At 47.9% G+C, this 63,642-nt stretch overlaps 9 protein-coding genes across 9 annotated transcripts; 4 read left to right on the forward strand and 5 right to left on the reverse strand.

Moving 5' to 3' along the window:
• Positions 1 to 22,409: 22,409 nt before the first annotated feature.
• LOC128729300 (phosphatidylinositide phosphatase SAC2) lies at positions 22,410 to 27,915 on the reverse strand. Its single transcript, XM_053822968.1, has 8 exons — positions 27,813 to 27,915; positions 26,626 to 27,730; positions 26,183 to 26,510; positions 26,033 to 26,103; positions 25,211 to 25,438; positions 24,730 to 24,972; positions 22,877 to 24,158; positions 22,410 to 22,801 (listed from the first exon to the last, which is right to left on the reverse strand). The coding sequence occupies exons 1-8, from the start codon at positions 27,913 to 27,915 to the stop codon at positions 22,694 to 22,696; spliced, it is 3,468 nt and encodes a 1,155-aa protein (XP_053678943.1). The 3' UTR covers positions 22,410 to 22,693.
• A 1,184-nt stretch (positions 27,916 to 29,099) lies between these two features.
• On the forward strand, positions 29,100 to 29,815 carry LOC128728708 (uncharacterized). Its single transcript, XM_053822343.1, has 3 exons — positions 29,100 to 29,184; positions 29,293 to 29,486; positions 29,559 to 29,815. The coding sequence occupies exons 2-3, from the start codon at positions 29,324 to 29,326 to the stop codon at positions 29,624 to 29,626; spliced, it is 231 nt and encodes a 76-aa protein (XP_053678318.1). The 5' UTR covers positions 29,100 to 29,184; positions 29,293 to 29,323; the 3' UTR covers positions 29,627 to 29,815.
• Positions 29,816 to 31,518: 1,703 nt separating this feature from the next.
• On the reverse strand, positions 31,519 to 37,544 carry LOC128728949 (bromodomain adjacent to zinc finger domain protein 1A). The gene is made up of 5 exons (XM_053822600.1): positions 37,432 to 37,544; positions 36,331 to 36,648; positions 32,809 to 36,256; positions 31,754 to 32,730; positions 31,519 to 31,672 (listed from the first exon to the last, which is right to left on the reverse strand). Exons 1-5 carry the CDS (start codon positions 37,542 to 37,544, stop codon positions 31,519 to 31,521), a joined length of 5,010 nt encoding a protein of 1,669 aa, XP_053678575.1.
• Positions 37,545 to 39,991: 2,447 nt separating this feature from the next.
• Positions 39,992 to 41,359, forward strand: LOC128728950 (E3 ubiquitin-protein ligase MARCHF5). Its single transcript, XM_053822601.1, has 2 exons — positions 39,992 to 40,650; positions 40,719 to 41,359. The coding sequence occupies exons 1-2, from the start codon at positions 39,992 to 39,994 to the stop codon at positions 41,152 to 41,154; spliced, it is 1,095 nt and encodes a 364-aa protein (XP_053678576.1). The 3' UTR covers positions 41,155 to 41,359.
• Positions 41,360 to 41,791: 432 nt separating this feature from the next.
• LOC128728951 (neuferricin homolog) lies at positions 41,792 to 42,855 on the reverse strand. Its single transcript, XM_053822602.1, has 4 exons — positions 42,822 to 42,855; positions 42,773 to 42,778; positions 42,408 to 42,620; positions 41,792 to 42,323 (listed from the first exon to the last, which is right to left on the reverse strand). The coding sequence occupies exons 1-4, from the start codon at positions 42,853 to 42,855 to the stop codon at positions 41,824 to 41,826; spliced, it is 753 nt and encodes a 250-aa protein (XP_053678577.1). The 3' UTR covers positions 41,792 to 41,823.
• Positions 42,856 to 43,496: 641 nt separating this feature from the next.
• On the forward strand, positions 43,497 to 45,175 carry LOC128728724 (Golgi to ER traffic protein 4 homolog). Its single transcript, XM_053822365.1, has 2 exons — positions 43,497 to 44,060; positions 44,157 to 45,175. Exons 1-2 carry the CDS (start codon positions 43,692 to 43,694, stop codon positions 44,766 to 44,768), a joined length of 981 nt encoding a protein of 326 aa, XP_053678340.1. The 5' UTR covers positions 43,497 to 43,691; the 3' UTR covers positions 44,769 to 45,175.
• Positions 45,176 to 45,404: 229 nt separating this feature from the next.
• On the reverse strand, positions 45,405 to 48,030 carry LOC128728550 (neutral and basic amino acid transport protein rBAT). Its single transcript, XM_053822177.1, has 5 exons — positions 47,824 to 48,030; positions 47,338 to 47,690; positions 46,193 to 47,152; positions 45,777 to 45,929; positions 45,405 to 45,708 (listed from the first exon to the last, which is right to left on the reverse strand). The coding sequence occupies exons 1-5, from the start codon at positions 48,013 to 48,015 to the stop codon at positions 45,633 to 45,635; spliced, it is 1,734 nt and encodes a 577-aa protein (XP_053678152.1). The 5' UTR covers positions 48,016 to 48,030; the 3' UTR covers positions 45,405 to 45,632.
• A 1,368-nt stretch (positions 48,031 to 49,398) lies between these two features.
• Positions 49,399 to 50,228, forward strand: LOC128729067 (uncharacterized). Its single transcript, XM_053822718.1, has 3 exons — positions 49,399 to 49,507; positions 49,581 to 49,879; positions 49,974 to 50,228. Exons 1-3 carry the CDS (start codon positions 49,450 to 49,452, stop codon positions 50,058 to 50,060), a joined length of 444 nt encoding a protein of 147 aa, XP_053678693.1. The 5' UTR covers positions 49,399 to 49,449; the 3' UTR covers positions 50,061 to 50,228.
• Positions 50,229 to 52,121: 1,893 nt separating this feature from the next.
• LOC128729230 (uncharacterized) lies at positions 52,122 to 54,985 on the reverse strand. The gene is made up of 7 exons (XM_053822886.1): positions 54,690 to 54,985; positions 53,923 to 54,016; positions 53,738 to 53,841; positions 53,273 to 53,371; positions 52,959 to 53,193; positions 52,776 to 52,896; positions 52,122 to 52,701 (listed from the first exon to the last, which is right to left on the reverse strand). The coding sequence occupies exons 1-7, from the start codon at positions 54,825 to 54,827 to the stop codon at positions 52,290 to 52,292; spliced, it is 1,203 nt and encodes a 400-aa protein (XP_053678861.1). The 5' UTR covers positions 54,828 to 54,985; the 3' UTR covers positions 52,122 to 52,289.
• Between the last annotated feature and the right edge of the window lie 8,657 nt (positions 54,986 to 63,642).

Consider the following 63,642-nt stretch of genomic DNA (forward strand, 5'->3'; position numbering starts at 1 on the left):
CGTTAAGGAGAAAGAAGAAACCAAACCATCTCGCTAATCTTAGGCTTTCCCAACTTGGCATGGCGCCATTTTGATCGATACGTCATTCGCGCTTAGTGCGCAGTCTTCAGCTTAGGTTCGTAAACGATCTAGTAAAATACAGTTCCGCTTGCATTCTGGACCCATATACACACACAAACACAAACACTCATCCACGCAGCACCCACACCAGCGAGCGAGCGAAAATGTGAGCCTGGAGCCATAGTGGGAGCGGTGGCGCAACACCTTCACAATCGCTGTACAGGCTAGGTTTAGGCGTCGGGAGTTCGATACTTAAGGGCGAGCCGTTTGTTTTTAACAAAATATATATATAAAAATTTAAAATAAGTACAATGTACATTTCATCTGTAAAAAACACGCACAAACACACACAGCAAAACAGCATGTCTATCGTGTCCTTAGCGAATAGCACAAAGCCGCAGAGAAGCCGAGCAGGAGAGGCGTCAAGAACGTCGGAAGAGATAACAGAAAAATAACGAATTATAAAAACTAATAATACTTACGCAAAACTCGTGTTCTGCTCGTGTGTCTTGGGGCTTGAGAAAGAAATCGGGATTGGGTTTTTGATCGCAAGTAATTAATCCGATTTCTTCGGGGTAAGTATGCCTTTCGGACGCTTATTACCTCGTGAAGGGAAACCAAACATGGTGGCAAGTCAACGCCACCACGAACCACGTGTTGGCTCGATTTCAAATTATGGACGACATTAAAATTGCAAAGCGCGCCCAAAAACGGGCTCAGATGTTGCGATTATCGGTTGTAATGGCTCCTAAACGAGGCACATTACAAGCAACCGGACTGGACCCTCCACCGTACCGAGAACGCTCAATTCCCAGGACGAGGGAATTGCCCAACACCTATCCTGGGGACCTGCAATCGGTTCGACAACGGTGCTAAAGACGGCGCCCTTCTCAGCGCCCTTCTCAGCGCCCTACTCAGCGCGCTCTATTATTTACAAATGATCGTTCCATCTGTCGAGTTGCGAGTTGTTCCAACCCGCGCATCGCTCCGAAGGGACAAACGGCGGACAAAACCGCGCACAAAAGAAAACACACCCGAAAACATAACCTAGCGCCCGGTTTCGGTGTCCCTTCGCGCGCACCGAGTGAGCCCTAACGCCGCGAAACGGTGACACAACCCGGCTCAGAAGCCCACCGGGACCGGCCAGGGCGCTTCCATTCGAGCTGAAAAATGTACAATTAAACGAAATTAGGGTAAAAAATGAACCGAAAGTTATTTATCGCCTTTAAAACTCCCGGGCCGCGCAACCGGACCCAAGGGGGCTCAGTGCGCGCCCCTCGGGAGGATCATTAATTTTGACTGTCGCCTTTAATTGTCACCGAATCTGGCCGCCTGGGTGGTGCTGGTGCTTTATTTACACTGCTTTTTTCCGTGTTTTGTGTTTTGATTTTTCCTTCACTCGCACCCTGGGCTGGGATAACGGGGGAAAGATTAGCAGAAGCCCAGAGGCGTTAGGGTTATCTTAAGTGGCGCGCTTACTGCAGGTAAACACAGGAACCAGCGGCGTTGGGAGTGTTTTTTGACAGCTGTCAAGCAGTTTTAACGCAGCGTAGCTCCTGCACTGAGTTTCCGGAGGTTACTCCGGAAATTCACCAATTAGATCCGAATTCCAAAAAGAAAACTCTAACATTGGGAAGTGTTAGGTCATCGCTCACATCATTTGCTTATATTCTCAGATTCTTCAACCTCAGCATTCATGTTTCTTACAAGTCCAGCTTCAAAATATTGAAGTAATGTTTCAGCAACAAAAATCTGCGGATTTTGGAATTCTGAACACCGATTTCCGAATTCAATTTCTTGCAAGCCCTGTTCAACAGAATTACTGCAATATTTCAGCAACTAGAAACTACGACGAGTCATGCACTAGATTAATCGCACCGTATTCGGTTACGCGATCCAGCCCAATGTATTTCTGCAGCAACCGCCACAGTTTGTCGCCTATTATTATTAATCGCTTCCCTGTTCAAGAAGCGGGACAATAAAAGCGAACGGACGAGCTCATTACTGTTCACGTATCATTTTCTAATGAGGCTGCGCCGTTGGAAGGGCCGAAACCTGTTTTGACGGCTACCCATGAGGGTTTGGAAGGGTGCGGGACGGTGCGGTGATAACAAACGACCCTACATCCACCCTTCGACCCACCCTTCGCCCATTCGAGACGGGAATCGTTCGTTTGTCCGTGCCGCAAAGTTCCCCCATGCCATAGTTATGCCATTATCGAGTTAATAGGGTAGGCACTTGCGCGATTTAATGCCCGACCCCGGGCCGGATTCCTCCCGGGAGCTTCCGAGCGGTTCGTGCCGCTTCGCTGCCTTCGTCACATCGATATGGTTATGATTTTCCATCCCCTAACCGTATCCTGCCAGCAAGGACGTGCGTAGTGGCTTCCGCTTTTTTTTATCACGTTCAGAGTCGACACAAACACACCGACCCGGGTGACACCGCTTCTGACGTCTTCCAGTGTACCTACCTTTCGAGCGCATCCTCTCATCCTCGTAAGGATGCGTGCGATGTATTCGGATGTGCGTTAATTAACGCTACCGACGAGGTGTTTCCTTTTTGTGTTTTTTTTTTAATTTGGACACTTTCATTCTTAATTTTCCAAACTCAATTTACTCTCGCTTGGCTCGTGCCGCGACGACAGCTAGGCCTTCCGGTGGCGAATCCCAACGTTAACGAGCTTTGACGGGAGGTGTTAATTACTTCTCCACCTTTCTTCTCTTACCCTTAGCTCTTCTAGCACGCAACGGCCGTGGAAGGACGCGTTAAGGGCGCGTGCGGCCACCCAAACCCCAATCAATCGCCCGCAGGACGAGTGACCGGCGGATTATTTATAGCACGGACACGAGGCGAATACACTCTCCAGTCTGAGGATTGCTCATTAAGAAAACCACAGAGTTGTAGCCATGCTACACCACAGCTTCGGTGGTCTGGAAACACATTCCTTTGCATTCTTTATAAGCACTTTCATTCTGAGAGCGCGAGACATCCTGACGTTGATTAAGAGAACGCTGGCAGGAGCTCCACAGCTTCCCGCTCAGTTTTCGCTCTTCGCAAGTGCAAACTAACTGATCTCAGAATTAGTGGCTGAGACATTTTTTTCGTTATTTGGAAGCTTTAGACACGACGGCGCTATAACGCGCTTTGTTGGCAAAGAACTCGGAACTTCGTTTTGGAGATCACAATCTAAAAACCCATCGCTATTTTTTGTTAAGATATCAGACACAATCACACCTTGCATCTCTTTTTGGAAGTCAACCCGCACCTCTCTGTGGTGGCAATGACATTAAGCACGCGATTTGTTTTCTTGAACGAGACTTCGAGAATGTCCCACGGCACACGACCACCTTGTTGCGAGAAGGTGCACCCACAAACGACATAAATAACCCCTAACTAGCCATTTCCGAGCCTGACACAGCTAATGAATCTCCACCTCACCCACACCGATCGGTTGGTTAAATATTTATCCCGCCCGTCTGTATGCCTGCCATTTCCGGAAATTTCCACTGGAAGCTACTTGGGGTTGGGAAAAAAAACCACACAGCGGGGGCAGCTCGAAGGAGCCGATTTTTCAGCCACCAGAAAGTCCTCCTCTTGCCGTACGGTGGCATTCCCCAGACTCCAAAGACCTGGCCCCATGCTGAATGTTGATTAATTCGGTAATTTAGCTGGCTTAATGACTCTAATTATACTCTTAAAAGTTTTTCACCAACCCCCAAAACCGTTGCTCGACGTCGTGTTCAGTTCCTCGGCTGGGTGCGGCGAAAACTTGGCCCATAGTTTTTAGATTCGAAAGAAAAACCACCCGATTGTGCACCGCAACCTCGGAGGGTATAAATTTATCTGTGTATAGACGCACCTTCCCAGGTTCCCCAGACCGGTGTGTCGTGCTGCCTGTTTTGGTCTTATGAATTAAGACGGTAAGGAGCTGAACGGTGCATCTCCCCGTACCGTCCAAAGAAAACTACACCCGCAAGTAGGGGGAGATGGTAGATTTATTTCCCATTTCCCACACCGCAAAACTTCGAACGACTGCCTTTGGAGGATGGGCAGAGCGCAACACCGGCAGGCATCACAGCGAGATCACACCTTTTATCTTCCTGCGATTAGATAAAGCCTCCCCAGCCGGCGCGAACATGGCACCGTCGCTGACTCCCCAAAGTTTTCCGGCCACTCGTTGCTGTTTGACGGGGCTAGCAAGGACCAGAGGGGTGTGCGAGGAGAGACAGAAAATGGCGACCCGCATCGGCGATAATATACATCAACTGGGGCCCTAAATATCCACCCTTTCGCCCACTAAGGGCGGCTTGTTTTCGTTCGTAAAGGGTTTTACAGGGTTGTCAGCAAACTTGACAATGGCCGGTGGTTTGTGGAGTCGTAGCAAGCAATGGGTGGAGTTCGGCCTCGACTCGATACATACCAACCCATGAAGGGTGGTGGGCCGTTTTACAATGGTTAGCTAACGATGTTAGCACGCTTGTCGCTGGTACCGTTTCGTATGGAAATATCGGGGCAACGATTTTTTTTGTTTTTGAATGCCCCTAAAGACCTGTCAGGCAATCCTAGCACAGGTGTACATCGATGAACTTACGGTACAACTTTATTTGCGAATACCGTTCGATTAAGTGCTATCCCTGAGAGGATTGTGAAATAAATGCTGCTGCTTTGAATTGCTTGCAACGGATTAGTGTACCTCTAGCAGACATATGAAATTCCGCACTTTGGGTTTCATCAGTACTCTTAGATAGACGACAAGAATCCACTCCTACGCTTAGTTCTTATTTACGACGAGTGCATTCGAAAACATCTTAGACCATGTCATTCTACTGGTTCTTGTTCTTCTAAAGGAAGTATTTCATAGCGATAAATAGTGTTCTGGAGCTTCAAAATGTTTTAGATGAAGTTTCGTGAATGTTTCAACGCTACTGATGCCGATCTCAACATACTGTATGCTAGCACTATAAGACCCTCGATTATATATTTCCAAATTATCGGTAGATTATCCAAGACACCATCGATTGCAGCTCGCGGCAACTAGATTCCAACAGGCAACGACCTCCCAAACATCCAAGACACGTGTAATCTCTCCCGACGCAACCCGAGGCAGTCTCGTCAACAAAATCCTATCTACCGGTACCTCCCAGCCGATAGATTTGTCTAATCTCGTTCCGGGTAGCGTCGTTCCTGGAACCGTCATTTTCCGCTCTGAAACGATCTCGGGGCAACGCAGGATCCCCGGAGCGAATCCTGCGTTGCCCAGGCATCGGCACCTTCTCCTCGAAACAGCACACACCCAATTAGCGGCGGTAAGCGATCCGGCTTGAAATGACAATCCTTCTCTCCGCCAGGGGGCGCCCGGGGGGTATCGGTTACATTTATAATTCAAAAATATAATTAGCGGTTAGCTGAACCCGATGGCCGCCAGACCAAGCACGGTGTCTCTTATTCTCTCTCTCTCGCTCTCGCTTTCGATTTTGTGTCAGTAATTCGAGACAAAGCCGATCTACGCCTTCTGAAGGCGGCAACTTCACCACTCAAGCCGGCATCTTTGGAGTAAGCTCGGTGTTGAGAAGAAAAAAATAAGAATGAAAAAGCAGACGTTTGACGGCATTTCTCCCATTTTTGGCGCTTTTCATTTTCGCCCATGAATGGTGGACTAATTTTGGCAGTCTTCGACTTTGTAGAACCTCAAACCCTAGAGCGAACAGTGGAGTGCCTTGTGGAGTGGCAGAACGTCTGTGGAGCAGCTCGTAAAGTTTTTGGGGTGGGTTTTAGCCAAGTTGATCCGAGCGAAATTGGGCATAATTTGATCCCGTCTTGGAGTTGTGCAGCTCCCATCCCCTTCCTAGTGTGCTGGTGGCTGTGTGCGTAACAAAACCCGCGCGCGCGCACACGAGCAGCGTACGAATACACACGAGCTGGAAGCCATGGTACACACTCAACACCGACAGGACCAGCAGCGTGTCCTGGCGCTTGCCCGAGTGGAAAATTCGCTCCTCCCGCTTTCCACCGGTAGGGCGGGCGCACTGAGGCGTGGGCAACCCGTGGAGGGAGAAGGAGAGCGGGAGGTGGAGGAAGGGGTGGTTTCGGAAAGTGATAGGATGCTAAATAAGTGAGCGAAGAAATGGGAAGACACTCGGCAAGGATAACGACGCTGCTCGCCGGCACGATGAAAATGTTAATCGAAGGATTAATAATTCAGCAATCATTTTATTACAGATTGCTGCTGAACGGCGGTTGCGAGTGAGCAGAACATTGGGAAGTTGCGGGTGAAGGCATGGTGGAGGTGTTTCGTCCCTCTCGGGAGTCCTCGCTTTAGTCGCGTTGAGCTCGGAAAGGAGACCCTAGCGATTATTCCCTCGCGCGAACGGGACGCTGTGTGGTTGGTTCTGTGGGTTTTTTTTTTTTGCTTCTGTCGTTGCGAGTCCTGCCAGAAGGTCCTTTGGCTTTTCGCTTCCCTTCGCGGTCGCGCACGACAAGGTCCTGCCGGTATTTATCGCGGGTGTGAGACGGAACCTTCATCGTTTTTTTTTTGTTCACCTTCATCTCTCTTTTTCTGCTCTTCACCCGCGCGATGAACGATCAGCGAATGTGCTTTCATTTTGACGGTGCGGTTTTTTTTTCTTCCCCGTTTGTTCTCGCTCCCTCTGTGTTTACACAGGCGGATAGACGAATTTGCTTCAAATTAATGCCACTTTACGCTGTGTGAGGACGAGCAGCGAGACCCTGCCGGATCAAGATGGCGTGGCTCGGGGAACTGGAGAGAAGAGGCCGTCCTGTTTACCTTCGCGTGTTTGCGCCGGTTTCCCGGGTTCAAGTGGCCGGGATTGGATCGGACCACGGAACCAACGATGGGAGGAGATTCTGGTGGGCGAGTGCAGGGAGGAAGCTATTTAGGAAATTAACTGCGATTTGCGTGCGTGTGTGCTTGTGTGTTGGGGGAGATTTTTTGGGCTCCTCCTTTGCGGCTGTTTGTCTTGGACATTGCGCTCAAAATTAAAAAACGATCCTTTATTACTTGTGCCAACAGCTTCAGCCGGGGTTTGCGGAAGTTGTTGGCACTGTCGCTGGCGAATGTAAACATTGCGTCGAGTGCCCTCGAAACGCCATCACAAGTTGGGGTTGGATATCAGGAACGTGCTCTTCGAGAGATTCTGAGACAAGCGTTCCTTTGAAGAGAAGTCAGTCGCTCTGTTCTATAGAATATTCTCAGAACAGTAAGGCACTGGTGAGTATCGCGGATGTGATGGATTCATTGGAAGATATAATTCCAAAAGCATTGTACTAGCTTCAAGGGTCTGTGGATGTTCTGGTAATATCCGATTCTCAGACATCCTATGAATGAAGTTTTAGGCTTTGATGTTCCAGAAAAAGTGCACTATTGAATAATTTACTAGGATTCTAAAGATGCAAATTGAAGTTTTGTGAAAGCTACAAATTTTGGGAATACTACAGAATTCACTTCAGAAGACCTTTTGAATGTTCTTCTTTCATCTGAGTTTTAGGTCATTAATACACTCAAGTTAAGACCTACATATACTAGCGACTAGTGTTATCAGAAGTCATCGTCTTTTCCAGACCCAAAAACCCACGCAGGTCCGACCTGACATTACCCAAGAATGCGCCGCGATTTAGACCCGTTCAACAGCGGTCTCTACACCGAATAAGGTGAGCCTCAGGACCACAGCAGACGAACGACTCCAACCCCTCGATTAGACGTTACAAAGCGGTGGCAATCTCGCACGCGCAAACCTTCCAACATCTGAGGCCCGGGAACGCACCAAACTCCCGCATGACGGAGCGCAATTTAACGGACAATAAATACGCCAGTGGAAACGGTCGTAAAATAACGATATACATCAAAAGTATGTGCTACCAGAGCACGGGCGCCTGCCAGTTACCGACAGCACGCCCGATTTACATCCGCTCCACCATCCATCTTCCACGCAGGAGGCAGAACACCGACCTACCAGGAGACGACGACCGGTAAGAAGGGGTCAAATCGCGAACGATACCCGGCGGGGATTTTTTGCTCTCGTTTTTTTTTTTTCTTGCTTTTGGGATTTATTTACGACTCCTTTTCTCGGTTCTTTTTTTTTTTCTAACAGCCCTTTTGTAAACGGGACCCAGCTTCTTGCAACGGCATATTGACACCGCCATTAAACGACCTCGATGAAGACGCCCCAGCCGGTGTGTGATGGTACCCGCCACATGTGTGCGCCTCCTGAGGGACCTCTCCAAACCATGCGTGGCCGCAACATAGCCATCGCATATGTTGCCATCGTTTCGGCAGCACGATTATGCTTCTTGCGTTTCGCGATTCGCGTCGTTTCATTCGCTTTCGCTTCGGCACACCCACATAGCCTAGTCTGTGTCTGTACCTCAGCCTCAGCACATCCTTCCAACACCTCCAACCGCTCGGTGCGGTTAGCAGTTAAACGAGAAACAGCTTAATTAACTGATGAATAATGCAGAGTGATATAATTTTGCCACGCAGCTGCCCCTTAGAACCTGGGACCAGCGAAGATCAAAGGCGAACGCGGTCGATCTGCTCGCGTAGGGTTGCAAACCCTTCAGCAAACCCTTAATGCCGATCAGGCGTCTGATGGAGCGTTCCGGTCGGAGCTGGTGGTGGACTTTTTTTGTTTTCCTTCACATTTCACTTCACGCTCGCGCGGGTTCAGGCATAATTTTGATGTTTTGCGTTTTCTGAAAGCAAAACCACGCTGCAAGAAGACCTCAGCTTCTGTGAGCGTGTTGAAAGAAGCGACTCTCTCGCCGGCTTTCTCCGAACGACTTCCACTCCTGCAGAGCGCTCTGGTGAGCAGGTCAGACGCTCAGAACCCTCGAATATCCGGTCTCCGTTGCGCAAAGGGTGTCAGGCGAAGGCGTTGCTATAATTAAATGAAAATAACCAGCCACAAATCGAACCCCAAATTGAGAGATCAAGCGGCAGGATTAGTGGCAAGCGCCATTGCAAATCACGCCCGGGACAGGTGCACCCGACAATTCTATTCCCAATTCCACAGACATCAGGTTTGAGAGTTTTCAATTTTTGGCTGGGACCCGCGCCTCCTCACGCTGGCCGTTGATTAAATGGAGTTCGAAAGTGTTTCTATTATTTTTCCCGCTGCTTCAGCGCCCCACGAGGGGCCCGCTTTTTCCGGCAGCTACTCCCAATCCGTGTCGTCTGTTTTTTCATTTAACACTACTCCTCGGGATCGAAATCTCGCATTAATAAAACGCAAACACCGGACCAAATTATAGAAATACATACGCGATGATGCAATAAGCGCAGCTCGCCCGGAAAAGTGGCAGAATAAATTCCTTCTTTCCACCAAGCGAAGGGCCAAATGCCGAAAGCCCCGTAGAACGCTGTTGGCAACAGGTTACCAGCACCCTTCGGGAGGCTGCCAAGGGCGCTAAGCCGGCCATATTTATTATCCGAGGCTTACCCCGGCAGCAAGGGTATCTGTTTTCTCCATTTTCCGTGGCGCGTGCGTGCGAAATTTCTCACATTACACCGATCAAAAAGAAATTGATTTACCGCGCTTCCTGCCGGAAGCTGGCAATCGACGTACGGTGGGGGTTGAAACCATCGGCATCGATCGGTACGAATCCGGAACCTGCAACCGGAAACCAAAACCCGCCGGCGCCAGGAAACGGATCGTTTTGCTTTAATTAGGTGCGAGAGTTTCACCGGCGAATATGGCACCAGCTGGATGTCGTTTCTTGAACTGCTGCTTGTTCGTTTGCTGCTACTTTTGTTGCGATTCGTTGCGTTATTTTTACTCTACCCAACGAGATGGATTGCTTAGTTGTGTTGAGAAGCTTCTTCGCTTTTCGACTCTTGTCAGGAAAACTTTCCAATGCCTTTTTCGCATCTACCGCTCTTACGTTTATCGATTCAAACATCGCCATGAAGCCGAATCTCAGGATGTTTTCCTCTTCCAGGAAAGCAGCTGCAACTCGAAAGGCTCTTGGTACGTCGATAAAAGTACACCTAAACCCATCACTCGCTAGAACGAACGCCCTTTTGCCCAGCTCCAAACCCTCCCAGCTGAATAGCCTCTGAATAGCGTTTTAATAAAGACAGATGAGCAATTTAAACAAGCACCGGCGATTATTTACACTTAATGCGTAGGCCAAAAAACCGCAAACCACACACACACACACACGTACACGTACCCCCGCCCGGGGGTGCCATGAAACGCTCGTTTAAGGCCACAGCCAGCATCCGGCAGCCGCCGCAAATGCCACACGTTGCTAAACAAAAATCCAATCACTTTAACTAACGCTCCCAGCGCTCCTGCAGGACGCCGGGCTCTGGGTTCTTCACCTTCCAGAGGGCCGCCCTGTTTGTCCGGCTTGCGGCCATGCGGCACCAGGGGGTGCCTTGGGTTTTTTCCACCCCAAAACCGCCCCCTTTCCGCGCTACGGTGGCTGTGATTGTTGTAATTTAATGAATATGATATAGATGTGTAAACACACGCGCTCAAATAATCAGCCCGGGCCATCTCTACCCGGGCACGCGTAAGCGGGGGAAGGAGAGTGGGAAAACTACGCAACCAAAACGAGAAAGAGAGAGAGAGGGAGGGAAAAAATGGGAAGCAAAACAAAACAAAACTTCCCCGCAAGGGTGGAAAAGCGCACGGTCGAGAACGCGCCGCTCCTGGAATCAAGAAGCCGACAGGGGCAGAAGCAGCCGAAGGGCTACGGGAGGGTGCGGTAGCGCAGGATCAAAGCGGAAACGGAGGAGAAGGTGCGGTATCGGTTCTAGTGGCCCCGCGTGAGGTGGATTTTCCCTCGGCGTTTTTCCGAAACGCGCTTCGGCAGCTGCCTGGCCGGCCGCCGGTGTTATCATTGAAAATTGTAATTTAATTATAAACTGTTGACTGCGGCGTGTGGATTAGGGTGGGGCAGGTGCCCCCTTCCGACTGGTGCCTGTTTTTCCAACCTCCCTCTCCTCCACCCCCCCCCCCCCCCCTTCCAATCTATCAACACTGACGACTGAAAATATGCAATATAAACACATTTCGCTCGAGCGGACCTAAGAAGACGCGCTGGAATTACGAACTGAGTGGTGATGGACCTGTTTGCAGGTGTTGCACACCTTAAGAAGCGTCCTTAAAGGATGCTAATTAGATTGAATTACCTCGAAAGGTGGTTGTGTCCAACATTCTAAACAGTAAATTACGTAAATTCGCATTCCAAACACACTCTGTTGTGGTTTTTCTAGTCCTCAGTCATCTCTGGACGTACGCTACATCTACAGCAGGTGATGCATGTGTACAAACCCTCACGTATGTCCTCACAGCGTAACGTCACAAAGCACTGGGCGTTTGGGCACTTTTTAGCGATCAATTAAATAACGCTTCCACTCTCAATTTGGTCGACAAAATCGTCCACTCACCAGCAGCTATACTATGTTCCCGTTCTGACCCGACACATCGCGGTGTCTTGCATGAAAACGGCACAAAATGAACCATGAAACTAGGCACGTGTCTGCGGTAGGTCCCACATTAACCCTTGGCGATGAAGCGTCCGCAATTTTACAGTTTGCCGCAATTGTCGGCCTAATAGACTCGGATAAAAGCTGACACCAGCGGAAATCGTGGCCTCCGTTGAATTTTCCTTTCTGGATGTTGTTTCCTTTTTTTCTCTGCTAGGAGTTGGGCCGCTGTTGGGTTCTTTCCCATTTTCGTTCACCAGAAGCACCAGGGACGACGCGGCTGCCCGGTTTTCGGTGGGAAAGCGTTGCGGATTTGAGTCAAATTTTCCGGTAGCCGGCTGGCGCTCATTCCAGCGTAACGAGCCACACGTGGCCTCGATTGCGTGTCCTGGCTCGTGGCAGCCCTTCGCTCGGCCACCCACCCACCGAGCCCTTTACGCGGCGCAATGCGGGGTTCACGAATATCCATCAAATTAGTTCGCACATGGCCCGGGGATCGGACACGCTGTTGAATGTAAATTTATCAAAATAAAACCGTTTAAAGGGTGGAGGGAGATTGACGAGCCAATCAGTAATAATAATGCAATTATTATTAGCTCGCCGGCAACACGGCAAGGACGAACGTGTGCGTGTTGTGTCCTGCGATCGGTTCGAGTGACGGCAGAAGAGATAATCTTTGAATCACGGCCGACAACAATCGGTTTGATTGACGTTGTTTCCTTTCACTGACATATCTACGATTTGCAGCTATTTATTTCCGTAACCGACTCTTTAATCGTACAGATGTAAAAAGAGGGAGAGAGAGAGAGAGAAGGGGAGATAAAGAAAAATATTTTCTTTTGTCTAAAGTCCATTTTTCTTGACGAGAGATGAACTCCAACACATTATGGGCAGCTCTGTAGTTTGAAAGACTCCTTTATGTAAGTAGTTTTCGAAATATTATTCCAGCAATAATTTCAATTTTACCATCGTAGAGTTTATATTTTAGAGTATATTTTATTAGAACATTAAATTACAATAAATATAAAAAATAATAATATTTACAGACTTCATAGTATCCTTCCTAACAAAAGCCTGGATACAAAATAATGATAGCTATTGGGATTGTTTCTAAACAATCGTGAGTCTATTACACAAATTAAAACGAACCTTACTTGGAAGTTTAATGACATAACAAGCAATGTTTATGACACAAAATTATGATATATTCTCATGAAAGATACCTAACAAAAAAAACCTTTATTGTGTTATAAATTTATGACGTTATAACATCTAACAATATAGTTTTAGAAAGCAAATTGTAATAAAGTAAGTGAACTAATTGGAAATTTGCAGAAATCATTAACATAGATGGTAAATATACAAATCATTATTCTTCTGTATTTTATCTAAATGAAATTGGTCTGTAAATTATCATGCATCTATTTGTATTTAATGTTTTCAATTTTCAGAAGTAGAAACTCCATGCAAGCAAATCACATCCGAATTAAGCTGAACAAATATATGTAACTCGTCTCCCACACCAAACCATCAGAAACGTCCAAATCGCCTTTCGCCAGGATGACGACAAAAGGAAACTCTATCACTGTGAATCTCCGTTTTCCATCTACCCACTCACTCGGCAACCCTTTTTTTTCGCAACCACGCAAGAGACCGCCTTAAGCGATCGCTTCCCTTTTACGAGCCGATTTCCACCGGCCCACTTAATGATATCTACTTGACGTAATCTATTTTATCAAATTATTTATTCATTTGTTATCGTTTTTTAGACCTCTCTCTCTCTATTTCCCTCTCGCTTTTCCGCCCTTAATTCCCTGCTCTTTCTCTCTCGCGCGCGCTTTACGAAAGCCGCATTCGGTGGAAAACCGGTCACATCCTGAAAGCCCACGATGACAGTTTGTGCGACATTCGTGCCCTTGTGTGAGTGTTTTTCTGCTTAATTCCTTGGCCCTTCCGGCACCTTTCCGGAGCTTCTCCTCTCAGCAAAAAAAAAATACCACGGTGACGTCGCCGACGTAAGCACACCCGGAAGCCGGAATCCTCTCAAGCCACATGACTTTAGTCTCATGTGCCTCCCGAGTGACGACGTCTGGCAGGATGCGCTACATTTCGTGCTCGCTGATCCCTTCCGGCGGTTCGCCGTGACACCTCGAAGGCACCCACGGGAAGGGTGCACGGGGCGGGAATTAAAATTCTAAAATAAAAAATAATTCATACATAAGTAAGTAATGCATGGGAACGGTATCATGTGCAATGGGCTTTAAAATGGAAATCGAATAAACATACATTCTCACATTAGCGCAGGGGCGCTCGGTTTCTTGCGTTTTTCCCGGCCCGGCTTTTCCCGCTCGTGGGGAGAGATAAAGAGCAGCAACCAACAAAAAAAAAAGAGCATGACCCCGAAGTGAAATGTAAAAACAAAAAAAAACCAAACGCCCGACGGAACCGAAGCGCATTGTGTGCGAGCGAGACGGCTGTGCGCTCACAACAGGCCCCTATGGGGAAGGAAAATAGGCAGATTTGCGACGACTGAAGACGGTGTTCGCTCATTTCTTGAATCGACATCAGCGGAAAAACCGACGACACACATACGCGCGCACGCACGAAAAAAAAGGGAACCAACTGAATCGGGACTGGGAAGCGGCAGAGTGGACTCGAAATAACACCTCCGATTACACCAGAAGGAAAGGGCCGCGATCTCGGGCAGTTTTGTTATTGTTCATAACAAAGAGCAAATGGAAACGGATCAGCCCAGCCACTCGGTCGCTAATCGATTGGGACGTCTGGCACTTTCCTTAAGTGCGTTTCGGTCGGGAAATCGAGGCACCTTTCTGGAACCGCAGCGAGGAGTACGAGGATGCGCAGTTTCCTGGTCGTATCCTTGCCAGACTATGGTGGTGGTGGGTGGATGATGTTGGAGTCTTGGACGTGGTGATCCTGCGTCCGTCGGCAAGGCAATGGATGACGGTCGTTACTTTGTTTGGATTGTGTTTTTTTTATGATCCGAAAGTGACCAATTGAAGCCCTCAAACTAGCACGTACTGACGACGATAAACGTTAGAAGTTAGCAAGGATGAGAGTTCCTTTGAAGTTCCCTGCAAATCAATTGCTTCTGGTAACCTGCTAACTAGTCTACTTCTGACAGAAGATAGCATGATGTCAGAAGTAAGTACCTACATTTATTCCAAGAATACAAGTGCACCACATAATTGAAGAATCAGCATCCGTCATCATAGTAACAGGATGCTTCATTAGTTGCTGTATTTTTCCGTACTCCATTGTTATGAGAACATCAAGAGAACTCAGAGCTTTGAACTTAGAAAGTAATCATGTTCAATTAGTTCGTGTACTCCTCGAAAAACTCTTTTGTGGTAGATTGTCTAGTTATTGGTGTGAACCTCTAAGGTAGAATCTATTGTCAATTAGATCTTCAGAACAACGAAGAAGTTTTACTAACATTTTCCAACTCTAAACCTAGCCATATAACCCATTTTTGATGCCGTAACGTTATCTCCTACATCGCTTTGGAAATTATTCACAAAACCATCTGCCACAACGGGTTAGAAAATAACCCAGCTAACGAAGAAAGCTGACCAGTGGCGAGCAAAAACTTTCTCGTTGTAAACACCGAATTGGACCGGTTCACTAACAACGTTATTGATGGGCCAGATCGTACAGTTGTGCTGTTAATCTGTTTTTAGTCTGCGCTACCAGAAGGTCCCGTATATATATTTTTTTATGAATATAGGAACCAAGTGGAGCCGGTTCTTAGCGCAGTCAGGTCCCACACTCGTCAGGACCCGAGCATAGCATGCAAATGACCATTGTGTGCCATTCCGGCACATCCGTCCGATGTAATAAACATGCATATAAATTTGCTCCTTGATTTTTCTCACCTTGCGCTCGGCCTGTTTCGACACCTGCAAGATTAGAACGGCTCCGGTAGTGCTTTTTTTTGCGAAGTTTGCATTCTCGTTCACCTGGACATCAGGCACAAATCAAGTGTTATGGCTCGCGAGCGGGAAAACTACGCCGAGTGTACGTCATAAATAGAAATGATCACCGGTTCCATCTTCGCCGGGCATTCGAGGCTGAGCTGTTGCACATTTTTCATGCGTTATGTGCACCTACCCACAGGCCGCCACTCTATTTCTGGTGGGAGTAATTCCAAAAACTTACTTCATCCAGTTTCGTTTCGGTTCGCCAACGAGGAAGTGACAACAAAAAATCGCCCAACTTACGCAGGGAAGCGATATTTGTGTATCGAAGCGAGATAACACCGAGAGACGTGTTTGATCAGGACATGATTCCCTAAGGAGCGTCCTCAAAGACGTCCAGTAGGGGTTTTGCAAAAGGCAGCATTAGGGGCATATTTTCTGGAACGACGATATCAGTGGGATGAATATTTGAGTATTTTTCTCGCTGCTTAAGAATTAGGTTTGGTTCTCGAACGCGTGTGATTTCGTACGACTCCACCACTTATGCAAGGTACGAACAGGTGCGTTTGGTGGACACAGTTTAAACACCCCGTTGATGCACGAACGAGTTAAATCCTGTTTGCGCAATCCGGTTCCAAGGACCAAAGCCAACGGTAAAAGCGAAGGCGTTTATTTGCGAACCCGAAGAGATTTGTTGACTCTGCTAGGATTCGATTTTATTTACCACCTCTTTTTTTTTTTTGCCTCGCCTTTTTTTGCTCTTCTATCCATCCCATCTATCGGGCACCGTTTGATGGGGCGCATTACTCGGGCAGATGGGTCTTTGATGGCCCTCGACTAACCACCGCTGGCATACTACCCCCACTATGGTTGCAAAAAAAAAAGGAAAAAAGGGGAACATCCCGGCCACAGGAGGTACCGTAAAATGGTAATCAATCACCCGAAAGATTGATTCGATTCGATTATTTGAAAATAATTTATTTTCCACCATCGGCGGACCGCGACCGCACTGTTGCGGATGGTGCGTTCTCGGAGTGCCTGCCCGGTCTCGGTTTCTCCTTATTATAACAACATCTTCCAGGGTGCTCGCATTGTCCTCCGGGTCGCTGTTTGATTTCGTGCACGTTCAATCAACCACACGTACCGGGATTGGCATATTATGTTTGCTCACATACGCACAGCCACTTCTCGGTGGCTTCGTGGAGTGGAGTATCATCTTTTCTCCATTTCCACCTCGGCAGCACCATGTGTGACCATGTCGGCCTTCTTCGGTCAAGGATTCAAACTCACGGCATACTAATGACACCGCAATCACGCTAGAGTTAGTTCGCCAACATCTTCACATCCGGGAATGTCCTTTTGGAATGTCCGCAAATTTTACATCTCGTTGGAATAACGCCCGTTGATGATATAAGACGATTCTATTCTAGCGCTCGACAGTAAAACGTCAGGAACAAGCGCATCTTAGACCTTCGCAGTGCTCACGATAACTTGTGAGGACGTCCACTGAATCTCTCAAACTCTCTGGATGCCTCAGAATCACTCGTTTTAAGGGAACTTGGGCAAAATCCACCAGATAAGCCTCGGCAACTGGCAGAACCTTCCACAAAACGGTCACCCAGAGCCGTGTCGCCCATTCGCCCATATGTACGGACCATTATTTCAGATTCGTTCCACGCGGAAACACCTCGTGCCGCTTTCGCAACAACCAGAGCGTAATTCTTTCCGCCCCGGGCAGTCGCACCTATTCGCGACGCCTTCGAGAGTGTGCCGAATCACACCAATAAAGAGATCAGCCAGCCATTAGGAGGTGCAAATAAGCACCAACCCAGACTGGTGTGGTGGTGGGGGGGGGGTATAACGCAAGGGCAACTACCCATCAGTGGACGTCGTGTGAACGCCTCAGCTCACGCTTGCGTGGCGAATCGCGACCTGCAGCCGAACGAAAGCCCTTGCAAAGCTGGTAGGGTTACCGCCACCAAAAAAGGGCTCCGAGCGTGGCTGATCAATTATCACCGGGTTCCGGACCATCCGTGCCGGTTGATGGCTCTATTTGTGCGTATGGTGGGTGTCCTTATTTCCACCATGCCGAAGGGGGAGGCGACAGTAATTAAACATTATCGCTGTTCATCCCTTTTTCCGCCGCCTCGACGGGTGGAGTTATAACTGGGGGTTGGGGGGGGGGGGGAGAGGTGTGGTTCGGGTGAGTTGGGGGAGAAGGGGGACGCCTCAAATCCCCGTATGATTGAATCCATCGGGTCCCATTGAGGCGCACCTGTCCGATGATAATAACTGCCCACTACAGCGCCCCCTAGCGGCGTACGGGCGAAATATGTGCGGTTGAATGGAAATTAACCGATAATTGGCTTCCCCTGTGCTTCCCATGCTTCCCCCGTGCTCGCGATGGCTTTGATGAGCCTACAGCCCTTCTCCTCAAACCCACCCACCCCTTCCCACACCCCCACAAGGGTTGAAGAAGGGCGAAGAAATCTTTACGCCTCATTCTGATAGCCCCCACCATAGCGGAGAGAGTGGAACCTGTCGGATTAAACGGACGAGTGCATCGGGCGGTGCGTTGTAATTGCTGTCCGTGTCGGTTTTTTACCCCCTTTCCACCCCTTCCACGCACCCACCCACCCCCAGGGAACCTCCCAGAGAAGGGGATTGGATGCTCCAGCCGGGCGAGTGATTGGTAATTAACGGATAAATATTTGAGGAACCGATTATCAATACATCATTTGCGTGGAAAATTAGCGAACTCCGCGGTGGCGCTCCGGGCCCTACCTTCACCCCCATCCCCCCCTTCCCTCTTCGTACATCCCCGCCACGGGGCTGGTCACTAATTATAGGTCCGAGGATGCGGTGCGGTGTGTAAAGTGCATTCAACTTTAAATAAAAGATGAGCGTCAGGCGGGATTATGCTTAGCCGTTGTTACAAGCGCACTCGTATGTGTGTTTGTGTGTGATTCTGGTGAAATTTTTATACTTTCATTTTCCGCACCTAAGTCATCATTGGGATAATGCAGGCGTTCAAGCACTACCTCATTATACACCTGCTTTTTTCAGAACTTTACAGTTCATCAGGTTAAGAGAAGGACTTCTCATTTCCCAAATGACACAAATTGAAGCATCTTTCATCGACAGACTGGTAAAATAAGGGGATGTACAGGCTCTTCACATATCCGAAAGATCACATCAAGCCGAACACCATCAAGACCCAAACTCACCTACAGCACCCATTTGCTGTTGCCGTATGCCAGATCTCGGAACAAAGAAGCCTGCGGGACCTTTTGCGGTCAAATCGGTGCGCGAAATTCCAAGGATGCAAAGTGCCTAGGAGGTGACCAACGTTCGAAGTGAGTTAAACACTGAAACATCCTCAGCCAGAAGAGAGCCGCCTCGACAATCCGAACATCGACTCGGTCAAACTTTTCACCCATTGCAGAGAGGGAGAAGGATGGGGGAGGAAGAGGGAGGGCAATCCATTCCCACATCCATTTAAATGCCATATTACCCGTGCCTGCACCCCTCCGGCACCACGGTGGAAGGGCGGTGTGGTTGAGGGATGAAAAAGGAATAAAAATAAAATAGACGCACACACACACACACACACAAACCTCCAACCCAGAAAAGGACGATTCAGGATGCGGAAAATCAAGGGGTGACCAGGGGTGTAAAGGGCCGGCGGGCGGGGAGGCACTAGTAGCGGAATAAAAAAGTTAAGTCGTCCGGAAAATTAATCTCACACCATTTCTCTAGGGTTTTTTTCCCCCTCCCCTCTTTCCCACCATTGCGAAATCCCGCCCGCTTACCGAGTCCTTCCGTAGGGCTTCACCCTACCTCCCTCCCACACACACACACACACACGGGGACACCCTCGAGGACCTTCCGTGACCGCTCGCTATCTCGTAATGAAATCACAATCAAATTGCTGTAGATTGTCATCCTTCACACATTCGCACTCACACGTCCCGGTCCCTTTCGTCCCCATTGTGGCGGTGGGTGGGTGGAAAATTGCGGCCATCGCGAAGGGCACCGAAGGAGCGGGCACACTCGCGCGAAAGAGACGAGCGAAAAGCGACCGCGGCGGGTGCTTCTTACAAATCCAATTTGTTATTATACTTTCGCCATCGTGGTGTCGCTGAAACGCTCCGGAAAATCGTCCCTCGGCGGCAGGCGGCCCTTTTTCCCGCTGGTGGTTGGAAATGGCACACACCGAAAAAGAAAGAAGCAGAAAAAAAGAAAAAAAAACGCAATTCAAAGGACATTTCCCAACACCTAAACGGCCTGTGTGTGGGTGTGGATGTGTGTGTGTGGCGAGTGCGGCAGCATGTCCTTATTATGGGCTCGGTGTGAGGCATCGCTCGAGTGACCCCTGAGGAGGTTATTTTTTGTCGTTTTTTACTTGCTTCACTTTTACTTCGCTTTGTTTATGGTTTAAGACGGCTACAGTCGATCGGGTTTTGCTCGGCGCTCGGTTTTGGGATGTTAATTTCAGGATTTCTTTTGCTATTTATTCCGCTTGGCGCAAAACTTTTGCCTTCCACTTTTGCTTCCGGGCGCGCGAGATTTACTCCTCGCAGGAAGCAGGACATCCTTGGGGGTTGTGATTTTTTTTGTTTTGTGTTCGATTCCACGCGCTAATGTCCTTTCGTCCTTAGAACCATCGAACGTTGCACGTTGAGTGGAACGAAATCCCTCCGTCAGCTTTTGTTCGGCCAGATTCACCTGACAGAACGGTAGATCACCTGACAGCGGATGATGGACGCAGTGTAGATATAACGGCTCTGCCCGAGTGAATAACTAGCCAATGGAACGTCCCACCCCAAGCTGAGTGAAGTACAAACTTCTTCAAACATTTATCGCAAACAAAACGGCTACATCCGGCAGGTTGTTTTGGCTCACACAATTTCGGGGTTGTCGAGTCCTTTCTGGGAAGTCCGTGTTTTTTTTTTCTCCCCATCCCATAGTTCCTCCAACCGATGGGACACAATTTACATCGCCCTGTAAGGAACCGCCCAGCCTTCTAAAGGAATTCTAGGCACGCTCCGGGCTCGAGTCGATAAAGAGGAAAGAGATTTTATCTACCATTAGGGCAATAACGATCGTCCCTCTCGATTAGGGACCGAAGGTCTCGCGTTTAGGGTGCCCAAATTGAACGCTTTCGAGTGCCATGGGTTTGCCATCGACTACAGGGAGATGATTTACGCAAGGAAGAACACAAAATAGATGGCAAGATGGGGGGAAAAAACCCGGCACCAACCCTTTCTCGAGGATCAAAGACAGAGTATTCTTGTCCGACGATGGTTTGTGAAACAAAAAAAAAGTGATTCGAGAGTATTACCCGGTGAGGAAAGTTATCAGAAATCGGAAGTACCACACACAAAAATACGAAACTACGTGTATCGTAAGCAAACGTTTATTTCTTTGCAATTAAACCGATAACCTGCACGCCATGAAGCTAGCCCTACTGGGACGTCTAACGTCGGCACTGCAAGCTGAACAAGCTATCGAATATAGACGTGAATAAAACATGTAATACCTGGGCAAGAGTGCGCGGTTTCGCCAAACGAGCACGCTTGTATATAATACACGGAAATACATGAGAAGCTGGGTTTCGGTAACTGCAAACGGCAATAGCTGATAAAAACTTAAATCTTACTGCAAATGAGGCCTACACCTAGAAGGAGCATCCTTACGGAACGCGAGCGCTGTGGAGGTAGATACGAAATAGGGGATGAAAGAACGCTTGTTGCACACCCCCGGGCACAAATCTCCTACGCGAGGAGTCGCCAACAAACGGTTTCCCATTAGTGAGGCGTTCCCTCACGGAAGGAAGCTCGCACACAAGTTTAACAAGGGTTTAAGTAACCGAGACGCAAGCGAAGCTACCACCACTACGCCTCTATGGTGGCGTTATTCGACTACTTAGACTGAGCTAACGCTACTCGACTGTCACGCCGTCATACCAGCGTAACGCCTAACGCACTACTCGTTGGAGTAAATCATGCTTTTTCCGGCTGGAATGCTTTGGAGTTCACTCACAATCCTTGTTCGCTACTAGCAAGCATCCGCGATCAGCTGTGTGTGTGTAATACTATTCGATCGCCTACGATTGGGGGAGGGAGGGGGGGGAGGAGTTTTTCTAAAACTATGCTAAGTTATGTTGCACCTTCCATCCTACCCTCCCATACTGCTTGCAATCGCTCGCGCGGCCTGTTCCCACCTCATGCGTACGTCGCTATACATAATTGACTTTGGTTTTTTTTACCTTCTGCTGCTCCTTGGGGTTTCTTTTTTTCTTTTTCTAATTTTTTGGTTACCTAGGGGTTGGCGCACCGTATGTTCTAATTCTGCTTCGCGTACAATAGAACGATTGAACTTTTAACCTACTGATAAATAACAATACTGCCAATATATCGCTTACAATCGAAGCAACCTGCGTATAAACGCTCGTTGTATTTGCTTGAGCTTGAACACCTCTTACCAGCGGAAAGCGTGGTGCACGAGGGAGGGGGGAGAGGGGAGAGGGGGAGCTGGAAATAACGCTTTGCCGGAGGACATTATCAAGCTGGATCATCCCGCGGGAAGGATCATGCCTTGGACCATTTTTGTGGGGAAGCTGTCGACAATGTTTTTTTTTGTTTTTTCTTTATATTTTAACAACCCCCTACACATCATGTTTTTTTCTTGGAATAACATACTTTATACTGGTTTTGGAATAACATACTTCTGCGTTTGGCTAGAACAGGGACATAAGGAGAAACAAATACGAAATCAAGGAATGCGAGATTTGTGCGATTATTATCTAGAATGTTTCGCTTTAAATGGTTCTCGTGTATAATTGCGAGATTCTAGATTAAACACCTTCTAAATGGAACCCAACGATTGGTATCTTCGAGCAATGTTTGCAAAGTTAAAAAAAAAACAAAAACTAAACAATCTAGAACAATGGAACAGCGAATGTGCGATTTTTTTTTGTTTTTGGTGTGATGTTCTACAATCCACGAGCCGTACGCGTCTAAATTACAGTAAAAAAGAGCGAAAAATCTTCTTGTCTGCTCGGTTCAACCGTCGTGTAGACATTTCACTTGGGAGATCAGTTTTAGTTATACACAAACAAAATAATTCATACGTCTCAGGCGTACCCAGACCCGATGGCTATGCCCATCTTAACCGAAACGAACATTGTAATAGAGATGCGGACACGTTGGTGGCGTGCGATGGCGTCGTCCTCACGGTTTCACAGCGCAATCAACTTAGTGCGGCAGCTGGCTTTCTCCCACTTATCCTCCAACTGCTTAATTTCGGCCAAAGCAGCGCTGGTGCTACGAACGGGTACGACCGGGCTCTGAAAGTAAGAAACACAGACACAGTGTTAAAAAAAGCCGCTCAATCTGCTTCCCATCCACGCTCAGCTGCTCACCTTTGCGGTGATTTTCCGCGGGTCCAAATTAGCGCCCAAAGTTTGCAAACCCTTCCCGATGTTAGACAACGGGCTGGTGAGCTTCTTCAGCTGACGTAACGCATTGTCACCACCACCCTGTCCGGAACCAGCACTCGGAGCCTGCAGGTTCAAGCTCATGTTGCGCATCTGCCGGCTTCCTGTCCCATCGAACTCTCCGCTACTGGTGCTTCCGCCCGCGCCATCTACGAAAATCTCCGGCGCAGGGCTGCTGACGCGAATGGGAGACGCACACTCCAGCATTCCAACCGGCATGTTAATGTGATCCGTAACGGACGAAATCGACATCGTGGAGACGTCCGAGGACATCTTCGCGATGCTGTCCTTTTCCTCTAGCACGTTGCTAGCGGAATCGACATCTTCCGGTTCGTTGCTCGATCCACCCATTACGATGCCCACCGAGGGCAGGAATACGTTCTCGTTGTACAGTGGGTTCTGCTCGACCAGATCCTCCGGTTCGTAGATGCTGATGATTTCTGCCTCCTCCGATTCCGAGCTGGAGCGTTCGAGCTTTTGGTCACCGTACACCGAACCCACCGTACGGAGTGCCGGCACGGAACCGGCCCCGGATGGTCCCAAACCGGGGCCAGAAAATCCTTCCCCACGGAGACCCCTAGCTCCGGCCTCCATCGCTTGGTCCTCCTTGCGATCCTTCGGTCGACCACCAGCCGACGAACCGCGGCCAATTTTAGACGCATTCAACGATTGGCCGATTTTCGAGAACTGACCCGCCATGTTGCTAAACGCTTTCGAGCCCATCTGCACCAGCTGCGACTCGGACAGGTTGCGTGGGATGCCTGCCGGTACGAGAAGCAACGTGCGGCTCTTTCGGCGCTGCAGACTTCCCCCACACTGGAACGCCACATCCGTGCGGCCGCAGTTTTGCAGCGCAATCCGGAACAGGTCCACGATGGCGGTGAGCGATTCGGTTATCTCTTCTGTCTTGCGTATTACCACGGCGACGTTGTTGAAGAAGCGAATGTTGGGTGAACGAAACATGTGGAAGTAACCATCGACGCCTCCGACGGCGTAGTTCAGGCGGAAGCACAGGTGTGCCGGTGCCGGACCTTGGAACATCTTGTTGTGCTGAAACAGGCCCAACTCGATCAACGTTATGCTCTCCAGCGGGACGTTCTCGAAGCGGACAATTTTGTCCAGGTGCGAGTCGTATTCGGCCACAATGTAGCAATCGTCGGTCAGGATCAGGATGCTGTCGACTTCGGTTTCGCTCGGATCGCCGGTGCTGAGGAATAACAGAAATGTAACACGTGTCAGGCAAATCAAGGCAAATAATCGTAACATGTAGAACAGGAATACTTTACAGCTATACAAAACAAACTAAAACTCCATCATATTCACGTGCATCAAAGAAAAAAAACCTTCAAGTATAAAAAAACGAGACAAAAATCAACTGCCAAACAATTTCTTTTAGATTACAGTGTACTCCAATGCCTATGATTTAAATTGAAACATGAGATGTAAAACAAGCAATGGATTTGTAAAAGTATTGTAATTGTTACGCTTCTTTTGATGGTTACATATTCCAGATTCACTAACGTCCTATAACTGATTCTTTCATAAAATTCATTGGGATCCTAATTTCCTGACGGGATTCTGTAAAATACTCTTTCGTATCTATTTCCCGTGTCCTGCTGTGCTCAAATTTAAAGGCTTGTATATTTTACTAAAAAAACGCTGGCCTAATCATTAGACTAATCTTCTTAACTTAAAACTCAACCAATCGCAAGCAAGCAAAAAACGTCTCCGAAAACGCATCTTTTCCTCACAAAAGGACCCCCTCCCCAACGGCTTACCTTGGATCGGCATCAATCAAACCCCACGCACCAACCGGAAGTTGAGCTGTACCGAGCAACAACCGGCGGCAATCCTCAACCAGCAGGCGCGCATGTTCGGCACCCTCCAGGGCGTCCGTTTCATCCGTGGCGGCAGACTGGCTGCCACCGAGAGCCGACACCGACTCCGGGGACACATTATTCCCAAGCATCATATCGATCGTTGCCTGGCGGTACGTGTCCTTAAATCGCGCCAAGTAATAGCTTAAAGTAAAAAATGTTACATAAACAGAGAAAGAGAGAGAGAGAGAGAAAGAGAAAGCAAGCGAGAAAGGACGGAAGAGAGATAGAGAGAGAAAGAGATAGAGAGAATCAGGATAACACGAGCACCACATGGTCGGCTAAAAAAAAAACGCGGCCATTGTGGTCTCGAGTGTGACCGTAAATACTAGATCGGAAGAAGAGAAAGAAAAAAAGACGTAGGAAAAGCTCGAAACCACACCTGGCACTGTCGAAGAGTTGCTCGAGCAGCAGGTGTTCGGTGGCGAGCTGACCGTAGTTGTAGTACGCCAGCGAAACCGGACCCGACGCCTCGAGCATCGTACGCGCAATGCCAATCGTCGCCTCGAAGGCGTCGTCCACCGGGATGGCCTCGAAGTCGGGTATCTTTCTGTGCAGCAGATCGAGACAGCTCTGCCGAAACGTGTCGGTAAAGTGCTGCACGTAGTAGCTGTTGGTGGTGGGCATGCATGCACCAGCAGGTAAGCCAACCCGGGAAATGGGCACGGATCCGGACCGTATTGAGCGTACACCAAGGATAATGGGCCCACGGGTCCGGATGGGAAAGTGCGCCAAAAAGTGCACACGATAACGCATGCAAAAGAGAGAAAGAGAGAGAGAGAAAGAGAGAGAGAAAGAGGAATAATAGGAGCACAATTGGGTGTGGACACATCCGAATGTCCTTTTTGTGGGTGGGTAATATTCCCCACCACAAGAAGAATTACATACAATAGAAAAAAAAACCCGCCCCACATATAAAACACATCGTCCTTCATCGTTCTCCATTCAGCGGTATCCTTGCAAGCCATTCTTTCGTGCGCAATCACACCAACCATTCAACAACATAAAAAAGGAACCCTCGAAACGATTCATTTAGTCAACGAGCAGCGCATCACATGCTGCGTACTACTGCAACGGCATACCACCAACACCTCCCACGAGGGTATAGTTAGACTTTTCCCGCCATTTTCCCTTCAACCCACCGAGCACCGAGGAGTTAGTAAAGAGCTCCCGCAAAGTTTGTGGACCAAAATCGTCCACTTACCGGTTGGCCGAATTCATGCCATCCTTCATAATGCCGGAGATTTTCCGCTCGCCCGTGCGCGTGTAATCACCCTACGGGGGGAAAAGAAAAAAAACAAGAAAAGGATAATAGTTCGTTTGAGCACTAAGTAGGTTTTTAGCGGCACCACACCTTAAGCGCATTCGTGCCCGCGTACTGCCGGCTAATGACGTCCCCGTTGTTGGCCCACAGCACCATAAAGGGAGCCTTCAGCTGATCCGGTAGCTGCGAGTAGGGCATGGCGAGTCCGAGCTTGACCAACTGCGATTCGAGCACCGCTTTACCGATGGCCGTCTGCACCACGTTGGTCCGATCGAGGCAATCCATGCAGTTGACGCGAAAGACCGCCTTCTGGTTGCAGATCGGGCCGTTATTATCCCGCCAGTGGAAACCCATTGCGCCCGCTTCCGGGGCCAGTGATTCGATCAGGGAGGACACGTTTTCGAAGCGCATCCCGCGGCTGTTGGGTGGGTGGGAGAGAACCATACGTGCAGGTTAGGTTAGCAGTTCCGCTGGCATTCCACGACCCCGTACGCGGCCCGGGAAAGAACCCCCCATTGCCCTTTTTGGCTTACCAGTACTCGTGGAAATCGAACGTTACGTAAATGAGCCGATTCGAGTTGTACTTCAGCACGTGGTTCGCGTACGCGTCACCAATGATCTTCTCCTTGCCACTCTGCTCCACGAGGTTGATGATACAAATCGACTGGTAGATGGCCAGCTCACCATCGAAGTGCCGCTCGAACGCAAGCTGCGTCTCAGCCTCATCACGGTCAAGCCGTGGTGGTGGCCGGTACTTGTAACCCGGCTGGCTCCAGTACACCGGCACGGAACCGCGTACCTGCGTAAACGAGATCTGATGCTGGCGCAGCGACAGGACCTGCTCGGTTTCGACGTAATTCGCGCAGTTACCGTGCTCATCAACGCCCCGACGTTTGTAGCGTGTGCCGGCCCGATTCCGTGACCGACGGGACACCAGCGCGAGCGTGAAACATTCATTTCCGATCACGCACTGCTCGACCTGCACGAAACCCTGTATGATGGGCAACACCCAGTCGGTGGCCGCGCCCGATTCGTTCACCCGCAGCAACTCCGTCAGCATGGTTTTGTTCCAGTAGAACCGATCATCCGGCGGTGCGCCACGCCGCTGCAAATTGTTCGTTATATCACAGTTGGGGCTGTAGTAGAAGCTATCGGTGTCGTCGAAGATCTTATGCAGCTCGTCGATGACGCGCTTCTCGATGCGAACCGGATCCTTCACCACCATGCTGACGGTGGACTTCACCTGGTTCGTCGCGATGGCGGCCGCCTTTTCCGTCGTGTTCCGGATCGTGCTGCCGGCGCTCTTAACCGCACCCCACGTTTTGTTGACGAGCGCGGAACTCTCGAACAGGCGGCTTTTTGGTGAGGCGTGTCCTTCCGGACCTGGGGCCATCTTCACCGCTTGGTGGGTGTTGTGCTTGCTGCAACCGAGCAGTGGGCTGTCGGCACCATCCGGGCCCAGCACCGCGATGCTTTTGATTTTGTACACGAGATGGGGCGCGTACAGGACACCGACCGGTGCGACGTCTTTAATTACGATCAGGTGCGGTTCCAGCACGCCCTGAAGGGCGATTGTGCCCACGATGCCGTGCGTCACGCCAATGCACTCGATATCATCCACGGAGGACAAATCCCACCCTACAAAGGAAAAGCGAATAAGCGATGGGCGATGATGGGGAAAACCCGGGTCAAGGATACGCGCCGGAACGCGGCCACTTACCACATTTCACCTGAAACTCCGACGTGTACCGATTCCACCAGAGGCTGCGCTCCTTTCGCAGGAAAATGTAGTGCGTTTCCGTTTGGAACACCTCCATCGCCATCGTTTCACGTTTCCGTTCACGTTGGTGTGGTTGAAAGCAAAAAAACGACTCACCCAAGCCCTTCACGAACGCGATGACACCAATGCAGGAAGTAAGCGCAAATCTAGCGGCGATGATTCATGTAGCGGCGATGCAGGAGCAGTTTCTTTGGAAACGATATTGATTGCAGCGGAACGTATGCAGCGACAGGCAATACAATCGGCACCACTCACACGCACACTGAGACAGTGGTTTCGGAGAGGGATTGGACTAACGACACACAAAAAAACACACAACAAACAACACGCGCCGCGGCCTTTTGTATCGATTTCTGTTCGCAGAAATGTGGGCGGCTCGCGTGGACGAGCGAATCCCGCGAAAGCCACCGGTGATTTGGGGTTTTTGTTGGTTTTCTTTTCAGCAAATTCCACAAAGATCACTACCCATAGCGAACGAGCTAGCAGGCAGCGCCTTGCGGTGAAAATTATTGCAAATTCGATCGGTAGGCGCACAGCTGACAAAAGCAAATGTTGCTGCGAACGTCAAACGCTGCTGTTAACCCGTACACGGACTTGCTTTGTATGGGCGACGTGCACATTCACGCACTTGTTTGCGATGAAAATATGTTGAAGTGCAAAACTCACAAGGATTTATATTTGTTAACGATCGTATTGAACGATAAAATTGTATTTAACAGGATTATTCATTTTGTAAGATTAAATAGGAGCATAAATTGTTGGCAAAAATAGGCACATCTTTTTTTTTAACAATTCGCAACAACCCTGCAGTAATTTAGAACTATGCCTCACTTCCTGGTCAATTCTATAAACATTACGATTGAACAGGTAAAACGATTCGTATTTAATTTCGTCCTCAATCTCTGTAAAAATCATGTACGATTATTATACGTTAGCAAATAGTTAAATAAACTTTCGCTTTTTATGTACAACAGTTCCAACAAATAGTCACTATGGGGTCATAGTTGACACAAAATGGTAGAACCTGAACAACTTGAATTTCGTTTATCGGTATTTATTCTACAACAATAATTTATTTACTTTCATTGTTCAATATGTGGACTAAAATATTCCAAAGCTATTTTACCGAATATTATTGTACATGATGCATCTTGATGCCGACTCTCTTCCACTATGTTGTTTAAATAACCTTGGTAAACCATGTCATTCTTTAAAAACAAATGTCAGTTTCTCACTCCTACCGCCATCTTTTGTCAATCACAAGAAAAACTGCTGGCTACTGTCCATCGTGCTAACTGAGTCTGTTTGAAAGGTAAGGGAGCCCGTGGTCGAAACATTACATAATAACAAATTGTGCGAACTGTTCTAATCTTACGCTCGAACCTTCGCTAATCAATTCTTTTCGCTTCGTTTCGTCAAGAACCAGAAAGTGTTAACAACAGTGCGGCAAAATGTCGGATCCAGTTGCACGTCCCATGAAGTTCCCGTACACCCTCTCGGCGAAGGTGGCCCAGTTCCCCATCCAGCACTACTTCAAAAACCAGTGGATCTGGCGCTACTATTTCATCGCGTTCGGAGTTTCCATTCCACTGTTCTACAAGATTCACAAGCTGGGTAAGTGTGCGAAACGCGGCCATCGCATTTACGCGAGCCTTTACACATGTTTGCATGCTCTGCCTCTTGCAGCAAACTCGCCGGCTAACCAAGCCAAATGGGCCGAATCGAAGAGGAAGGAGCACGAAGAACACCATTAAGCCAGCGAGACACAGCATTCAGCCATTATAACAACTAGGTCAACAGTTTTATCGTCGGCTAGTAAAGTCCTTTCTGCTATCAACGAATGTTGCGGTTGCCTCGGGAGCCGGTCGGACTTAGCGAGATGTTCGTTTCGTTGTGTCCCACCAACATGAAGATTGGACAGTAATAAATTCTTGTGAAACTAAGCCCGCTTCCAGCGCTCTGTCCCATTCAATTGTGTTTCGTCTAACATTTGCACAATCCGTGATGGAAGGTTCTACTGTTGTGGGGCTGTTGGACGATGGAGAAGGGAAGCGAAGGATCTGATGTAACAAGCTGCAATGAACACTACCTTCCAGCATAAGCTTATGAAAATATGTACAAGTTTCGACGTTACCAATCATCATTACCTTGAAATTAACTGTATGTTTCAATTTCGGAGCGGTTGAACCATTGTTCAAGGAATTTTTTTTTTCTACAAAACTCGCTTTACCGAACACTACGCAATGAAACACGTTATTCGTATTTGTTTAAAACTTAAGCTTCTAAAAGCAATTTATTCATATTTAGATGTCTTAATACATTGCATTTAAAAGAAATGTCCCTCTTTCTCCACAAACACACATACCACAGCGCTAGCACATCCCGTACGCGGTCTGTACACAGATATTCGGATTTCGGCATAGCGCCGTCGTGATTCTTTAAATGAAAACTTTCCTCCGCGCTTGCTGTGATTGGGATATGATTTTCCAACACCTGCTTTCTAGCGACCTAATGTGCTGAGAGCCTCACGATAACAGCTCCACCCTCATGCCCTATAATCCTAAGCTTCAATGGGTGCTTTTCTGCTGACGGTTTTGGTGTGCGCGTTGACTCCGTAAATGCAGCCATAATGTTTAGAAAAAGTATCGTAGTAGAAAAGATTCATAATTTTGAACGGTAGCTCGTGCAGCAGCTTCTGTGGGGTTTTGGCAACGAAACACACTACGTTTCGTTACCCGCAAAGGGCCTTTTATTGCGAATCTCCGTAAGCGTGAATTGACACGGCATAACGTGCATCGGAGAGCCAGGATGCAAAAACGGGGAACAAAAATATTAAATATCTAATGCCATGAAAATGGCAAACGCTGACGATTTGTTTCTTCCGTTGCTTCCAGCAAAACCAACATCAGTGCACGGGATGTGAGGGGTTCCCTTTGTTGCCCTTTATGTTAAGGAATTTTATTGTACAATTCAAACGCTTTATACTATACAAGGGTGTTTGATCATTGTTTCTTCTTCATGCCATAATCGAAGATTAACTAGGAGTATGCATTTCGCTGGAACTCAACAACTATTCGTAATATTCCATAATTCAAAACTAAACCTATAGATTGCTAAATACGGACACAAAGCCCGCCTGATATTTCCTGTGACGTACCAAACTGCGACCGCATTTCCAGCTACCGTCGAATAGTGGCGCAATTTGAACGTGTTACCTAAGTCGCTACAGTCTTCACTAACACTACGATGCTGCAAACGGGAAAAAAAGTAACCGTTTCGCCGCAGGACTGCCTTCCGCAGTCAGAACGGAATTAAAGTGCAGATTTTGGACCACGGCAGCGAAAATACCAAACAAAAAAAAAGTGTGTCAACACGGCTCACGTGTCGCCCAGGACGCCAGGCATTGGCCAAAACATAACGAAAAAAAAAACTCACACATATTGTCCTTTAATTGAACAAATGAAAATTGGATTTCTTTTTTTTTTGTTTGTTTCGCAACATGGCGCCCTTCACAACACAACCAAATACATATTAGCCATTTACAAATGTTATCATACAATCAGCGCACTCTTCCTGACCCCCATCATCGGTCATTGATATTCGCGCCCATTTCCGGTGCTCCAGCGCTCCCCCCTCTCCCAAACCGCTACTTACCGTGTGGCGAAAGCCCATTACCAACCACACCCGCCCCCGACGGACCGTTCTGGTGGGAATCGGATTTTTGCATGTCGCTAGGCAGGAACGGAAGTGTCAGCTGCTTGCACCGCTTCACGACGTATCTCTCTAAATCGCGGCCAATCCTACAACAACAAGCGTACGGTTAGAAAAGGACATCCGGTCGTGTGTGGAAAAAAAAATCCCCCAGTTACCGGGGCACTCACCGGTACACGTCGGTTTCGTCGGTGTTGTAGAGATCACAGTTGCGAAACACGAGCTGAACGTCGTTCAGCATCTGCTCGTTGATTTTGTAGTCGCCCATGTTGAGCTTCGATTTGATGCGCGCGAAATCCATCGGTTGCTTAATGACGGCGTAGTAATCTGGCACCTCCTTGGCGGAAACGGGACGATTGAAGGGCCACGATTGGGGGTGTTTCAGAATGTCATCGATCAGTGTGTAAAGGGCGACCGAGTTCAGGGGCAGATCGTCACCGGTACGGCGCGAACGGCGCGATGCCCCACCTGTCGCAAACCCGGACGTTTCCTCACCTTCCGTAGTGTCCCCGTTGGCCGGTCCCGACCGGCGTTGGCCTTTGTTCGAGCGTGCACTCGTACGCGGACCCTTCGATCCTTCACCGTCGCTGTCCTGCCGCGGTGAACCTTTTCGCTGCCCGTTACTACCGGATGCACGATCCGGCACGTTCCGGCGCGTGCGTTTGCTCGCATTCACCGATGATTCCGGCGTGCCCTGGCGCTTCCTTTTTTGCGATGTTTCCACCATCGTCGCGGTACGCTTTCGATCCTTATGACGGCCAGCACCGTTTGGCAGCAGCACCAGCCCGTAGGAATTCCTGCGCCGACGCGCGTATTCATCGTCCTCGTCATCGTCCCCGTAGCCGGATCCGTTCGCTACCGTTGCCTTGCGTTTGTTGCGACCGGACGAGGTGGAGGCGGATGCCACCGCGCGTCCCACACCCGGCCTTGGGCGGGCTTTTGCCATCGAACGCTTCCTGCCCGTTTGGTAGTCTTCGTCACTGCCGTTGTCCTCTTCGCCGTCTTCACCGGATTCACTTTCTTCTTCCGATTCCTCTTCGTCCTCATCCTCATCCTCGTTGCCGTCTTCCTCTGCTTCTTCGGCTTCCGCTTCACCTTCTTCGTCGTCTTCTTCCTCCTCCTCCTCTTCCTCCTCCTCTTCATCGTCCTGTGTGCCCTGCTTTGCATTTAACAACTCCGAGCTTTTCCCCGTTCGGTTTTCGCTTTCTTCCTCCTGCTCACTTACCTCTTCCTCATTGTCCTCCCCATCCGCCTCCTCCTCCTCCTCTTCTTCCTCCTCCACTACCACCTCCACCTCCTCCTCTTCCTCCTCTTCTTCCTCCTCCTCAGCTAAATCCTGCACGTCCTCGTCCTCCTTCCACTTGAAAATGCGCTTCTTCTTCGCCGGCGCGGATTGCACCTTAAAGTTCGCCGGGCGGCACCGCATGCAGTACCAATCGCCAGCCGGAACCTTCTTCAGCTTCGGCTTGAGGCAGTACGTGTGGCAGGCCCGGTTACACTCGTCGCACAGCAACGTCAGCCCGGGATCACCCTTCCGGCGGCAGATCATGCAGCTCATCCGCTCCGCCGACCGTGACCAGTGGATCGCATCCGACAGCACGTTGTAGTGCAGGAAGAGCTGCGCGTAGCAGGTCGACCGCATCAGGGACACCTCCCACTTGACGAGGTTCTTCTGGCCATAGTACTGCCACTGCATCATGACGCTCTTGTCCTTGTGGTCCTTCTTCGGCCCGAACGGGTGCCGCAGGAACTTCGGATCGATGCATTGCGCCACCTGAAGCAAAGCGCGTGCCAGCGAATGCACCCGGTTCCGCAGCGCGTCGGAATCATGCAACGGATACGCCACGTCCTCGGTGTCGAGCGTTTCATCCAGCATCGAGACGGCCGTGTCCGGCAACCCGTACCCGGGATCATTCACATCCGACAGCAACCGCTCGACGTCGTCCCACTCGGAATCATTCTCGCTATCATGCTCATCGTCCTTGCCGGCTGCTTCGCTGGCTTCCTGCTCGCGATCCCGCTCACCACCACCACCACCACCATCGTCCTGTTGCTTGGCCAACCGCCGAGGGCCCCACTGTAGCGGTTCATCCGTCTGCGGATCATACGAGCGTCCTTCGATCGCATCCCGCCAGCGGTCCCGATTGTGCACCCGCATCGCACCCAAATAACCGACCGTAATTTTCGCCTCCAGCTCGAGCAGATGCTCCCGGAACACCGCCTCAAGGATCTCGTTCGGTTCCGTACCCTTTTCAAAGCTAAAGTTGGGCGCATCGTAGCGCTTCTGATTGCGATACGCCACATCCGCGAGGATCGACTCCCGGTTCGACGCATCCACGGACAGCTTCAACAGCGGACAGTTCTCGATGTGGGTCACGATTAGATCACGCTCGCACTCGAGCGTATCCCGCAGCTGCTTCTCGCGGACACCACGCGAATTTAGACTCTGAATTAACGCATCCAGCTGTTCCGCCGTCGAGTAAACTCCCCAGCTAATGGTTTGTCCGTGCAGTGGCGTATGCACCGGGCAATCGTCAGGATCAGCCGTACACATGAACAGCTCGTGGTTCGTCGGATGTGGCAATGGCTTCACACCATCCTCCATCCTGGGCACCTGGATCGTTTCTGGCGTGGTGCCGGTCACTTCCGGTTGTTCCTCACCTCTCACTGGTAGCTGTCCGGCGGGTTTTTTCTCCATCAACAACCGCTGCTTGCGTTCGATGTGCTCCAATTTTGCGCTACCAACACGCAACAACTGCTCATACACGTTCAGCTGAGCGTCAGATTCACCATCCGCGTTGCTGCCATTAATTGCCTTCGCGTCCAGCAGCCCAGCAACACCATCCGTGCCGGCACACGTCATTATCGCTTTGGTGATGAATTTCTTGCGCTGTTCCGGCGCACACTGCGCCAACCCGGGGTTGTTGGGTGTGGCGTGATCCAAACAACGTCCCGCAAACGTCCGATCGTGCTCGACGAACAGCCCCGGCAGGGATTCAAACAGCCAGTAGTTACGGAAACACCGATCCGTGCCGAGATAGATCTGATAGTCGAAAAAGTCCTCCTTCAGCTTGTTCGATTTCGCCTCCAGTTGCTTCATTTGGCGCTGCGCTTCAACGTCCAGCCCCGCGCACTGTTCGTTTAGCTTGTCCTGCAGCTTCTTGCGGTGCGCCTCCTTTGCTGCACCTTCCTCGCCCGCGTACGCGGCCAGCTCCTTGCGCATTTCCTCGCGTGCCTGATTCTTTTGCGAGCTGGTTTTAAGCGTGAGCCGTCGCTGATCCTGCCGAGTCGCTTGGTAGCTAATCCGGGCGGTTCTCGCTCGCTCCAAGCGCTCCTCCACCAGCTCACGCACACCCGTGTACGTAAGCAGCTGGTGGATGAGGCAGCACAGGATCTTAATAATGTCCCCGACTGGCAGCTGGTAGACGGAGTACAGCTTGAGTGCGCGGAATATGTGCGGATGTTCCTGCACCAGCCGCATCCCGGGATCGTCCGTGCTGGTGTACCCGCCGCGATTGTAGAACCGATGCCGGGTCGCCCGCTCTCCGACCACCGCCCCCGACGAGAGGAAGTGCAACCGGAGCAGCTCCGACACCGTCATCGAGTCCATCGGCAGCTCGTTCAACCGCACGCAGTAGTGCTTTTTGCACCACACGGCCACATCGTGTGCTCGCACCTGTTCCGGCACCGTGTACCGCTTTTGGCTGAGATTCTCCACGCGATCGATGCGCATATCGAGCTCGTTCTCTTCGTCCACCTGCTGGGTGAAGATCGCACTCAGCAGCACCTGAAAGATGTCGCTCAGCGGTCCGTTCACTTCCCGCAGGATGAGGGCACGCTCGAGCAGGTGCATCGTCAGCCCGTTCGAGAATTTGCTGCGTATCGAGAGCAGATCCGCGAACGAGTTGAGAAACTCGAGGATGAAGACGTAAGTGCTGAAGTACTTGGGCGCGATTAGGGACTGGACGGGGCGGACCGGCGGCATTGGGCGCTGATCCGTTAGCTCTTGGTCTTCCAGCACGGCGTTGTACTTTTTCAGCGCCAACGTGGCTTGCTGCAGCAGCAGCGCTTTCTCCTCCTCGTGGCGCTTTTTCACCAGCGCCTGCTGCTCCACCTTTCGCCGCAGTGCCTCCATCTCCTCCGCCATCTGTTTCGAGCGGGCTTCATTGTTCGGTGCCGCAGCTGTGTCCGAACCCTTACCCTGCTGCTTGCCCTTTACGCCTTTTTTCTTTTTGCCCTTTTCGGTGCCCGCCGAGCGGTCTTTTTTCTGGTTCTTCGATTTTGTCTGCTGCTTGCCGTCCGTCACCATCGCCGCCGCCCCCGGTTTGCCATCTTTAGCAACGGCGGGTTTTTTCTTCGGTTTGCTCGTGGGCGCGCCCGCGGTACGTTCCGCGAGCATTTTCAGCTTTTTCGATTGCTCAAAGTCGGGCACCTTTCCGAAGAACACTTGATCGTCGGTCCAGCCTTCTTCGATCACGTACTTGCTGAGTGAGTCGGCTTTTATGCGTAGCTGGCCTCCCGGGCCAGCCTCGACGTGCTGCTTCAGGAAGAGCTTGCATTTGTCCCTGGTCAGGGAGCTTCGGTCGCGCTTTAGGTTCTCCGGTGGGACGATCCATGCTTTCGGTAGCGTATTATCGTTGGCCACCACTTGGTACATCAACCGGTTCGAGGCGCTGTAATGATGTGAAGGTGTTAACCGATTAATTAACTACCCTGGGAACTGCGGGAATGAGCAAGTCGTAATTACCTGTCTACTAATACGTTGGCTATGACGGCCCTGCGTATTACTTTCTTCATTTCATGCAAGGCGTCCACGATTTCACCCTTGAACAGTTGATCCTTTACGAAACTGTACACGTCTTCGTGCATCTCGTTTATCGACGAGCGTTTCGTGTGGGAGGCAACCAAGAGAAATGGGCCTTTAACGGCGGCGGGAAACGTTTTTAGCAGCTTCCTGGCTGCCTTCTCCGAGTCGAGTGCTTCAGAATACGTGAGGTTTGGCCTTCCAGTCATCGCGCAACTCCACACCATCGACGATATAAGCATAATGCGCTGAAAGTAGTCCCTACAAGAAACGAGAGAAGAATGATAAGCGAATAAAAAAATGCAATGGAAGCTGATAGGAATAGCAAACTGCTTTTGGCGCAATATTATCAGGTTTAAGAAACGCAATACAATCATTTTAAATTCATTCCAACAGACGATCATTTTTTTCCAAGACTGCCGGCATGTTTTGGCTTCAAATCTACCAGGACAACAAATACAAAAGGACGTATCGAACCAATGCGATTTGAATCAGCGTCTCTCTCTCTCTCTCTCTCTCTCTCTTTAGGATCGATAATGCAACTAGCCCGAAAATGACATACTAATAGACATAAATATTTCTCTCGAAACCTACGCATTCCATTTAGTGTAGATTTTGTATTGTCTGGGCGTTTTTCTTTTACTCAAATAAAATGTTGCCTCGTAGAATTCTAATGCCAAAATTTAATAACAACGATCCGTCATGACCGAACGCTGCCATGTAAGATGTCAAACCCTTATACTTTTACTAAAACTATAAAGAACAAGCGCTGCTACGGAGAAAAAGAACATGATAACGAAGAAAAACGCTGTTTCCGGTCCTTTGATCGTACATTTTTGCCTCATAGCACCGCTCGGCGAAGCATCTAACCGAGACGGGGCTCGATGGCTGCTCGTAGTTGGCAAAAAATGGATGCCAAAGCCAGCAGGACGCGTGCGAGCATCGAAGCGAATAGTGCGCGGGCAGAAACGGAGCGTCGCCAACCGCTACCATGCTAGAAACAGATAGAACGTACACATTGAACGCCGCCATGGTGGTACTTACTCGTAGCTGCTGAACATCTCGCCGGTTGGCTGGCAGAAGAAGACTTCGTCGCCATCCTTGAGGCGTTCCGTGACGAACACCTTCTGGAGTACTTGCCGCCTGAGCAGGGGCATTGTTGAACGGTGACGGTTTGATTGCAGATGTTGCGGAACACAAAAAAAACGCGTATCGAATGACGACAGGCACAAGCCGTACGCCGAAAACGGGTGGCCGTGCCGAAATGGCCGACCCAATACTAGTACGATGCGCTTGTTTCTGGTGTTGCTGCTGCTCCAATTGCTGCGATTAGTCTGTGCGACAGATGGAGAGACGCCGGTGAATACCACATGAGTGCTTCAATTGTTACGGGGTTACGAATCACTATTGCACTACTTGGCCCGCCGAGCACGCGTACGGATGCACACAACTGCTGGCTGGCGTCGGTTGGAATCAATTTCGCTGCGGGAACACAATTTTTGCGCGAAACCCCAAGCTGCTTTCCCTGTGTCAAAACGCAAACAGCATGAGCAAGCTTGCTATATGACACAACGCTGCGTTAAATGACAGACGGCGTGCTATATACACTGCAGAAAACGTTGGGCATGCTTGCTTTTCCGTTTCATTCGCTGCCGCCCTAACTTGCATGATTTTTAACATAACGCACACCAACGTACAACGTCAGATGGCTCGTTCCCCCGGAGCGTAAATTATTTGGCGAGTAATGCAAGGGTTGTCTTGAACGATGCGGTTCTGGCAAATTTCAACATTCACACTTTCTTTTATCGTACATCTACCTCTTTGCTATTGTAATTTCAGCCATGGTTTTATCGTTACTGCTACAATAACGATGAACAGCTAATAAGTCATTCATTGGTCAATTGTTTAATAGATTACCGACACTATGTTAGCAATGGAAAATTACCGCCTTTTGAATTTCCAAAACACGATTCAAGACCGTATTTATAGTCGAAATTGAGGTGTAAGAATCACGCATTTCGTTTTTTTTATTACTTTCAAATGTTAGTTTTTAATTCTTTTTAATAATCTTGTCTCCTTGCATTGATATTATTTGTTTATTATTTCATAAAAACGGTTGGTTTCTTGTATTGTTGTTTAGACCGTTATTTAGATTAGACGGTATTCGGTTAGCTTTGATTAAAAATATGCGAAAATATTAAAAAGAAACTCCTTCCAACAAAGTTTTCAATTCTCAATGGTACCCTGCAAATTACCATGTGCCAATTGAACTATTTTTGATATGGTGCATGCCTTTGTGCAACACGCCACGCGGTTGTATGTGTGTGTTTGGCTTGCCCAGCATAAGCATCCAGCTAGCAGGAGGGAATGGCGAATTGGCGCCAAACTAGTACTGCTATTGTTTGGAATGAGGCTTTAGTACACGAAAATTGATCCTATAATATTGCTTGCTGTGCACAGTTATGCAACGATATGCCCACTATTAGCTCTTTAACACGATTCTCTAGAATACGCTTTAAAATTACTGAATTCAAGTTAAGGCTCTAGCTATGCCTAAGCGTCCTAAATCTTTTGGATTTTTCCACTTCAAGATCAGCGTCATTTTAAGCTAAGCAGATAAATAACTCACCTGCACAAATCAAACTTATATATTTTTAACTAAAAACTCCATATTCACTAAACTTTAACAACATTATAATATTGTTTCACATTCGTTTATTTCATTGACCAAATTGTTTTGTTTGTCAGTCAAACGTCAATATGACTCGGAATGTTCGTAAACCATGATATGCTTCCGACTTCAAAATCGTGTTATACAACGAAAAAACTTAAAAATCGACTATGTCCTTTCATCGTATCGTATACTTATCCTATTATCTTATCTGGACAAATCTTATTCGCTCCAAAGAAAAATAAACAATTCTAAGCCTGGGTGAAACTTAAATGATCAGTAAATAGCGTTTATTGGTGAAGAGTAGTTTAGGTTTTTTATATATATCCAAATAATTGAAAACATTTTCTTATCATGCAAAAAATATTTCACAAGCAACGATTTATTTTCAATTGTCGAAGGACATTTTTAAAGATTTTAATTTAGCTGGTATGAATAATCTTTTAAGTAATGAAACCGAATGTGTGGAACATTCTATATTCATTCAAATTATTGGATATATTCAATAAAATTTATTCAAAAATATTTTTGAATTTAAATAAGTAATTAAATTATCTAAATAGTAGCTGAAGAGTGGACTTGGATCTCTTGTTCCTTTTAATGAATTCAATGGAATAAATTCAAACAGGCGGATCATTAAAATTATTATTAGCCAACGAATTGGTATATAAAATAGTTTCAAATAAACTCGTAAATCATTCAATCCAGCACCTCTTATGTCAAATGTCATATTTTCAAAATAGAATTCATTGCACTACCTGATTCCTATAATAACCTTGTATCACATCAAGCATTTGTCAAACATTCGTCACTGCTACTTATATATGGTGTACATATTCGTTGCAATCTTCGTAAATATTGCGCAAGCTTAAATCTATTTATTTTACCTTGCAGTAATATCAAATTAAACAAAGTTAATTGACTGTCTTTATCATGCCATCCAACGATCTGGAGACCCGTGCATTCGAGCACAGTGAAAATGAACGTATCGTTCACGACTCTTCCGGTGCATCCAACGTACAACTGCAGTCACCAGAGGTTGACGAAGAGCAGGAGGAGCGCTACTGCTGGGTATGTTTCGCGACCGAGGAAGATGATAAAATTGCACCTTGGGTGCAACCATGCAACTGCCGTGGAGCCACGAAATGGGTGCACCAATCGTGTTTGAAGCGCTGGATCGATGAAAAGCAGAAGGGAAACCCGTACAAGAAAATCAATTGCCCGCAGTGCCAGACCAAGTACATCATCATCCTGCCGTCCATGGGAAGCTTCGCATACCTGCTCGAGCGGCTCGATATCATAGCCAATCAGCTGAGTCCGGGTGTTGCTGCGGGTGCCATTGTTTGCTCCATATATTGGTCGGCCATAACGTTCGGTGCCGTGACCGTCATACAAACGACGGGATTAGAAAGAGGTTTGTCGATGATGGAGAACGCTGAACCAATTGTTCTGTTACTATGCTTGCCGACCATTCCGGTTGCCCTTATTATCGGTCGCATGTTTCGATGGGAAGATATCGTGCTTCGTTTTCTGCAAAATCGACAGTTCAGCATTCGCAAATATCCAGTAATTTCATTCATGCTGCCAGTAACGTAAGTATATTTTCTCCCATTCTGACATTTCGTGTTGTAATTGGTTATCACCTTTTTTTGACCTACAGAGATGAACCAAATCCGAGCTATCCGGAACCATTCCCCAACAACACCGCAAGCACCTCGGAACCGCTGTCAGTCATCCGCATCTTCTGTGGGGCTCTTTTGCTTCCCACCGTCTCAACAATTTTTGGCAAAACATTTTTCAAATCGGTAAAGAACGATTTCCATCGCACGTTGCTTGGGGGCTTTGCATTTATCGTTGTTAAGGGGGTGTTGAAAATCTATTTCCACCAAAAGAAACATAATCAAGCCAAACTACGTCGAATTTTGGATTATACGCAAGAAAATATTCGGAAGTATGTCAACAGGAATCACTCACAGGCTGTAAATGAACGTGTGGCTGCTATTCTATCACAGGCAGTACAGCAAGCAGAAGTGTCCAGAGAGGAACGTGACGAGGCGTTCATAAATTTAGCAGCAGTGGGAAATAGCGATGTGTGATATTGTTTAATAGCATTTAACGTATTTTTTTTTGGCAGCAATCCTATTTTTTGTGGACATGAATTACGAACTTGATATATTTTATAACATTATTTTTGAAACAATCACAATTATTGTGAACATGAATTACAAACACGGAATATTTTGTTATATATTATAAACATCGAATTTCGAACTTCCTATTATCTGATGAATAATAAACTATATTAGTTATATTAAAAATTACTACTGTGTAGCAAGTATGTCTAACTTCCGCCTCGCTATGAATTACTGTACGAATTAAATGAATTTTTTTAAATAACTACATACCTTTGTGCATTGATAAATTGTTTTGTTATATGAACAATATGTAAAGTTCTATGAACAATTAGGCCAAAAGATCCTGATCGTTCGAATTTACAATGCTGCATTTCTGGAGGCAATTCTTTCAACTAGATGTAAACATTAACTTTCAAACATGTTATCATTACGAACAACTAACGATCGCTAAGTGGTACGCCAGTGAAATGAGCGTACCGTATAGTATCATGGACACAGGGAAACTAATGAGCTAATATGAGGAAAACACAATCTTCTAATAAACTTTTCATGGTAATTATTATTATTAGGAATTGTATTAAGTTTTTTCTGGACGGAATTTATTAAATTATTCCTTAAAATTAAAGCCTTTTAATTTTGATCTGGTACGACGCATGATTCTGCGTTCTCATCACAACCAGGGAATGGTACATATTGCTCATCAGACACCTTTTCCGGTACACATGCACAAAATTGAGTATTCTGCCCATCGACGCTGTCATCGGGCACAATTTTTCTTGGTCGTCCAACCCACGATCGTTCCTGACCGTTTCCACTGCGATTCGTACACCAGACACGGGTTCCCGTCTCTGGTTTCCATTCTACGTTACAAGACGGGAACTTGGGCACGTCTTTAGACTGTTCCGCTTTAGATGCTCGAGTTAGAACGTGATTGTAGTATGCCGTGGGCTGGCCTTCGTCGTCAAAGTATCGTCCAACAGCTTTACCAACATAATCGTAGGTTTTGTCGTAAAACTCTTTCCATGTAAGCAGCTGCTGCAGTTCAGCATCCGTTAACGAGGAAACATCGCTCAATTCATCGCTGTATTTATCAAACTCTCCTGTTACAAAAGATCTGGACGCATCGTGGCCTAAGTAGAAATGGCAAACATTCATTTAAATTCGCATAATTAACGGGTTTGCCAGTGCTTGGCTGTTGTCTTTAAAATATTTACCAATGAACATGTGGTAGGCCTGACCAAGGCCGTAATGTTTGAGACCTTTTGTGACATCGTAAACGTGCCCCAAAATTACAAGGTACAGATATTCGCTTTCTTTCCCGTTATATTGTAACAGGTCAGTGTCTGTAAATATCTGCTCCACATCCTGTACGACTTGGGAGCTTTGTGCACCGGTGACGTGTTCGAGAATTTGTTTTCGTTTGAATGCTAACAAGTAGAAAAGCACGATCCCCACGGTTGCCACCGCCGCGTGTCGCAACAAGGATCCCATTTTGAAACTCATAAAAAGCGAAGCTTTTTTATCAACAATAACTACATGTAGTTGTATTCGGTTGATTGTAGGAATTTATCACACTTACGGAATACTATCGGGTCTCATTTTGTTTGTTTGTTTGTCATGGACTTTACTGTCAAACAGCAGATATAGAAATATGATGCGCATTCACAGCTGACCTCTGAAACGTAGAAACATAATCATTTATTTTGAAACATACTTTTTGATAAATTTTTATTTTTTTTTGCAAGCCTGCCACATTGAACAGGTGGTAGATTTACAATTACCGCATCGTACACTGTTTGTTCATATTTTATACAAAACTTGTTCATTACTAAAAAAGCTCATAATGTTAATACAATTCTTCAAACCAGTGAGGAATTTTCGACCTTTATGGCGACTAGCCATTTGATGTAACAGCGCAGGGTAAGCAAAATTATTTCCATGAAAATTTAACCATTTATTTCATATAACATGTACATATGATCAGTTCAATTAAATTCTATTTCATCGGGCTTGCATCCAGCCTGCTAAAGCTCTTATTACATGAGACAAATCTTGAGAAAGATGATGAAAAAAAATATCATAAACCTTTTTTAGAATCCCGAACAACTTTACCAGGATTGATAAAAGAACCATAGCCAACGGCTTCGTGATGTTGCATAGCAAACATTCAAGTGTCTGTCAATGTAAAAATCGGTAGAAAAGTCAAACCATATTCGTCAAATTACTTATTGTCAAAATGCACTGTATTGTATTGTACTTTGCCCGCATGTACATTACTTTATCAGCCATAGTTTGATGGAGAGTGCACTTTCCACAAAATTATAACAACACGTTTACATTCATTTTACTTCATTGTATTAATAGAATGCACATTAGGTACATCAAATATATGTGCTCTTACTCTTTTAGCTACGAAACGATTGCATGATTGATCACTTTTAAACCTACCAGTGCTTGACCAAGAGTGATAGAATACTGTTCCTTAAAATCTGTAAAACATGGCATCGCAGGAAAAATCGCTTGCGGTAAAACCAGGATCATCACGCGGAGTCTCACGAGTGCTAGCAAAACTGGAAGCCTCCATCGAATCAAAGAACTTTTATGAAGCCCATCAGATGTACCGGACACTATACTTTCGGTACCTGACTCAGGGCAAATACCTCGACCTGCTAGAGCTGCTATACAGCGGTTCACTAGCAATGCTGGAGAACGAGCAGTACAGCATTGGGGCTGACTTAGTATTGTTGCTAATACAAACACTAGAAGCCACTGTCAACGATATTAAAGCGCCGGAACATTGGATAAGCCGGTTGGCTTGGTTGATCGGCATTATCAAGCCCAACATCGTTGAACGCGAGACCGTGCTGGTGAGTCAGAAAGTCGTGCTACATGCTTAATGCACACGCATCTTGCACACGTTTTAGAACTGAACCATAACCACAGAAACGTTACCGTACCCACAGGAAAAGGCGATAAAATGGAGTGGCACCACCGTAATGTCACCGATGGGACATCCACTGATGCACAAGCTGATCGCCCAGATAATGCACCAGGAAAACAATCTTCCCCTGGCACGGTACCATTTTTCGCTGTCGAAAGATGGCGAAAATTGTGCCCTCCTTACGCTCCAGCTCAGTCAGCAGAAGGGATTTGCGAGCGAAGTGGACTTGTTCCTGGCCCAAATCGTGCTGCAGCAGCTCTGCCTGAAGGAGACGGCCGCCGCCGCCGACACGTTTGCCGTCTACGTGCGTTCGCACCCGGGAATCGCTTGCTCGGAACTGCCGTTCCCGATGCCGCTGCTCAACTTTCTCTTCTTTCTGCTACAGCTGATCGAGATGAATAATCGCAAGTACGCCATCTTTCGGACGCTCGTCGATCTATACAAGCCGTCACTCGATCGGGATCCGTCCTTTGCGAAGTATCTGCATAAGATAGGTGTGACATTTTTCGACGGCGGCCAGCAGGAGCAGCCACGCGGTTTCGCGTTTAGCGATTTGATTCAGCAGTTCTTTAACGACCTAGATGTCGAGGATTTGGAGGAGGGTAACAGTGTGCATGGTTCCGATGTAGACTAGTGACCAGATTTATTGGTTATTGACGCGAACGCATTGTATCGCAATGAACATAAATATATAAAATAAAACTATTCGATATTTAACAAACAGGTAGCTCACGCACTGCATGTAGAAAGACCAAGTGGAGAGTGGCGTGAATCACTAGCAAAAGGAATGAACGTTGAGGGTGGATAGAAAGGGGTTGATAGAAGAGTAAAACACGATGGCAGGCTGCTCCATACGATTCAAGCAAGTGAAGTTATTTCATATCGCTACCAATTAAAGCAATGGGCTGTAAAGTACGAAGTTGCACTTGGTGTGTTTAAGCTAGCATAAAATGGTAACTAATCTCTCCACGATGTCGGCCGTTCAAGGAATAAATCTTAAATCTTATACCTAGCTGAAAAAAAAACTTTCCAACAGTGTATGTATGAGTGTAAAAAAACTTGAAATACAATTATTAACATTTGTTTCGAAAAATATGAGATGGTTCGACTGAGGAAAAGGTAAAGCGACACGTAAGCATGAAGCAAGTTTTCTGCTCCTCGGTTATTATCTAGATTTATTCATTTTTATCCAATCAAGGCGCACCAGTAATCAGCCATTACGTAGCAGTCATCAGTGAAAGAGAAACCGACAATCTGAACAGGTGCTGATTAATGCAATTAAAGGGGTTGTTTTATTTAAGCGTACATATAGCTTTCCACAGCTACCGTTCCATGCCGGTACAGCTGACTGAGGTGGAGCAAATGAGTAATGGCGTCGGACACGTTTGACCGCGTTAGCCGTTTGAAGCGGGGAATTAAAGCACACAGACACACGCTACATGTATATTTTTCAATGTTCAAAGGTTGTTCGATGCGTTGCCGGTTACCAGGACCATCCTTACTTGGTCGGAACGTAGGTGGCGACTAAAGCGGATCGTGGTGATAGCGGAATTGCTTCAACCGGCACCTTACTCCTACGGAAAACGGATATCATCAGTAAATTTTGTGTACTTGAGTAAGTTAAAACCCAGCCGATACTTACTTGACACCCACGTTCGGGACAGCATAGTTTTGGCTCGTCAGAACCACCGTCAGCTCGTTCCCAATGCCATCAATGCCTCGGAAATCAACGGTCCTCTGTTCGTCCTGTTCGAGATTCAGCACGACGAAATACCCAGGGTTACCGGACTTTAGCCTGCGGGAAGAAACAGTTACAGAGGTTAAGTTTTAGCCTCGAATATCCTTGCAGTTTTGCACACTAATGCACGCCCAATGCATTCTTTCCTACACAAGCGATAAAAAACGGCACTTACATGTAGCTGAGTGGCGATGATGTTAGCGTAAGAAAATGGGGTTATGAGGCAGCGTTTATCAAAGAGAATGTGTGTTAGTATGTTGTTAGTAGCACACCACCAAAATGCTGGAGAGGTGCATCCCAGCAGGCGAATGGATCCTTACCGTGTGTACGCAATCGAGGAAACGTTTGCGTCATTGTACACGTTGAACAGACCGTGCTGGAAGGATGGCGAACTGCGGAACCGTTCCAGTGCTTCAACGCTCTCATGCGTCACACCACCCTTCGTCAACACGTCCAACGGGAACACAGGAACACCCGGCAAAAGGAAGTGAAACACGGTGTACTCCGACGCAGGCACGTGTTCCAATGAAGCGCGATCGTAACGCAGCTGCAACCAGGGCTTCACAAAAGCACCCAACGCCCGGTACTCGTTGATTGTTAGATACGCATTCGCGATGTCATGACGCAACTTTCGGGCAACATCCGGACCGGTTCCTTCACGCAGATCGAACTCGATATTACCGTAGAGTGGCGCATCAATCGGCAACGTGCCGTTAACGGCAAACACCTCCGGACGCAGGATGTCCTCGGTGACCGAGAGGAATCCTTCACCGGCCGTTTGTTCGTGCACGAGCTCGGTTAGCTCCCGGAACAGCTCACCTAACCCTTCCCGGTACGTCGTCTCACGGTGCGTCCAGAAACCGTAATCGGTGTGGGTCAAGGACTTATCCGCATCCTCGAGAGCGAGCGGTGATTCATTTCCACCGTCGGGGTTGATAAGCAGATGTTTGGCGTTGGCCAACCGTATACCCCGGACACCTAGGTCGAGCAGAGCGCGCAGGGTTCCTTTCAGCTTGTCACGTGCCGCCGGTGCGCTCATCTGCAGATCGTACCGTTCGGGGCCAAACTGTGACAGCACGTACTGGCCATTGGAGGCGTTTTTCCACGCGCTACCTTCTTCAGCGATCGACAGCCAGTTTGGTGGCGTTAGGCCAATATCTCTCCACACGAAAGCGGCGTGAGCCGCACTATCTGGCTTCTGCAGTGCCTCCAGGAAGAGTGAGTCGTTCTTTGTGACGAAATTGGGCGTAATGTCGACCACCAACTTGATGTTTTTCGAGCTGCAAAGACACACGGGACACTGTTAGCGTGGTTTCTCGCAACGGAGCGGTCTTGATTGTCCCCATTAACGCGCAATTTCAAGCCCTCCCGAACGTGTGTGGCAGCGTCATAAGTGACAGCGGCGACTTCAAGGTTAAACGAATCAAACCAACGGACTAATTGAACATTTCCGCTCGCAACTCACCGGAAAACGCTAACCATCGGCTTCAACTTGCTCTCGACGGCGGCCGTTTCCACCAAGTACGTCTCATCGGCAGAAAGCTGATAGATGACACCCTTCGCACCGAACCGCTCCACCTCTGCCAGCTGTTCCGTGTACCGCTCACCATCGATCTCGACGAGTGGTCCTTCCTGCCACCAGGACAATGGAACCGGGGCGGCACACTTCGGCGCATCGTAGATGATGTAAAACGAGCCGAGCAACATGGCGGCCCACAATGCCCAGAAAAGGACGAACAGCAGCCAGCGCAACCGGACCCAGAACGGATCGTTGGCGTACTTCATCAGCTCCTCCTTGGTCATGCCGGAAAACGCTTGCTAATGGGAAGATGGCGGATCAAACGCTGGTCTGCTGGTACTCTGGGCGGACTGGTTGCGTTCGGGCGCGCGCTAGCGCTACTTATAAGCCCATTCACCATCACGGCCAGGTGTTAATTGGTTGCGTACTTACCTGACTCTCCATCTGCATGTCAATACAAGCGTCCCCGTTTTGTGCGGGGATAAACTTCACCTCCACCTCCTTTTGGGCGAGTTTGTCCTTCTCGGTGGGTTCGGTTCCGCCCGCCACCCCCTCCACACTGCCCCCGTTCAGCATCCGCTCGTCTTCGCCCTCCTTCGCTCCGGTGCCATTTTCACGTGGCATCTTGAGATTGTCGCTCACGGCTTTAGGTACACCTGCGGAAGGGGAGAGGGGAATGTTAGATGGGTACGCGTTAAATTTAGCGACAAATCGGCGACATGAAAGCTGTGACGACAAACTCGCCAAGGGTCACATGACGCAAGTCCGACAGGGCGTTTGCATCGAGACTCCTGGGAGAGTGATAATCGTTGGTTTCGCCTTATCCTGGCACGGATTCCGGGATGCTGTGGTCCACCGGAACGTCATAAATTGGTCCTTCCAATGGTTCCAGCTTGTCTACATCTACAACCATAGCGCATGCATCAAGCCCACTTACCGTCAAACCCGTTGCTATTAACGTCTGGTTCACAGATTTTTTTGTAGCTCTCCTTGGGCTCACTCTTCGTACGCAGTGCCTCGCTCACGGACTGCAGTCGAACTCCCTTTGATCCGTTGGTTGTGCTCACGTATTCGGCCATGGCGCCGCGTAGACCGCGTTGCTCCCCTTCACCGTGTGTGTGTGAGCGAGTGCGTAGACACCGGGCGCTGGAAACCGGCCGCCAGACAGGGACGGTGCGCGTAGTAATAGAAATAGACACGTTTCGCTCGCTCGTGCCCGTTATTCGTGTCGATGTGTGTGCTTTCTATTCTCGCTCGCTGCGCCGACGCAAGCAAGTCTCGCGTGGCTTGTGATGGAAGGGGTTGGACGCGCGCGGTAGGGTAGATGCACGGGATGACGGGTGCGTATCCCAATACTATTGCAATGGCAGTGCCAGATAAAATGAAGATGTGGATGCGTGACGCTGTTGCTAGGGCTCGTGTGCACTCGCTCGCACTCGTTTGTGGTTTCTTTCCTTCGTGAGGAGGCCGTTATGCTTGGTAACGCATTCCTCATGCGGGTAGAGGCGATGCGATGTAGCTATGTAAAATGGCGTTCACATGGGACGGTATTCGCCGGGGGTTTGTTTGGATTTTTATTTATTTTGTCTCTGAGGAGTTTGGTATTATAAACATTGTATCAGTTGCCCTGGTGTCGACCTACCAAACCAAGAATTGGTATTTAACGTAATAAATTCTTCGCAAAATAGACTACTTAATGTTTAAAATCAATATTTTATGCATAGTAGAGCATATTATACGCAAAACATTTACATGAAAGTTCGAGGTGATTTGTTATTAGCGATCTAAAAGGAATGCACAAGGATTCCACAGCCAAAGCAACGGACAAATTGAAATCCATGGATCGTGTAAACAACGTGCTGAGCTTTGTACTAACGCACTGACGTTTGGCACATCGTCGTGTTGGGTGTGACTGACAACTGTCAACGCCCCTCTTGGCTGTTGGTATGAATCGCAGCATTCTATTTACGTTGTTTTGTTTGTGATTTTTTTGTTTTGCTTTAACATCTCAGCCATTCCTTATCGCCCATTCCAAGCAATAAATAAGCATATAATACGATGGACTACTCCAAGATGTGGCCGATGCTTGTGTTGCTTATCGCGCTCGCAAGTGACTGTAAGTATGAATCACCTCAACCCACGGATGCATCGCGTACGAGTTTGATCCTCGATTACCGCGCCCTTTGTAGGTGCGGCCCACGAGTGCTATGTTTGCTCCAATCAAACCGGAAACACGGAAAAGTGTCTGAATACGGTTAAAATCTGCCAGCAAGGGGAAGACGCCTGTCTGACGGAGATTCGATGGGGTAGCACGCCTTACTTTTCGCTTGGCGCCCAGAAGCAGTTCTATGTATCGAAACGCTGCGCCAAGAAGGAAATATGTCAGCGTATCCGCACCAAACACATGCCGTACTGTACGCATATCTGGTACGAGGACTGGACCTGTTCGGCCTGTTGCCTTGGGGATCGCTGCAACTACTACGTGATAGTAAGTGGTGGCCGCTTTGTTGGCTCGCTTCCGTACACGCCGGGTTGTTAGAGATAATAATTCGTCCGGTTTCGTTCTTCTCTTTTACCTTCAGAGCTCAGCATCTTCGATAACATTATCAGTATTACTGTCGACGGTAGCGATTGTCGGGGTGTTCCTGCGCAGCATCATGTGGAGTTGAAAAGGATCGGCTTGGGTAGAAATCAACAAATGACGTGCCTCTATTAGCCTCGGCTGCTCTCGCCGTAATAGCCTTTTTCAGCGAATCTCTAGAATGTAATAACTCGAATCCGTCCATTTTGTCTCATCTTGTTGTTCAAACGTGAACAGATAATATTCGAAATATATATATACACTTGCACAGATGTGTAATACGAAATAAGTTGTTTGTTTCCTTCGGGTATTGCTTCATTCTGATAACAAATAAACATGTCAACATCTGAGAAAAGGAAATTCTATTAAGCATTCTCATTTACATACAAGTATGGCTGCATACAAGCCTTGCAATGTTTTGATTGTATGCATTTAAAAAACCAGAATGAGCATCACATTTTAGCCCACATATCGAAGCGTTTTCACGCCAGACCCAATGGCGCACATGAAGACCCTTCAGTAGCTTAATGAGGCTCAATGTCTAGACTTGGAACCTAATTATCGTTTTAATAAACATGCCGTCCGGTGTAAGGTAAGTCTGCTGCTTCACTTCTCTTAGTGCTAATAATTAATGACCACACCGAGCGTAATTGAGCACAGACGTGACTTTTAGTGACGGAAAGCCAATTGATGACTCGTTCGAGCAAACGAAACATGGTCAAAACCACGTGATAAACCACGATAAATCGTTCCATTACAAGACCATTACTTTCCCATTAGCATTACAGCGTGCTCTACGCACCACATTTTATCGATTTTCAGCTAACCGCTGCCATGTGTAATGCGAGCTTCCAGCAGTTATTGAAACATTGTATGTCACGGTTCCATAATTAGAGCACGCAGGTTTAGTGTGCTCGCTTAAAATAAAAGACAGCTCCTGGGGGCCGGTGGAAATCGAGTCTGCAAACATATTGAAATAGCTCATGATGGAACGAGTGGAAAACCTTCGTTTGGCGAAGAAAATTTATATATCACATTTTCATAGACGGCTTAGTAATTTTTTCAAAATTAGATCGGCTTACTTATTTTAAAAAAATATTTCTACAGATGCATCCCGTCTCAACACGTGTATCTTATCTCATTGAATGCTTATGTGAGACAGTGTTGCTTCGAGAGTCACGACGACTTCCCCGCTTTTTATGGCGACTTCAGCAGCCGTCTGGTACTTCTCTGACGGGGTCATAAACACTTAACTAAATAACATTAAATAAACAACGACACCGAGGAAGAGCGTCTGTCTTATCTGTGGCTTTTATCGCTACTCTGCGCAAATAAAGGACACAAACCATCCATAAATCATTCCCACAACTATTCCCAATGCAAGGATGTCGTCTCGCAGCATTAAAAGAGACTAAATTGGCCACAAAAACCAGATTCGGCGCATGTCGAGCCCACGGTTTTCGGTTCCACGATGTTATCGACGAGCGAGAGTTTTTTTTTTTGCGGTAGCTCAGCTATTTGGGGGAGTCATCAATCTTTCGACCAGCGTGCCCTACGCACTCGGAACAGGATTGCCGCCAAAACCGCAGAATGTCGTCTGGCGTTGTTGTTGAAGGTGGTGTTTCTTTATTTTTTTTTTGACACCCGCTCACGACAAATCGAACGGCCCGCACCGGAATGGTGTATTTCGTTCTTCGTGACCTAGGTTAGTTTATGAATAATATATGCTAAAGTAGATTACCTTGCCTTGTGGATGAACGCGACCAGGGGGGGCATGTAAATGAGCGCGCGTGATCGTGAGGATCGTGCTGCTGGCAAGCGGGTTGATATTTTAGCGCAGAATGCAAGAGTAGAGCAGTAGAGTGGAGCATGCAGAGCTGGCTAGCTAATGCCCCCGGATGCAACGTGCCTGAGATCATCGTCCCAGAGTGCCACCATTTTTTTTACATCTCTCTCTCTCACTCTCTCGAGCACACGTGTGTGCCAAAGAACCCTCACAAGTGTTAATGAGTGGAGTTTTCTGGTGGGTTTTAAACAAAAAAAACCGTAAAGGTGCCGGAGATCGATCGAGATAAGATGGAGTACATGGTAGAAATAGTCATCACATCGCGTGCATTCACTGCTAGACGAGACACCCAATGTTCGAGGCATACGAGAGATTGTGTATTTGTCTCTAGGAATTGTGTGAGGGGGTTAAAAAATCCATACATCATAAAGCAACAGTACAACAACGCAGTAAGCATTTTTTCGCAGACGATCGTGAAGCCACTCCTAGAGCGTATCCTGCTGTCATCCTTGTCATCGGATGGTTAGACGTCTAGTCCTTGATAAACAGTGGCAACACAACGAGTGGTGGAACGTAGACCGGGTTCTCAGCATACAACGTCCAGGTGCGCTTAAGGCAGTCGATGATACCGACACAGATCGTCTTGACGAGTTGCTCTGGACCCCGGTCTCGGAACACCTTATGCTCAGCAGCGGAGGTATCGCTCAACATGGCCACTACGTCCGCGATCGTCTTCGGTGGTGGATAGTTGGCGAACGTCTTCATTCGCTCCACGCTCGAGTCAATCATCAAACCGGTGATCTCCGGCACCGGAAGACGCTGGTAGCTGTTCACGTGGATGATGCTCTCACCTGGGCTAGCGGTCAGGATGTTGAGCTGTGATTCGTCCCCGTTCATGGCTGGACCCATCTCAGCGTTGTGGAACAATCTGTCACCTTCCTGCCTGTATTAAAGGATCATGGTTGATTTGCTCGGTTAGTCTACAGCTTACGCCTCTGTAGACCGTACTCTACTCACTTCATGAAGGTCATGTTAATGGAACACCCATCAGCAGCGCCAGCACCGTGATCACGCAGGATCTCCTGAGCTTGGTCGAAATTCTCCGCCGCCAAAAGCGCTCGTGTGATGAAGTGACGTGCTGCGAAGTACAGGTAGAACTGAGAACGTACCGTTCAGGAGCCTCCACGTGGAGTTACTTACGTGTCTTGCCACCGATCAGCGTCTTGGCGCTCAGCGTGTTGATCGAGAAGACGAGTCCGTGCTGGTTGCAGTTCATCGTGTACCCGGGCAGGTGTCCGGCGTAACATAGCGAGGTGAAGCGTTCCTCTACCACGTTGTACTTGCCCTGGGGCGTCTCCGAGATGATGTGCGCTGACACGAAGTAGAAGTGGTTCATCACCTCGGCCAGTGCGTCCTCTGTGTGTCCCAGTACGACCTGTCGAGGGAAGGCAACAACAAATACGCCTTATAGGAATGTGAACCCTTTCCGCCGGACATTGACCCTGGATACTCACGCAGTCTGGTTCGTTAACGCAGATTGTGGAACATCCCACCGGTTGGTTGTGACCTTGCTGCCCCAAGGATATGATGTCATCCATGTGCAGCAGGAACAGCTGGAAACAGGTACGTCAATTAGCACTAAAAACTCGGCCATATTGTTACCAGATTAGTCATTAAAATCTGCCACACGTTAGCGGTTTATGAGGGATGTTAACATGAAAGGTATTTGTCTTGTACAAATAATGTACCTTTGGTTTTTTTTTCTGCTTGATCCTCGATAAGGGTTATATGTCACCAGCGTAAATAAGCTTACGCTAATAAGATTAGTTTGCAGTTATGCGAAAATGCGCCTAATCAGATTACTGTTTGCGATAACCTTTTTATTTTTACATGACATAACTCAACCTCTTTGTTACATCCCTTTTTATGATCCAACCAATCTCGCCGACAAAGATGTTGCACTTGTTGCTGTTAATTACCTTGTAAAACTCCACTTTTGCACCGTCAGCGATGCCTTGGAGCTCCCGAATGTACTGCGGGAACGACGCGTTCACGTTTTCGTACGTGTCGATGTAGATCTTCCCTGATAAGGGCAATAATGGAATCAACTCAGTTCGCTTTACTTCGGTGCATGCTTTGGGGCTGGGAGAGGTGCTTTACTTACGGCCTTTTTCGGTGTTGAAAAGAGGAATGTACGTGTCGTTAAGTGGTCCCGAGCGCTTCAGAAAGTCATGGATCATGGTCGCGAAGGTAGTACCCTAAAACCCGGAGGAGAAAATACGTTACGCTTGGGCTCAGGTTACATTCTTCGCATATTTTCGCGCTCGAATAATTGTTCCCAAAAAAAATCGATGCTATGTTATTGGTGAGGACCCAGCATGGAGTACACTTCTCTGGCTTCACAGCTCAGTGCGTTAGGTGCCCCAACGTCTCAATCGAAATGACGCTAGTTTGAAAGCTAAAAAGAGATCACATTTTCACGCGCCAAACTCTGCGATCGTTCTAACACGTCTGCTCGATCTTCAGACATCAGACCATCAAACAAGCAGAAAAAAATGCTTCTGATCGATCCAATCATGCTGGATATAGATGTCAACCATGTTTGAAGTAGCCATCATTCCCCCCACTCTAAGAACAGCTCAGTTTGTGGAACATCGCGCGCAAAATGGCCATCTGCCCCCGATCTGATCGGTTCCATCACAAGGACAAAAAGAAGGGGCCCTCATTCTACAGCCATGGCCGTTTAGATGGTGGGGGATTAAGAACGCCAACAAAATCGCCATATCTCGCACCCTACACGCGTCAAGATAACGTCGGAAAAGCCCTCCAAAAACTCCCCCCTCCCCCCGTAGTAGAGGGCCTTATCTTGTCTGTTAGCGCCTTTTGAGGGCTTCAACTTCTGCCTCCAGCGACGTGGCCTCCAGCACTTACCACGTCGAACCCAACCATGTAGTGCGTCCCGCGGGTGTACAACACCGGAATCGCATCCCGGCGCTCCTCGGTGGGCATCTTCGTTCGTGGTTCGGGTTCGGTTCGCTGCGCTCGGGCCGGCTTCGGGATGGGCTCCATCTAGAGGCAGAGATATTGCTGCTGGGTGGATTGATGGCGCCGGAAAATGGTGGATCGATGTTATCGCACCGGAACTGCTGCAGAAGCCGGGCCGGCGTCGGGTTTTTGAGGGCAACAATCGAGCAAACAAACAAAAAACACACACGAAACAAAAACCCTCACACACCACCACCACACAACCAAGAAGCGCTCACAACCGAAGAACCAACTGTGCACACACGAAAGACCAAAGCAAATGGCCGGGCCCGTGGGGACAAAAATGGCTAGAATTCCGTATTCCGCGTGCGGCACTCCGCGAACGGCAAATGGTGGTCTAGTTATGCTTCCGTCCTGTTTATAAATATTCTACTCGAACCCCCGCCCCCCGGCCGGTGCCATACCGCCACTTGGGTCAGCCTCGCCAAACCAACCGTCGTCTATCGCACGCGCGCGCTCGCGCACACACACGCGCACCTTGCCTGTGGTTTTGTTCGCCTGGTGTTGGTGCGATTAGCGCGAAAGAAGCGCCTTCTCGCTTGGTGGGCTCCCACCCCCCTTGGTGGTTGGGCTCTGGGACTGGGGGGGTCGTCAGAATGGGCCCCGTTTGGCTAAATTAGTCACCTAACTGCTGGTAAGTGGGGTGGGGTGGTAGGGAGTCACAACACGAACCGAGAAAATGCATTCGTTCTTCAGCCGCGTCACGGAGAAGGACCTCACAAGGTGGGTGAAGGTGGGGTGAGGGGGCAGGTGGGTTAAGCCTATTTGATGCCACGGTGCGGGAGGGTTGGCTGGCTTGGAGAAGTAGAAGAAGGGGAGGTCAGTTTGCGTGCCGTGGTCCGTTCGCTTCCCTGACCTTACATAATAGTGAAATAAAAAAAAAAAGCATAAAAAAGGGGGGAAAATCCAAACCCACCCCACCAGCATAAACCCCGAGAAGCATAGCACAAGATTAAGACCGCCCGCGTGACCGTTCAGGATGGTAGAGGTATGCAAATGACCCCCCGCCTCCCTCCCTCTCAAGCCACCCCCTCCACCAAGAGACCAATTAAAAGCCCTCGCCTAAGCCGAAGATTATCGATCCCTCTTTGAGGCAGGTCGATAGGTGGATAGGGTTGTGAGGGCCAACCGTGACCGTGTCCAACATGTCGTGGTCCAGCATGTCGTGCTCCACTAAACCGGAAGTGGCGATTAGTGACGGTTCCTTGACGTTTCGCGCCACACGGGAACCGGTATCGAGGACTTTGCTGACCAGCGGCCATTTTGTGCTTCTATCGCACGTGCTAGAGCGTGCGGGGGTGCAATGTTAAGACCCCAAGCATCCTCTGCAGTAACTGCTTCCTTTGGTAAACGGTCCAAAATGGTGCCATTTTTTTTTGACGTTTGACGTTTCCTTCAGAGACTGACTTCTCCTTTCCTGGTTGTAGGTCACTCGTGTGCGCCCAAAATGTGATTTATCGCTTGGCCTCTTGCCAAACATCTTGCCGGCCGTTCCCCTTTCCAACCTTCTGGGAAAAAAATCCCCTTTCGAGAGGGATAACAAACAAAAAGCAAACAAAATCCTTCCAAAAACCACAACGCAAGTGGCTTCCGCGGGGTTTGCAGCGTTTGTTTTCGGTTTTCAGTGGTTTCGGTGGTTTTTCCACCCCCTACCTCGGTGGGGTTGCTGTGGCTTATGGTTAAGAAGAAGCAAAAAAAATTGTCAAACCACCCCCAAAAACACGCAAACACACACACGCACACAGAAAGTCTCCCGTGGCCCACTGACCTGACCGCCAATCAAAATCGCGCTCGTGTTTTCCGCCTTAAACGTAAGATTTTGGTCGCAGGACGGATATTAGGCCAGTCAGCCAACCCCACCCCCCTTCCTCTTCCCCTCTCCCATCCTCTCGTTTGCATGACCTTTTTTTGCCGTGACCACAAAACCCCAAAAGCGGAGCCACAAAAAAACAAAAACCATCGACAAAGTGGGGGTGGTCCGTCGCAAAAAGACGCCGAGATTTTGCTTTTCTTCGTGCCTTTCCACTCCCTCACCCCATCCCCCAAGATCCCCACACCCACTCACCCCTGTGTCACCCCCTCCTCCCCACCGCCACCCCACCCCACACCCATTTTTTGTTTTGTTTTAACACGCATAACGATTTGCGTGTCGCACGAAAATCTGAGGGCAGGTTCTTTCGATTCGCGCCTTTTAATTCGCTGCTCTACTTCCTTCCTTGTAGTCGCCGCTTCCTCTTCCGGCCGGTGCTGCACCCTTTCTTCGTCACCCCACCCCCACTAAAGGCGTCCGGAAGAGGTGGCAGGCTCTTTCGCATCCCTTTCAAGGGCAGGTTCTTTCTGGCGCAAATTTCAATGTCGCAGCGAATCGGATCGTGCCCGCATGCACGCTTTTTTCTGTTGTTGTTGTTGTATGCGTGTGCGTGTGTGTGTAACGGGGAAGGGGGTGGTTTTTTAAAAGCACACGAAACACACCAAGAAAGCGACATCGAGAGGGAGAGAGAGAGAGAGCGAAAATAACATAATTTGGCGGGCGAAAACCATAAAACACGCACAAAAAGCCCCATAAAATGCAGAGTTTGATGATCTCAGCGTTGCCACGAAACACCCCGAAACACCCGGGGTGGGCTTCGGAAGGGCAGGGTGGATTAGGGAAACTTGTTTCCCCCCCCCCCCCCCCCCCCGACAACCCCCATGCCCGTCAGCGCCTTTTTATGTGTGCTTTTTTTCTTCTTCTTGTTTTTCTAGCTCCTTCGCCTTTGCCCCCGAAAACGAAACCAAGACCCAAAACAGGTGGGCAGCCAGCGAAATAGGCCAACGAGCTTTGGCGCCTTAACCCGTGGTGTGCTAATGAAAACGATCAAGGCTGCGAAGCTGCTGGAAGGAGAGGATCGAAGCCAGCAGCCGGTGCCAGAAATAAAGCCAATAAATTTTAAGCGCGCCTTTATGTTAAAAGCACACCCGGGTAGAGCCTTATTTGCACGTGGCCACTGTTAACACGTGACCGGAAGTGCCACGCAGCATCGCGGACGAAAGAAATAGAAAAGGAAGAAGAAGAAAAATTAATGCATAACTGCAGCCCGTCGAATAAAAGGGCTTCTCGGTTGATGGGCACACGAAAGGGCACCGTATAATCGGCTGCCAATGTCAACAAAGCAAACATGCTAATCGATTCACCGAAATACGAAACAAACACACCCCATGCCACCGGTGACGGTTCGTTGCGATCGGATAATTGCTTTGAGGGGTTAATTTGAACACCCCCTAATCGCGTCAAACGATCGACACGGTTAACGGTGGCGTTCGGAAAGCGAAGTTTTGAATTATCCAAAAACCCCCATCGATGTAATTGGTAAGGTAATTGGTTATGTCGACATGCGACCCGCGAGAATTGGCAGCCTCCCTGCTTTAGGGCACTTTAGGACAAACGGATCTTCAAGGACACGGCCATCATCGGCCATTCAACAATGCGCCATCATCGCCCAAATTCGCCCACGCAGCAACCGAACTATGAGGTATAAATCAAACTCGAGTCGATTTTTGGGAATGCTATTTGCAGAACAAGTTCTGGAAGAAAATCAGGGTAATTCGTACGATCCGATGGAAAGTCAATCCTTTTATCGATCTTCAAAAATTTTTATCCAAATAACACATATTTAATGCATAAAACGGTTAGCGGACAATGGAGGAGGAGTTTAGAGTTAACGAACTAGTCTTTTGAAGAGCGAAAATGTGTCAATTTTTGGGAAGCAGATCAACACATAGATTACAAATAAAACGATGCGCTTTTTAAACCATAATCATTTCAGGTTTCTAAATAATTCAACAATGCTACTAACTTAAAGCAGCTTTCAAAATTGGGTTATTATGATACTCAGGCTAGTTTAGGTATATCCTTATCAGTGTTTGGAACCATCATGTGCAATTGTGATTTGATCGAAATCTGATCATTTTGTTTGGAAGCGAAGGTCTCTGCAGAGCTGCAGGTTGTAATATTTCTTTGAGCATTTATATTACTAGCAGATGGGCCCACAAAATCCACTTTCAAATCATCAAGCGAAGCTGAGATTATTTGGACATTCTTCTCTTCAATCATATTTGCCTCGAGGTTATCAATATCATTAAGTTTTAAAACTTGAGGTTCGATAGACTTACTCGTGTAACAAAGATGGGAAGTGCTAGAACTTAAGCCACAATCAATCCCAATGGTGAATAAATCTCAGTTTGTCCGTTAGGCAAAGCTTTTAATGTACAATTCTTAAATACAATAGTTCAGAGGTGGGTTTTGATAAGTGCGAAATTGCAAACCAGTAAAAGAAAGAATCGATGAGAAAGTGTAAGCGTTAGTAACATGGATACGTGCAAGGATGTCGAAGTAAAATTGTCCTCTTAAAGCAAAATAAATTGAAATAACATCTCGGAAGTATTTAATCCACGTATTACAAGTCGTGTTCCAGAAGAGAAGTACCTGTTCATCACTTGTCTCGTATTCTTGGAATATTGTCTTTATTTTAAAAAAACAATTACTTTGATAATTCGTAAAAATAACCATTAATTCCGCAACACCTATAATCATACGCAATCTCATCTCCTTGAGAGCATCATTATTATGAACAACACGGAAGCGATCTACTTCCCAGCTATTATTATCATCTTCCGAATGCAATGTAGAACAGAAGCATTAACGTTTAAATTCATCAACTCAAGCAGTAATATGTGGAAAATGGATATCAACACAACACCTAGTTAACGTCAAATTTTCATCGGAAAGATGGAAATGTGATTTTTTGTTGATTGCTTGTTTGTACGGAGATGAGCGTGTTGGTATGAACGAAACATAATGAGGCACTGTTTTACTGATTTATCGCAAGTCAACATCTGATAAGATCTGTCCGTCAAAGACTAGCGTTTGTGAACGATTTTTATTTTATTATTTTTATTTATAAGCTATATATATGTATATATTTGGGTATATATACTCTATATATACGTTACATAAATCTACGAGTAGAAAAGGTATCTGTTTTCAAGACGCGTTTTGAAACAAAAAGGAAATATTTCATTGAACAAAGCAAGCCACCGAGAGTTGAATGTGAATTTAATCCAGTTTGCAAACGGAACCCGCAACATTGAAACGGGATGTGTAACTGCAAAACAATAAGTATCAAACGTTTATAAAATGAACAGAAATTTGGACTCAAATGATGGCTAAGAATCCTGGCAATCCTTTAACATGCTTCGTTGCCCTTTTCGATCCCCCCTTTTCAATCCGCTTTCCTTCATTTTTGTTTACGTCTAACCTTCTTATCTGATACCCCCGGGTACTCCCGCTTTTTCGTACTTCTCCCTCGTCCTGACGCGTTCACTGCGCCGGTTCGTGCTTATTCGGCCGCGTGGCCACAGGATGCCCGTTCGGTTGCTTCTGTCGGTTGTGCCAGGTCAGATTGCCCGCACTCGAGCGCTCCTTCGAATATATGCTGTAATTTACGCGTCCTCGTATGTTTGTCTGCGGCCGGTAGGCAGGTTTTACCGTGGTTGCAGCCGACGGACGCCGCGAAGCTTTAAACGCCTTGGGAATTGCTGCGGTGCCTGGGCCGGATTGATGAACTCCATCGGACCACTGCGGGAGAAACCACGGTGACAACGTTAACCGGAAGCATTTAATTGATATTGGCGTGTTGTGGGCCTGAACGGGCAAAGTTTGTGTATAATTTTCTTGATATAATTTTCCACAGCGCTAAGAAAATTGAATCGAGACTATCTTCCTGCTTTGGGTGGGTGTACGAGCGCGCCAAAACTCGTGGTTATTTGACGTAACTAAAGCTTACATTTCAATATATTTCGACAATATTGCATACGATATGGTGTATAGGTATTGTTGTACTTTCAGTTATCAGAATGTTCATGCAATATCAGTCGCTTGATTAATACAAAAAAACGTACAACACGCTAATCTAAGAAATTAACTCAATTTTAAATCTAGAGAGCACACACACGCACACACATACACTCAAAAACGATTAATAAATGTCACTAATTTTAATAGAACAAACTGCGTATGTGTTTGGGAAGGCTGGGAAATAGTGTGTGATGGATCAATGCACCATCAATGACCTTTAAACAATAGTATGCAGTAATGAGCGTTACGTCCTTGCACCCAAGGATTCTTTCTTGCCTGTTCCGTTCGAACACCTCCAATGTCTGGTAAACGATCAATTACCAGAGCTCGAACCAGCAGCTACTAATTTTGTGCACAATATTCGTGTTGGTCCTGCAATGATTAACTTATGGAACATGTAAAGGAAGGGGAATATGGGAATAACATATATTATTTAAAAACAGCCACAAAATGACGCACCATCACCCTTTTGTGTGTGTGTTGTTAGTCAACGATCCAGGAATGGGTCGTGAAATCTATGTGGGGGGGAAAAAATCCAAAATGGCGAACACATTACATTGCGTGACCTTCCCGATCGTGCACAAAATGCAAATCAACGCCCTGGATTATCGCTTTGGTGTGTTTCCCGCCGTTTAGTTCAGGACACGCACCCTTGATGGTCGTCCTTTGACGAAGGACATGGCCCACAAAAAAGCACGCGAAAGCATAGAAGCACCCTTATGCAATGTGCATGACTCCTCCACATTCCTAGAAAAACTTTGCGGACTCGCATAAAGCCAGATATTAAGCGAACCCGAATGAGCTGATTGTAGGTCCTTCCAGGGGACATGAATAAAATCTAGCAGTACCTGGCAAACTTACGTAAAGAGCACCAGAAAGGGGACTTATCATATTGTTCTAAAGTACGTGTACAACGCAAAAAAAAAACAGCTACACTAAAGCGCAACGTTCAAGTGCCATCTTCTAGTCCTGGGAGGTACAAGAGGGCCAAGGTTTCCTGCTAACGGACCAGCGGATGGAAATACTTACGCGGATTTTGCTTGTTGCGATTGTCCACCAAACTGAAATACTGGTGCACTTGATTGAGCCTGCAATGGTGGTTAATATTAGAAATTAAAAAAGGCCACACGCTAGCGGGGTTTCGGTTCGGTGCGATGGCTATGTTGGCACATCAATTGAATTGGGTTGCCTTGGGGAGGGGCATATTAGTCCACTCCGATTCGCGACAAGAGCTGGTTAAAATATCACTGTCTGTCGGCAGAAACGTACAATCGATGGCGTCGAATAATGAAGCAGAAAGAATGCATTGATACGTGCCGAATGATTGCAAGATACTTACGCCCAGTTCCGATCATCAATAATGGCGTTGTGGTATTAAAGGAGTTTTAATTTGAGCGTGATTTTGTTTTTTTAGTACATTACACTCAATGTCGTGCGGGGTTGAGATGCGACGAATGTTAATTGCATGGTGCCAGGAATTTGCAAACACCTCGCATAGCAGGATCTTTTTACGCAAACCTTTCAAAACCGGAATTATCGGGTTGCTGAATTAAAGTAATGTACAAGCAACATGCCATGGTTGTTTTAGTATGTTAGTTCACAAACAATCCAATATTGTTCCACATAACCAATAAAAAGGGTTACAATTTTGAGGGGAAAATCGGTGTCGGAAAATTGAAAAAAATTGGAAAACCAAAGGAAAACTTTGGTAATATAGATGTGCACATGTTAATACATCGCCAGATTGCCAATATTAGTGCTCGAATGTTAATCAACTTATGTTTTGAGTTGATGTTGAAACGCATGTTAGTAGAAAGTGATTTCCGGGCAAGAAGCATATGAGATAAATGAGTGTCAAATGCTACAAAAAATGGTCAAATGCGCAAATGTGTCAAAGCATGTTAATGGGTGAGTTTTTTTTTATAAAGCAAAGCCAATCCTTTACGACTGATGTCCATTGTACCGTCAAGACAGGAAATACTCAACCAACTCACAGCATGCACAACGTGCTTTTTTTTAACTTACCGGAACGGGAACGTTATTCGCGGCCGGTGCGTTACTGGTGAAGTTGAACATCGGCACCGCGTTCGGTGTGAAAGAAAACGGCTTATTTTCGGCATTGTTGTTCCCGAACGAATGAAAGGCCTGCAAAGAGAGAGAGAGAGAGAGAGAGCGAGAGAGTGTGGATAAAAGCGTCCATTAGCCACCCCGAGGGGTACTGCTGCTTCCGGCGTGTTTGTGGCCTTACATTTGGGACGTTGTTGGTTTCGTCCTGTCGCCTACCAGCGCCCGCCCCGAACACAAACAAATTCCCATCGCTGGGCGGCTTGAAGTTGGCACCAGACCCGAAAACACCCACACCCGCTGGTGGCATTTGTGGCATGAAATTCCCATCACCGAACGGGGACATGGTGCTTGCGGAAGGAACGGAAGCGCTGCTGGGTGAAAATGGCACAAACTGCACGCTGCCCTCTGGTGGCGCCGATGGAAACCCACCACTGACCACCTGTTGCGCCGTTCCGAAGGAAGCTGTGCTCGAGGTGGAAGGAACTTGTACATTACCGAAGGCAAACGGTACGCTGGAGCTGTTCACCAGGTCCTTGCCATTGGCCGGCGTCGCAGGTACGGTTTGCGGTGAGGTAAATGTGTTGGGGAACGCAAACGGGCTGCCGGTGGGTTGTTGCACGTTATCGAACAAATTCACCGCGGAACTTTTCACGTTCCCGGTGTACCGGGACATTGATATGTCCCCGCTGACGTCCATCGGAGAGTCGCCCGCCACCAGCACGCTGTCGCTCAGGTTCATCATGGTCGTGTCACCCGCAGGTGGTAGGACATTTGGGCTAAGCCTGGTCTGCCGATTTGCAGGTGCCGGATCGTCTCGGTGGATTTGTGGGACGTTTTGGTCTGCAAGCTGAACCACGGGCTCGTGAGCATTTGTGG

Source organism: Anopheles nili, chromosome X (assembly GCF_943737925.1).
Source record: "Anopheles nili chromosome X, idAnoNiliSN_F5_01, whole genome shotgun sequence".
Taxonomy (NCBI): domain Eukaryota; kingdom Metazoa; phylum Arthropoda; class Insecta; order Diptera; family Culicidae; genus Anopheles; species Anopheles nili.

What these genes read in the sequence shown, in the direction of transcription:
- LOC128729300 (XM_053822968.1), bottom strand. Translation starts at nt 27,915, where the DNA reads ATGGCGATGGAGGTGTTCCAAACGGAAACGCACTACATTTTCCTGCGA. An exon ending in TTCGATTTCCACGAGTACTG is followed by an intron (nt 26,511 to 26,625) that starts GTAAGCCAAAAA and finishes CCCACCCAACAG; the next exon opens with CCGCGGGATGCGCTTCGAAA. An exon ending in GGCATGAATTCGGCCAACCG is followed by an intron (nt 25,439 to 26,032) that starts GTAAGTGGACGA and finishes CACCACCAACAG; the next exon opens with CTACTACGTGCAGCACTTTA.
- LOC128728708 (XM_053822343.1), top strand. Translation starts at nt 29,324, where the DNA reads ATGTCGGATCCAGTTGCACGTCCCATGAAGTTCCCGTACACCCTCTCG. An exon ending in CTACAAGATTCACAAGCTGG is followed by an intron (nt 29,487 to 29,558) that starts GTAAGTGTGCGA and finishes TGCCTCTTGCAG; the next exon opens with CAAACTCGCCGGCTAACCAA.
- LOC128728949 (XM_053822600.1), bottom strand. Translation starts at nt 37,544, where the DNA reads ATGCCCCTGCTCAGGCGGCAAGTACTCCAGAAGGTGTTCGTCACGGAA. An exon ending in GAGATGTTCAGCAGCTACGA is followed by an intron (nt 36,649 to 37,431) that starts GTAAGTACCACC and finishes CGTTTCTTGTAG; the next exon opens with GGACTACTTTCAGCGCATTA. An exon ending in GCCAACGTATTAGTAGACAG is followed by an intron (nt 36,257 to 36,330) that starts GTAATTACGACT and finishes ACATCATTACAG; the next exon opens with CGCCTCGAACCGGTTGATGT.
- LOC128728950 (XM_053822601.1), top strand. Translation starts at nt 39,992, where the DNA reads ATGCCATCCAACGATCTGGAGACCCGTGCATTCGAGCACAGTGAAAAT. An exon ending in TCATTCATGCTGCCAGTAAC is followed by an intron (nt 40,651 to 40,718) that starts GTAAGTATATTT and finishes TTTGACCTACAG; the next exon opens with AGATGAACCAAATCCGAGCT.
- LOC128728951 (XM_053822602.1), bottom strand. Translation starts at nt 42,855, where the DNA reads ATGCGCATCATATTTCTATATCTGCTGTTTGACA. An exon ending in GGCCTACCACATGTTCATTG is followed by an intron (nt 42,324 to 42,407) that starts GTAAATATTTTA and finishes ATTTCTACTTAG; the next exon opens with GCCACGATGCGTCCAGATCT.
- LOC128728724 (XM_053822365.1), top strand. Translation starts at nt 43,692, where the DNA reads ATGGCATCGCAGGAAAAATCGCTTGCGGTAAAACCAGGATCATCACGC. An exon ending in TTGAACGCGAGACCGTGCTG is followed by an intron (nt 44,061 to 44,156) that starts GTGAGTCAGAAA and finishes CCGTACCCACAG; the next exon opens with GAAAAGGCGATAAAATGGAG.
- LOC128728550 (XM_053822177.1), bottom strand. Translation starts at nt 48,015, where the DNA reads ATGCCACGTGAAAATGGCACCGGAGCGAAGGAGGGCGAAGACGAGCGG. An exon ending in ACATGCAGATGGAGAGTCAG is followed by an intron (nt 47,691 to 47,823) that starts GTAAGTACGCAA and finishes TCTTCCCATTAG; the next exon opens with CAAGCGTTTTCCGGCATGAC. An exon ending in CCGATGGTTAGCGTTTTCCG is followed by an intron (nt 47,153 to 47,337) that starts GTGAGTTGCGAG and finishes GTGTCTTTGCAG; the next exon opens with CTCGAAAAACATCAAGTTGG.
- LOC128729067 (XM_053822718.1), top strand. Translation starts at nt 49,450, where the DNA reads ATGGACTACTCCAAGATGTGGCCGATGCTTGTGTTGCTTATCGCGCTC. An exon ending in TATCGCGCTCGCAAGTGACT is followed by an intron (nt 49,508 to 49,580) that starts GTAAGTATGAAT and finishes CGCCCTTTGTAG; the next exon opens with GTGCGGCCCACGAGTGCTAT. An exon ending in GCTGCAACTACTACGTGATA is followed by an intron (nt 49,880 to 49,973) that starts GTAAGTGGTGGC and finishes TTTTACCTTCAG; the next exon opens with AGCTCAGCATCTTCGATAAC.
- LOC128729230 (XM_053822886.1), bottom strand. Translation starts at nt 54,827, where the DNA reads ATGGAGCCCATCCCGAAGCCGGCCCGAGCGCAGCGAACCGAACCCGAA. An exon ending in TTTCAACACCGAAAAAGGCC is followed by an intron (nt 53,842 to 53,922) that starts GTAAGTAAAGCA and finishes TGCCCTTATCAG; the next exon opens with GGAAGATCTACATCGACACG. An exon ending in GCTGATCGGTGGCAAGACAC is followed by an intron (nt 52,897 to 52,958) that starts GTAAGTAACTCC and finishes TGTACTTCGCAG; the next exon opens with CACGTCACTTCATCACACGA.